Raw genomic sequence first — 70,787 nt, forward strand, 5'->3', positions numbered from 1 at the left:
GCCGCGCTCCATGCGCCACCACTGCACCCGGCTGCTTTCCTAGGCGCCGCAATCCTCTGCCACGGCTTCATCAACGCCTTCCCCATGCCACGCTTGCCACCCCTGCCGATTATCGTCCACATACTGCGTACCAACATCTCGACCTTCAGCTCTTGCCGCGCGTAGCCGGTCCTACTCTTTACCTGGCACGACCGTGAACGCAATGAGCACCAAGCTGAATCTGTGCCGCTGCAGGAGCACGCGGCGCCCGCCAGGATGACGCACGCAGCACCAACACCTACACCCATGCTCACCCAGCAGCCCCCTAAACCCACACCAGCTCCAGGTCGACCCAGGGCAGGCACTAGGAACAGTGCACCTATTGCTACTAAAGACGGTGGCAAATACGTGGGTTCAACAGCTAAAGCTTCTCAACTCAAAGCTCTGCAGAATAGTCTGGCTCTGTGCTCGGCAGCGGTTCAGAAACATGTCACCAAGAAGAACCTGATCAAGAAGACAAAGAAGCCCATTGCTCATCTGGATCTGTCAAAACTCGCTGATGCAGTGGGTCTCGGAGAAGCTACGGCCCGCTCTGGACCGTGTCCTTGCAATTGGCAGTACCACTACCCACCAGCTTGACTCGGTGCTCCGGAACTCTGATTTCTGAACACGAGATGACCACCGCGCGCACTGCTTTGCCCCCTTCTGATAGCAGTAGTGCCCAGCTCCTGGGCGATGCCGCGCTTACCACCTTAGCTTGTCGTTGTCTCCTTGTTTCTCAGTGTGATGTTTCTGCTACTTTTAACTTGTCTCCTTTTCCTTTCAGTTGTTGTTATGTCGGCTACCCTATGTATGGACTCCTGGTGTTCTCTCGCTTAATATGAAATCTAGTACTGTCTCTTTCACCCTTCTCTCCTGGAATGTTCGTGGTTTGGGGGATCACAACAAATGTAACCTTGTTCGTGATACTATCTTTTCTGCACGACCTAGCATAGTTTGCCTCCAGGAAACGAAACTTAGCAATGTTACTCGCACCAAAGCTTGCAGCTTCCTTCCTTCTTACCTGCATGAGTTTCAGACTTTACCCCCTGATGACACTCGAGGGGGATCCTCACCGCCTGGGATCCCTCAGTCTTCTCCCTAACCTCCTGCTTTACATGGCAGCACTCTCTAACTACCCTCTTCTCTTTGACCGTCTCCAACCACGAGTTCGCTGTAACAAACGTCTATGCGCCCTCTCGCCACCAAGACTCTATCCCCTTTCTGATTTCCCTAGAGGAAATGGCCGATTCTGTTCCTGAGGACCAATGGTGGTCACCCTTGGATGATGAGTGATTGACAACGTTGTGTTGGTTTGATGTTTCTCTTGGCTTGTGATGTGCAGGTGTAAGATGCGACGGGATGGTCGACGGCGTGCGGTGAAGGTCAAGCGAAAGGTTCATGCCGATGGACCAAGGGCGGTGAAGGATGAACGCGAGTAGGCTTGGACCGATGGACCCGAGGAGTCCGGGCGAAGTCACGGCGATCCACATGGTGCACGGAATGGCGAGAGGGCATGACAGGTTGGAGACGGCGTCGGTCGAGTCAAGCGGGAGGCTTGGCGGAGGCCGGACACGCGTCAATGGACCGTTTGGGTGGTTTGGGCCTCAAAACCACCGCGCAGGCAGGTTTCCCGGTTTGGGCCTCAAAACTGGGGGCGAGCCCGGTGCGGCGGGAGCTTCGAGAAGGAGGGCACGTGGCGTCATCGCGAAGCTTGCGTCGAGGCGAAGCAAAGTCGTGAAGGCGGCGTGTCCGTCCGATGCGCGGATAAAAACTTGGACCAAAATGCCCCTGCGTGGGTAGTTATCTTAGTTGTAGCTGTAGGGGTAGTATAGTCTTTCGTCCTGGACTATAAATAGGGATGGGGGGCTGGTTATTTCAGCACCTCTTTGCTTAGCAACTCATTATCTATTTGCTTAGAGGCTAGTCATGTGCTTAAAGTGAGAGGAGCGAGGGGGATTAGGGAGTGATTACTCTTTTCTCTTGATTTCTTCATCTTTAGTGGGTGGATGAAGGGAGGAGGCTAGTCCTCATCTTGTATAGAAGAGGTTCTCGTGATTTAGCTTTATTTGTTGTCTCAAATCGTGCTAAATCTTTAATTCCCGAGCGTTTTTCTTTTTCCCTATTTTCGGAACTATTTTTGGAGAATTTTCGTTCATCATGTTTGAGCCCGAATCTCGTGAGATTGGTTGAAGGGAAATGTTACTAGGACCTTGGAGAGCATTCGTGATATGATCCCCTTTCAAATCCCTCACGAATCCGGTTTGATTTTGAGTTTTTCCCAAATCGCGTTCTTGAGTTAGGGTTTCGGTTTTCTCCAAAATCCGTGATGGATACTTGAGCTTTTTGAGATCTTTTTCATGGATCTATTCGCACTTGTGGTTGCGCATCTATAGCTCAAGTTTTGTCTCGATTCATGGAATTTTGAGGGAGTATTTTTAGTTTGAAGCTTGAGTGGTGTTCTTGGAGTTCTTGTTTTCCCTCTGTCTGTTCGTGCGCAGGAACAGGGAAGCGAGGCAGCGAGCGAGCCAGAGCAGCGAGTAGCACGTGCACGCGGGCCAGCTACAGCAGGCCCAGCAAGGCGGCCCAGCAGGTAGATAGGTGCAGCAGTGCACTAGGCCCAGCTTCGCCAGGTAGCAGCCCAGGACGCGAAGCAGGCCAGCTAGCAGGCCATCTGGGCATTCGAGCAAAGCAGACCTGCAGGCCCATGCACGAAGGAAGGCAGGCCAACGCATGCACCAGGCCTACAGACATGCGCCAAGCATTGTGAGTCTTTTTACTTTATCTTGTCTTATTTAATTCATGCAACTGCCAGTAAAGTTGTTTAGCACTTTAATCACGTTTGTCTTTTGCTAACAATGTCTAGTGGTTAATTAATTAATTATGTCTCCTGCGTTAATCATTCTTAGTTTATCAATTGCTAATCCTTCCATGCCTACTTAAGTAAGTCATTAGTAGTGTTCTTGTTTTGTCTCATCCGTGCAAATTTGATAGAATCGATTCATGCTATATTTCCGCTGTAATTTGTGCGTCTCTTATCGTTCCTAGGGTGTGCCAGTCACGAGTTGACTTGCGTCATCTTGACGATTGAACGCACCGTGTGCTTTGGGGTTGCGTTTGGGACATAGGCCTTGTTTTCGTTGAGAATTTTTATAGGCTCCCATTCACCCCCCCCCCCTGGTCGCCCCTTCGGTCCTTCAGTTCCAGAATGCTGGACTGTAGCTGGGGATTTCAACCTTACCAGGGATAGTTCAGAGAACAACCACGGGAACTTTACTGATTCTTTGAGCTCGGCGTTTAACGACACTATCGAACGCTTGAACCTCATTGATCTCCCGCTCTCAGACCGTCTTTTACCTGGTCCAACCATCGCAGCTCCCTCACGCTTGCTCGTCTCGACCGTGTTCTCCTCAGCCTACACATGAGCCATGCTTTCCCTGACTCCTCGCTGAGCTCTCTCCCCAAACCGACTTCCGACCACACACCGATCCTCCTTCGTATGTCCACTTCGATCCCCAGAGCAAACCTTTTCCGTTTCGAAACCGCTTGGCTCAAGCATCCAGACTATCTGCCTACTATTTTTTCATCCTAGGCGCCTAGCGCTGAAAACAGTGCGGCAGCGGCGATGGTGCGATCGTTGAAAGTGGCACGGTGCGTGTCAAAGGCGTGGGCTCGGCGTAAGCGAGCTCCACCAACCCTACTCCCTAACTGCAAGTTCGTGATTTACTTACTCGATGTACTTGAGGAAGAGCGTCGGCTCTCTGCAGGTGAACTGTTGCTACGGCGTGATTGCCAGGATCGGCTCGCGCTCACCGTGCGTGAGCGTGCGGCATATTGGAAGCAGCGTAGGAAGTTCCAAGCAATCCGAGAAGGCAACGCCAACACCGGCTTCTTCCATGCGTAGGCCACAATGCGACTGCGCCGCAAAAACATTCGCTCGCTAACCGTGAATGGCGTGCAAGTGTCTTCACACAACGACAAGACGTCTGCTCTCACCGCACGCTTGCAAGGTATCTGAGAGCGTGGCAGGTGGACACCACCTTGGTGGATCTGGACGCGCTCTACCCGACTGTGCGAAGGTCAACGCGGCAACGCTGAAGCTTTGGCTGTTGTAAGGGCAATGAATAGGCACAGCTCCCCGGGGCTGGACGGATTCGGCCCGGCGTTCTACTCAGCGGCTTGGCAATAAGTCTCACCAACGGTGATGCAATTGGCATGGGCGTTCCAGATAGGAGAAGCTGAGCTTGAGCGCTTGAATAGGGCGTACATTGTTATGACCCCAAAAACGGCCACCTCTCTTGAAGCAAGCGACTACAGACCGATCTGTCTTTAGAACTGCTCTCTCAAGATTGTCTCCAAAATGTTGACCACGAGGCTTCAACGCCAAATCCCACGCCTCATTGACCCAGATCAGACAGGCTTCATTCGAGGGCGTTCCATCTCTGAAAACTTCGTCTATGCCATGGAGCTGGTTCAATGCTATCACCGACGCAAATTACCAACACCGGTGCTCAAACTGGACTTTGCTAAAGCCTTCGACTCGGTGAGATGGGAATGCTTTGCCACGATAATGGCAGCTAGGGGCTTCCCCCAAGAATGGATCACGTGGATAGCCAGCTTACTGGATACCTCCAAGCTTGCCGTTCTGGTAAACGGAGTCCCTAGACCCTGGTTTGGCTGTGAAAGAGGTCTGCGACAAGGGGATTCCCTGTCACCGTACCTCCTCGCTGCTGAGTCACGCAGCCACAAGGAATGTAACCGTGGCTCAGGTAGTAGCAGACGGGCTGAACGCCCATCTTACTGATCACCTCTCCCCCCAGGCAGCTTCAGAAATTGAGCAGGTAAATACCCTCCTGGAGCAAGTGTCACTTGGGCAAGCTGCCGATCAGCGGCTCTATCCCAATAGTAGAGATATCCACCTCCTAATTTCTGCAGATACCTACGCCAAGCTAAAGATCGCTGCAGGTTCACCCCCCCCCCCCCCCGCCGCGCAGGTTTGCTCACTTCATCTGGCGGAACCGTGCACCTCCTCGAGTGCAGTTCTTTGTCTGGCTACTAGTGCAGGCGCGCATCCAATGCCGCGCCAACCTAGTCCGCAAGAATATCCTGGAGAATCATGCGAGTTTTGTGGTGAAGTTGAAGACTGCGACCACATCATGGCCCTGTTTGGAGTCACTTATTTCCCGCTTATTGGTGAAAATAAGCGATAAACCCACCCAAACGCCTCGCTTATTTCCCGCTTGTCACGTAAGCCGCTTAGTGGAAAATCTGGAATTGAACTAGCAGGCCGCTTATCTCGTACGCGGCTCAGAGCACGCTTCTGGGGCAAGCGGACCGAAATTTTCCGCAGTACCCTCGGCCACCCGACGCCAAGCCTCTCGTAACCGCCGCCACTCCCGTCCGCTCCAGATCCCGTCGCCGGCGCCACCGCTCAGGTCGCTCGGGCCGCTTCCACACCACCGCCGGGCTCGGCCCCCGCCGCCGGCTGCCCCTGCGAGGGCTCGGCCCCCGCCTCCGGCTGCGGCGCCCGGGCTCGGATCCGGCGGCCGGACGCCCGTGCTGCCCGCGCTCGGCCCCCGCCGCCGGCCGCCGGCCGCCCCTGCCGCCCGCGCTCGGGCCCCGCCTCCGGTCACGCCGCCCGGGCTCGGATCCGGCGGCCGGACGCCCGTGCTGCCCGCGCTCGGCCCCCGCCGCCAGCCGCCGGCCGCCCCTGCCGCCCGCGCTCGGGCCCCGCCTCCGGTCGCGCCGCCCGGGCTGGAATCCCGCCGCCGGCCGCCCGTGCCGCCCTTGCTCGACCCCCGCCGCCGGCGGCTCATGCTGCGCTCGGCCCCCAACGCTGGTTAGCGGTAAGCAGCTGGTTACCATCTGTACATTCAACATTTTGGACAGTGCTGTTTATCCAGTATAAACATACTAACATGGATGGGGAAGATACTACAGATGCATCACAAATATCCTACTTTCACTACAAACAATGAACAAAGTTACCAATCCTCATTTAAGTGAATGTAACTTGCCTGAATTTGCATTTAGCAACAATGAACAAAGCCGACACTTGATTGATGAGGCAGAACAGCAGGGGAGCAGTTTCTTTCAGATAGATTACTGAATTTGCATTGGGTTAGGGGTCTATGACTATATAAATTATTTGTTTTGGAGCCATGATTTCTACTACCTAACAATTAGGCTTCATCTCCTCTATTATTCATTTCCTGAAACAAATGTCACACACACTCCAGAGTTTATTAGAAGATATATACAAGTGCCTGAAATCATAACACTATACAAGTTCATTTCTAAAAACTACATCATGATTGCAGCATGGAAATATGCTGTTTACTTTCAATCTTAGTAATGGTTCTCTTTGGAGAGATTGTGCCAGAGAATGCAGGCCGACCAGCAATCACATGCCCATTTGGCTAACAGACAATTGTACTGGCAGCTGGTGGGCATCTTTTAATTAGTCATCTGCACATCTAACATAGGCAATTATGATTTCTTTTCCAATTAATTGCAAGAGGACACAGGGCTCCATTGGTCGGTCCCATTGCCCTTTTAAGCTCTGCCATTGTTGTCCTGATGCTGACGATTATTTGGCTTGTTGCCTGACATAATAATTGCAACATCAACTTTTTGCAAACCGTGGAGTTATGAACTATAGTTTATTGGGAAAATATGTGTGCTCTTATATGGCCTGTTGCCTGACATAATAATTGCAACATCAAATTTATGGCCTGCTTGTGTCTGTAACCCGTGTGCTTTTATAGGTTTTTGTTAAATTGGGGAACAAATTGGCAATGTGAATTATGTTTTTTTTTCAGCACCCAAGCAACCCCTTTTCTCTTCTAAGCGAGACAGTGGGTTGTTGTATTTCTCTCTATTAATTCCGCTTGGTATTAGCCCAATACTCAGCCACAAGTTTAGCAAAGGCTCATTGCTTGTCTTCCAACAGTTTGGCTGGTGTTTCATATTCCAGAAGCTTCCCTGCAAAATTGGAAAATCATCGTGTGTCGTCCATATAGAATAAGCTTTGCAGTGTACTTATAATTATATCATATGGGACATTGATAGTTTACTATCTGCTGGTTGTATGAAGAATGAATAGAATCTTTCTGCAGATGCTACATGATTGAAATGTCTTCTATAACATACCGTAGGACAGTACCAGGACCCTGTCACTGTCTGTCACAGTTGGAACCCTGTGAGCTATGGTTATCACCGTGCAACTTGAGTGTCCTATTGCCATTTACTCATTTATATTTTTAAACTCTTGTAGCTTGCTAGAGAGGACTGCTTGGAGCTTAGACAGGAAGCTAGCGACCTTCTTGAGTATTCTTGAGTATTCTGTTGCTGCTACGACTGCAAGGCCGCCAACAAATAGCAAGGTAAAATTGGTGCCCCCTCTTAATGGATTACTAAAATGACAGATTGTGGGTTGTATGGTCAGTAAACAAGCTTGTAGATTTGTATTTAATTCTACAATACTGTAATCAAATTTTAGATGGAAAAGTCATCAAAGATTGTGGTAAAATGGGATTCGTTTGCCGCGAAAACTTTCAATGACATTTGTGTGGAAGAAGTACTTGCTTTCAATCGGCCGCAGCAATGTTTGAATGCGGTGGGATATGCAAACCTTATTAGAAAGTTTTATGAGCGTACCAGAGGCCATACGGTGAGAGTCAAATGAAGAATAGGTGGGATATATTGAAAAAAATGTATACCCAATGGAAGACTTTGAACTTGAGATCAACCGGATTGGGAAAAGATCCTGTTACTGGTTGTATTGTGGCTGACGATGAATGGTGGGAAGAACAAAATAAGGTGAGCCCACTAACAACAATATTACAGATATAGTTCACATACACGTTGTTTGTTTATTTTGGGTTGGAGTATAATAGCATGCTGATGATATTTTACAGGCTATGCCAGGTTGTATCCGGTTCAGAACAGCTCCGCTTGAATATGAGGATCAGATGCGAATCATGTTTGAATCGGTCATTGTTACAAATGAAACTTCATATGTTCCAAGTGGTGATGGAAACGTTGATGTTGATGAACATGATGTTGTTGATGTTGAGGACACCAATGATAGGGAGGCACATAAGGCCCCATCCAGTTCTGAGCGGAGGGCTTCAAAAGGCCAGCTCCTAGTTCCCCTAAAGGAAAGAAGAAGAAGACTTTTAGGGACCAGTGCATGAAGCGGTTGGTCGATGCATATAAGTTGAAAGCTCAAAGTAGTAAACATTCAGCTACTTCACAGGTTGTTGATCACGTTAGAGATGAGATTGGAAATATGTTGGAGCAAGTCATTAAGGATGGGGCTGAGGAGGGGAGTGATGAACACTTCTATGCCACACAACTTCTTCAAAAAAAGGAGAACCGTGATGTGTTCATTACATTGAAGACACCAAATGGGAGGTTGAATTGGCTGAGGAGGGCTTGGGAGATAAGGAAGAAGCACTAGGGTGTTGCATTAGTGTGCCATTTATCTTTCATTTGTCTTATGTTGTGTGAGACATAATTTCAATTTTCTAAGTATGCTGTGTGAGACTATGAACCTTCTATTAGTTGTGTTGTAACAATAAAAATTCATCTGATGACTTGGTTAGTGCTTTTTGACAGGCTTGCATTTGTTTTGATGAGTACCTCTAGTGCAACTAGTGAATGTGAAGGCAACAGTGATTCTGTTCATACCATGGATGTTGATGAATCTGACGACACTGATGATGATTACATAGTGGCAATGCTTGGTCTGGACTACATGGCATCATCTGGTATGAACAAGAAGAAGATTACTACTACGATAGCAAGGATGACTGGAATACAGTGGGTTGAGTTACAACTACAAGATCCAGTGGAGTGCTTTAACATGTTTAGAATGAGGAGGTCAGTTTTCTTAAGCCTTCATGACACTTTGGTTATGAAGTATGGATTGAGATCAAGTAGACAATTTTGTAGCAAGGAAGCACTAGGAATGTTTCTATGGGCTTGTGGTGCACCTCAATCTTTTAGGCAATGCAAGAATAATTTCCATCGCTCATTAGAAACTGTGAGTAGAAAATTTGAAGAGGTTCTTGAATCTATCATGAGATTAGCTGTTGACATTGTGAGGCCTAAGGATCCGCAATTTTCTACTATTCATCCTAAACTACAAGAAGCAAGGTTTTGGCCTCATTTCAAAGATTGCATAGGAGCAATTGATGGTACCCATATACCCGTAACTGTGCCATTAGCTGATCAACCGAAATACATTGGTCGGCATGGGTATCCTTCACAAAACGTCATGGCGGTTTGTGACTTTGATATGCGGTTCACATTTGCTGTCACTGGTTGGCCTGGTTCTGTCCATGATACTCGTGTATTATTGGACATACTTGTCACATAGAAGGATCAATTTCCACATCCTCCCGATGGTAAGGACGAGTTATGTTGCAATTTATTTTTTAGGGAATATTTGCTCATTGTGATATAACATATAAATATAACATGCAGGTAAGTACTATCTTGTTGACTCTGGATATCCTAATAGAAAAGGATTTCTTGCACCCTACAAGGGACAGAGGTATCATGTTTCCGAATGGCAGCATGGTCAGCATCCGGTAGGATTGAAAGAAGTGTTTAATCATGCACATTCATCCCTTAGAAATGTGATTGAGCGATCATTTGGAGTTCTAAAGATGAAGTGGCGCATTCTCTTAAATTTGCCTAGTTATCCGGTTAACAAGCAGTCGAAAATTATAGTTGCTTGTATGGCCCTTCACAATTTCATCAGAGATAGTGCCGTACATGACGTGCATTTTGAAGAGGATTTTCAGGAAGATGATGCTAATTCAACCCAACCTAGCACAGATGGTGGTGGTGGTGCTTTAGGAGATGACATTGATATGGGTGCATTGCGTGATGCTATTGCTGTCGCTATGGTTTCATGATTCGTTGTTGTACCCATGATGGATGTTTCCATACTAGACCGATCTATCGTATGAATTTCATATTATTGTAATGTAATTTCAATTTAACAAACTCCAAAGGCATTAGAATTATTGTCTTCTCCTCAGATTCATAATAAAAATGAGCTATTATCAGCCTTAGGGGCATTCAGGTCAATTTACCAACCAGGACAGACAATCGACATTAAATAATCAGGATTGCCAAACACCCTGCTTATTCAGACAGCAGCTTATCCAGGCAGCAGGCTTACCAGATAAGCTTGCTTCTCAGATAAGCGAGTTCCAGAAAAGCGTATACAAACAGGGCCTATATTCCACTGTCGATTTGCGTCGCACATCTGGGAGTTCATGGGCTTCCCAACTGAACACGCTACTGTTCAGTCCCTTTGGACTATAGACCGTCCGGCAACGGTCCCAAGCCGTCAGTTCTCGACCGTCATACTCCTTGTCTGCTGGATGATTTGGAAGCAACGAAATGATCTCGTGTTTCAGCGCCTAAAGCCGAGCCACCCCCGTTTTTGGTTGCAGTGCAGAGACGAAGCACGACTATGGAGCCTGCGCTTCAAGCAGGCAGATAGATTTGTAGCTGATGTATGGTGTTACTATTTTCCATGCTGAAAATGATGTACTAGACTTTTGGCCTGCTTAAGGCCCTAATGAATCAGGTGGGGATCTCCCCCTGTTGACTAAAAAAAACAAACGGCATTTCGGGCCTTAACCTGTGTGTGGTGATGACGTGTGGTGGCCTCCTAAGCCCATGCCAACAATGGGCTTGAAAGCTTCATCTAGAAAGGTTGGGCTCAAAAGCGGGTTTGGGCTTCATGAAATGGGCCATTCAGTTTACTCCCTTGCTTGGTGCTCTTGTGTGGCTGTTGTGTAGTGCCAGCAGAGCAGAGCGAGCAAGCTTCTAGCCCCATGGCGCATGGGTGCACGGCCCGGCCGGCTAGGCCACCGGCGTGCCGCCGGATCTGCTTGTCCATGGAAGCAGCACGGCGAGTAGCTAGCAGCAGGCGGCCGGCGCGGCGCCCCATCACTGCACGACTGGAAGGTCGACCGGCAGGAGAGAAGACGCGCCGACGAGAACTAGCTGCTCTGCAGATGCAGACGGTGAGCTTGCTTGGTATCCAAAGTCGAAGGCGAGCAGCGCAGCAACCGGCACCGCCGCCGAGGCGCCGGCCGGCCGGCCATCCGAGGCGAGCTGCATCGCTGCACGGCCCGACGGTTCAGCGGTTGGCCTGAGAAGACGCTCCGGCAAGGGAGATGCGAGCTAGGGGGCTTCCGGGCTTGCACGGTTGGTCTCGAATGGCTGGGATACCTACTGATTGGCCGATGGTGAGCAGCTGTCAATCTACTGCGCTTACCGCTGAATCTGATCAATGGGGCTGCTGCTGTCTCTCCTGTCGAGTTGTCGTCCTTGACGGGCCCAGAGGGATGTGACATCTAGCCTATACGAGGAGGGAAGGGCAGCCCGAATGAACTGGACGATCACGCAGGCTGTCGGTCGTCGTCTTCCGATCCTACTCAGCACGCGGCCGGCCCGCGAAGAAAGAGGAAACCGAGACTTTTTCCCCCCTGTCAATAATCTTTACTTTCTTTAAACTAAAGTTGGTGATGCAGGATCTTCTGCGCATAAATCAGCGTATGCATATGTCAAATAATAATACATAGTAGCATATAATCTTGGCAAAATTTGCTGTGGTGGGATGAAAAATCTACTCCTCCGCCATGGCCCGGGGCGTGGAGGGCAGCTGCAAGCCACCGCCAGCTAAATATCTTTTGTGCATAAAAACTGTGTATACATATGTGTGTCAAATAATACAGACATAATCTTCCAATTTGATGATATATGAATTTTGGTAATATATGATTCCCCCCCTCACACCTATATTGTAGGTGCCTGAAATTTTCAACTGCCATTTCCTCTTTTTTGTTCTTCTTAATTTCATATGTAACTAAATTATTATAACGTAAATATTTTGTATTGGAAATACGTTGCAAATAACAAGAGAGAAAGAGGAGGACTTTGGTGGTCTCCCAATCAACACGCAGCAGCAATCATTACTTCGATATTGTTTTCATATTGAGATCCAAGGTTGAAGCCTGATACGGCCCGGCAGGCCCAGGTGAGCAGGGTAAATGGGGGCCCATATTACGTTCGTTCGGCTCCAACAATCTCCTTCTTATAATATTATTAGTAGTGGTGGTGTTGGTGGACTGGTGGTACTACTACTACGATAAAGTCACCCATCGGAATTGTTGAAATATATGTACAAATGATAGAGTTAAAACATATGCCAAAACGAGTGAACCTGAAATAGTAAACTTTGAAGAAGAAAAAAATCCCAGTATTCCTCTATTATCTTGCAAAATCAGTCAAACAGGAGGAATCTTGCAAAATCATTACAATTCGTGCATAGAATCTTCAAAATAATCTACATGAGAATGAATCATACTCCAGTACCAGATTGTTGAAAAATTTTCAGACATGTAGCTTCCTCTTCGTGAAACGTACACCTGTTTGAAATTCACAGGATGCATATCTCTTTTCTGTTCCTCCTCGTGAAGCGTTCATCAAGAGTTAGGCAGTTAGCAACAGGCCAGCTACAGCGCACTCAAATTCACCTCAGGAGAGGCTGCTCGCCTCGCCGCGGGCTAAGCTTAGGCTTGGAATCGGATCCTCTAACGTCAGGATCTTTGACTGCACTCTACAGTCGCTCATCTGCATCGTCCGCATCGATCCAACGACGTTCAGCTCTCCTGGCGCTCCACTCCTCCACGCGCTGGGCCTCGGCCCAACAAGAGCGTAATCTGTTTCGCCACCGCGGCAGCACGGCTCCGACGCTCCGCCTCTATGAGCTCCACCGGCGCGGGCACGGCGGGAAACCGCACACGGGGTTCTGCTGCGTGTCTCCATGGCCGCCGCGCTCTGGTGGGAGGTGGTCTAGGAGGCAACGTCTGCTGCACCGGTGCCATCCAGCTCCAGCAAAGACGATGCGCTCAGGCGGCTAGAATCGTGCGCGCACGTGCCGGCGAGGCTGGTGGTGGCAGGCGCCTGCATACGGCCGGCTGTGGGGCGGCATCGGAAGGATGACGGAGCGCAACGGTGATGAGCAGGAGGACGCCAAATCCGCAACGAGGAAGACGATAGCAGAGGAGACAGGGGAGGGACTTTTTTTTTTTGAAAGCGACAGGGGAGGGACTTGGTCGCTCATGGCATGTTTGCACCGTGGGCTCAGATGGGCTCTCGACCGCCTCCTGTGTGGCCTGCGAGAAGGTGTTTGACGGGGGTCGCCGTTGGATTGCAGCTGTACGGCGTAGATGAGGGTGACTGCACTCTAACGCCAATGAGTCTGATGTTAGAGGATCTGGGTGTGTTTGGTTGCTTGTTTTATTTGATTCATATATGAAATGATTCAAAATAATAATGATTTTTTTTAGTTTGGTGAATTGTACCAACTCATTTAGGATGAAATCATCCCACTTAATTTATTATTCTACTGGTAGGAATGAACCATATGATACATGCAAATTGGTTGAACCCTACCATCCAGAATCATCCATACATGTATCATGTGGTGCACGTAACCAAACACACTCTTATTAAAAGAACTGAGAAGTCGATCGGAATGTGAACCAGATCGCCTGAAATACAGTGTAATGATGGATGTTCATGGTTGCCGCCATCTAAACAAGTAAAGCACTGGATACTGGTTTTCAGTATAACTCCGGAGAAGCTCTTAAGGTTTCAGTAACCCCATGTATACTGTCTCTGTCCGGGACTTCAGCTCCGTGTCCAATGAAGAGCAAAGTGAACTGGAAAGCAAATTTAAATGATTTAAATGGTTAAAAAAAGAGTATTTTAGGTTTGTTCCATGGAGGTCACTCCTATTATATACACTGTTTTATTTTGCAAGTTTAAGCATGTAACTTATCTGTTTGTCCAACAACATAAGTTTAAGAGTATAATGCACGGTCCTTAATCTCTTACTACGTGGTGTCATCTAGATCCCTAATAATAAACTCTTAATATGTATATAGGAGTATCTACTTGTTAAGTGTGTCAATCAAGGTCGTCTAAATGACCCTAAGGAGCCTATGATTTATTTAGGGAGGGGGGCCATCATGCATGACACCATGCCACATATAAAAATTTATGCTAATTAGGCAACTTGGACCTCAATCTTAAATGAAAATGAGTATACAAATCTAGATGACACAATGAGTCATGTTTAAGGATTCCTAGCGCTACCTTACTCTAAGATTTGAAGCGCTACCTTAAAATTTGTGCTAAGGATCATCATCAGTTGAAGCATGTCCCATATATGTGTTCAGTGTTCTCTATCCATGCATGTCGCGATATATGACCAGCATATATTCATATCTATCTAATCATCTCCAGCAAGAGTTCAACACTACGTATGCATTTTTCATTTCCAGCAAGAATTAAACACTAACAGATAAAACTATATGAACAACAAAATCGACGGCGGCCATAAAACCCAGCAGCATGCTACACAAACAGTGTCATCAGAGCGTCACATCTAGCTTAAATACTTAATAATCATCCCAAAAACCCACAGAAATGGGCGTGATCATGCAAGGAAAACGAACATTTTACAAAGGTCATATCTTAGCAAGCAGGAATGCAAATTGCAGCTCATACACATCAAGGGTCAAAAGCAGCAGTTCATAAAGATAACCAACACCATGCAAAAGCACCTGAAACAAGACGGATCGGCCAACAAGAAGCTAGAAGATTGGGGCAGATTATACGAGCCACCGATATCGATCTCTCACTCTCACGCGCCCCTGAAGAGCATGGCCCTGAGCCAACCTTCCAGGCGGCCCGCGACCCGCTCGGCCACGTGCAGGTCCGGAGCCGCGACAGCGAGCAGGAGAAGCAGGACTGCAGCCATGAGGACGATGAAGTAGAGCAGGACGTGGTCGCGGTTCGCGACGAGGTCAGGTACGATGGTGGAGAGGAGGCCGGCGACTCCCCACGCCGCCACGGCGGCGGCGGTGCTCAGGCGCGGGTCGCGGAGCCGGGGGAGGCGGAATCCGAACCCAAGCTGACGCGGCCCGCCGGCCTCGAGGGCGCGCTCGTAGGCGGCGACGGCAGCGTCGTTTTCCATGGCTGCGATCTCGGCGATCGGTTCCGGCAGCTTGGGGTTGGGGAGCCGAAGGGGGATTTCGACGGCGAGGAGAAGAAGGAAAGGGATGTCGGTGATATATCAGGGGATAGGGATACCGCCGGTTTGATCCTGGTCAATACTGGGTGCACTTCGTTTGCCGATCACTCCTGCTCCCTCCGTTCTCCGTTCGTTCCGACCATGTTGAAGAGTCAAACCATTTTATATTTGATTAAAATTACAGAAAGAATCATAAAAATTTGTAACATCAAATAAATATACTATAAAAATATATTGAATGAAGAAAAAATATATTTAATAAAGAAACTAATAGTATTTATTTAGTATCATAAATATTAATATTTTATTATATAAATTTGGTCAAATACTTATAAGTGGGAACGTAAGAGTACGTCACATTGACTAGGAGGTGACAGTCAGCGGGGAGGGGGTGACTGGTGAAGTGGTCAGGTGCAAAGGTCGCGTTCATTGGGTTGGGGACGGGAGAAAGGAGACAGAAATGTAGATATCACGGAGCTAATGATATTTGGGCCTAATATGTAAATAAATGGGCTTAGGTTGCTTTTCACAATGGGCTGAAGGTTTCACAAGATGGGTCTGCAAAACCACGTCGTCGTTTGTTTATCTCATCAGTTCTCGAAAACAAATCTAAAAAAAAATCAGTTCTCGAAAACAAAAAGAGTAAGATCGGATTGAGTTCTCCAAAAAATGATCGAGAACACCGCGTTTGCAAAAGAAAAGACAATACAAACAGCGCCTTTTATGACAATCTCATTTTGTGCTTGTCTAGGGGAAAACGTCTCAACAAAAAGAAAGAAAAAAAAAGGAAACAGTTTAATCTTTGGCACAAGGAAAAATTGCACAGGATGCTTTGGGAGTGGAAAGTGCAAACCGCAAACCAAGGTAGCTCAGGAATGCTTGCCCAAAAACATATTCTCCCCCAAAAAAACAAAAACACCTTTTCACCAAAAAAAAAAAAAGCAAACCAAACCACCAGCAACGCAAGATTCAGAACAGGGCGCTTCAAAAACAAAAAGGATGGATGGCATCTCTTACCTCTTCCTCTAATCTTTTACCCTTGGTCACTCGGTAGGGCGCCCTTTCCCCGTGGCCTTGCATGACACAAGGGCACACCAAGCATGTCGATCAGCCTGGCTGCTCAGCAGATCGAGCTGCAGCATGCAACGCTCCACCACGGCTGCGGCGCCAGGTCGAGGCTCCACCACGGCAGCCATGGGTGGTTGACCTCTAGAGGGGAGAGAGAACCGCACGGAGCTGCAGGTAGCTAGGCCGAACGCCAGGCGACTCATCACACAAGTCTGGCTGAATTAGCTGTGACTGTGAGAGCGCCTAGGCCCATCTGAGCTCCTCCTCTCGATGCCTGGTTCGGAACGACGCGTCACGGCCAATAGGAGAAGAAGCGCCAGCCCAGCTGCACAAGCCACGACGAGGCTGCCACTGTCACATGGCAACTGGTTGGTCGTCGTCTCCCGGTCCCGGCATAAAATAGTGATTTTCTGAATTTTGAATCTCAAGGGAAACAAACCAAGAGACTACGACGACTTTTGGGCGCAATGATACGGGCTGGTAAGGCCCAGAAAGCCCGTTTGATCCATCACTGACGTAAACCGGCCTTGTTTCTGTGAACGGGCTCAGCTCAACTGGTATTCGTACCACCACGTCTGGGGAAGGCCCATTTGGTAGTAGTCGGCAATGGGATAAAGTTCCCCGGTCAGGCCAGTGTGCGGCCCATGGCCTCCTCAGAAAACGGAGACTCTAGCGACGCCCACCCATCCCCGCCGCCATTCTGGCTCCCGATCGCGGTTGCTCGGGAGCCAGGAGCTCCGCCCTGTTCCTCCCTCCATTCTCCAGCGCGCCTCAGGTCGCCGCCAGCAGATCGAATCGACGATGGGCGTCCCAGATCCCTGCGCCGCATCGACCTGACGCGCCACAAGTTGTTCAACACAACAACACCCGCACTGCCGCCACCGCAAGCTGAGGCCACGACCCAATCATCAACTTGTAGAAGTTAAGCCCTGCTCCCAGTTATCTCTTAGGTATCTGTGCCTAATTATGTCTCTGCTATTAAGGTCTTGGGCAGCACAAGTAACTGTGTAAGTACCCAGGCAGTTAGCTGTTTAGTTAAAGCTCTAATGAGCCATTAATGTAATCAATGTGTGCTACTTATCTCTATATATGAAAGGGCTGTGTCGCCTGGGTGTGTTATCCCTGGCTGAGAAAACACTCTGTACCTCCAACAATTGGTACCAGAGCTTAGGTTAGACACTCACCTTCTCATCTTCCCCAACTCGAACTCCTCCTCTGTTTCTCTCTACCATGGCGTCGACCTCTGCTGAGCGCCGGGCCAGGAAGGCCAAGGAAGCCGAGCTGGGCGAGAAGGCTGCGCGCCTGAAGGCAGCAGAGGAGGCTGTGGCGCAGGCTGTCCAGGCGGCTCAGCAGGCTGCAGCAGCCGCAGAGGCGGCGGCCAGGACGGCGCAGCAGCTGCGCGCAGAGATAGTTGCAGAGAAGGGAGAAGAGGTGCTGGAGGAGGAAGAAGAAGAAGAGGAGGAAGTCAAGAGCCAGAGGACTCCACCGCGGGACAGGCGCCGTTCGCAGTCACCACTGCGTGACCGAAGGCGTCGTGGCGGCGCTCGCTATGAGTCGCCGCAAGGCAGGGTGGTCTACCGCGACTCCGGCAGCGGCACAACGTGGCCAATGCTGGACAAGACCAACTACTATGAGTGGAGCCAGACGATGAAGTTGAGGATGCAAGCACGCGACCTCTGGGATGCTGTTGAAGGAGGTCCAGTGCAGTATCGCGATGACAGGCGAGCCTTGGAGGTGATTGTCGCGTCTGTACCTAAGGAGATGGGGCTCCCGCTCCTTGACAAGGCGACAGCAAAGGAGGCATGGGATGCCATCGCTGCAACTCGAATCGGTGTGGACAGGGTCCGCCGAGCGACGTTGCAGCGGCTGCGTCGGGAGTGGGAGAACATTGATGTCAAGCCCGGCGAGCAGGTGGAAGATTTTGCCCTGCGGCTGTCAACTCTGCACCAGCAGCTTGTGCTCCATGGAGACAGAGACATTGATGAGGCGCGTGTCGTGGAAAAGTTTCTGCGCACAGTGCCAGCCAAATACGCGCAGATTGTTGTCGCCATTGAGCAGTTCCTCGACTTCGAGGCGCTCACGCTTGAAGAGGTGACAGGAAGGCTCAAGGCGGTGGATGACCGTGAAGCGCAAGCTGTGACAGAGCCTGTTTCCATCAATGGCAAGCTGCTGTACACTGAGGAGCAATGGCGCGCGCGCTGGAAGAAAGAGAAGAAGGGCGGCGGGGATGATTCTGCTGGCTCTAGCTCAAAGAATCAGCGCGGCGGCGGCCAAGGCGGCGGTGGTGGCCGCGGTCGCGGCGGCTGGCGAGGAAGGGGCCGTGGCGGCGGCCGCGGTGGTGGACGCTGTGGCGATACCTGCCTCAATTGTGGCCAGGAGGGCCACTGGGCAAGGGACTGCCCTCATCCGCGCCGAGACAGAGATGGTGACCGTGATGGTGGCGGTGACCGCAGCGGCGGACGGGGCAGAGGCCGTCGTGGCGGCGGCCGCGGTGGCAATCAAGGCCAGCACGCTGGTGGCCGAGGGGGCGCAGGTGGCGGTGACGGCGGCCACAATGGCCGTGTACAGTATGCAGAATGCGAGGATGATGGGGCTCTGTTTCTGGCGCATGGGCTCGTTGACCTTGATGAGTGCGCGCCGGCATACACCTATGCTGCTCAAGAGGTGAATCTGGAAGAACCAAAAGCCCGCGCTTTCCTTGGTGCCAATAGCGATGAAGAAAAGGCAGATGTGTGGTACCTTGATTCAGGAGCTACACACCATATGACTGGACGGCGTGAGCTCTTTTCTGATTTGAACACGGACGTGCGAGGCACGGTCCGATTTGGAGATGCGTCCAAGGTTGACATCAAAGGCATCGGATCGATTGCTTTCGAAGGAAGAACTGGTGAGCATAGGGTGCTGCAGGGTGTGTACTATATACCAGCCCTGAAGAATTCAATTATCAGTCTTGGTCAGCTTGACGAGACTGGTTCCAAGGTGGAGATATATCACGGTGTGCTGCGTATCTGGGAACACACTGGTCGTTTGATTGCCAAGGTGAAGAGAGGGGCTAACAGATTGTACACACTCCAACTTCAGGCAGCCCAGCCACTCTGTCTTGCAGCACGCAGAGGAGATGTAGCGTGGCAGTGGCATGAGAGGATGGGGCACTTGAATTTTGATGCACTCCGCAGACTTGGGAAGGAAGAGATGGCGCGTGGTGTCCCGGTGATTGATCATGTTGAGCAGGTGTGTGACACCTGTGTCACCACCAAGATGAGAAGGCGTCCGTTCCCGGCTGCGACACAGTACCGTGCCAAGCAGCCCCTTGAGCTGGTGCACGGTGATCTTTGCGGGCCAGTGACACCTGCAACTCCTGGAGGAAACCGATATTTCCTGCTGCTCGTCGATGACGCTAGCCGTTTCATGTGGGCAGCGCTCATACCAAGCAAGGACGCAGCAGCAGAGGCTATCAAGCGCATCAAGCTGAGCGCAGAGGCAGAAAGTGGCCAGAAGATCAGAGTGCTCCGCACAGATAATGGCGGTGAGTTTACAGTTGCTGATTTTGCTACCTACTGCGCAGAGCAAGGCATCAAGAGACATTTCAGCGCCCCCCACTCACCCCAGCAGAATGGGGTCGTTGAGCGGCGTAATCAGTCAGTGGTGGCTATGGCAAGGGCACTGCTCAAGCAGCGAGGATTGCCGGCCAGATTTTGGGGGGAGGCTGTAATGACAGCAGTTCACATCCTGAACAGATCACCGACACGTGCGCTGAAAGGAATTACTCCCTATGAGGCCTGGCATGGACGCTCACCGACATTGGGGCATATGAAGGTGTTTGGATGTGTTGCCTATACCAGAAAGCTTAGTCAGCTGCGCAAACTCGAAGATCGCGGCGAGGCCGGCGTATTCATTGGTTATGCAGAGGGAGCTAAGGCATACAGGGTGTTTGAGCCTGTGAGCGGGCGTGTCAGGATCAGCCGCGATGTTGTTTTTGATGAAGAGCGCGGTTGGGATTGGTCTTCGCCGGAGTCCAGGACATCGGCGCCAAACAGCAGTGAGTTCCAGGTTGAGTACGTCTGGTCGGAGGTGGTGAGTGAGCCTGCAACACCACCATCGCCTCCGCCCCCAAACTCACCAAGAACACCCGTGCCAGGCAGTCCAGTCGGAGTTGAAGAAGTAGAGGATGACGATGTAGTGGCAAATTCTGTTCCAGCAGCAACCGCAACGCTACCACCATCCAGTCCCCAGATTGAGCATGCCACGCCTCTGGAAGATGATGATGATCGACTGGATGCATATCACGACGATGAACCTCTTCGTTACAGAACGGTAAGCAATATTATTGGCCAGCAGCCCGCACCACCACCTGCAACTCGCCTGTTCGCAGAACTGCATCTAACGCACTCTGGCGAACCAACTTCGCATACTGAAGCCAAGAGAGATCCAGCGTGGTGCGAAGCAATGAAAGAAGAACTGCGATCAGTAGAGAGAAACAAGACCTGGGAGCTTGTGAAGCTTCCTGCTGGTCACCGTCCAATCACCCTGAAGTGGGTGTTCAAATTGAAGAAGGACGAACATGGAAATGTTATCAAACACAAAGCCAGACTTGTTGCTCGTGGCTTTGTCCAGCAAGAAGGCGTGGATTACGATGATGCTTTCGCCCCTGTCGCACGCATGGAATCTGTTCGAGTCTTGTTGGCTCTGGCAGCACAGGAGGGTTGGTCTGTTCATCAGATGGACGTCAAGTCCGCATTTCTGAATGGAGACCTCAACGAGGAGGTATATGTGTATCAGCCGCCTGGCTTTGCTGTTGCTGGACAAGAAGACAAGGTGTATCGCTTGCGCAAAGCTCTGTATGGCCTACGGCAAGCGCCAAGAGCATGGAATGCAAAGCTTGATTCAACATTGAAGAAGAAAGGTTTCAGACAGAGCAACCATGAAGCTGCAATCTACAGGCGTGGTTCTGGAAATTCTCTGTTGCTTGTCGGTGTGTATGTGGATGATTTGATCATCACAGGGGCCAAGGAGCAGGATGTTGAAGGCTTCAAGGCTGAAATGAAAGCAACATTTGAGATGAGTGATCTTGGCCTTCTAAGCTTCTATCTGGGTATTGAAGTACAGCAGAGCGCCAATGGCATCACTCTTCGACAGACCCACTATGCTAAGAGAATTCTGGAGCTGGGAGGAATGGTGGACTGCAATCCTGCAGCCACTCCTATGGAGGAAAGGCTAAGATTGAGCAAGAAAAGTACAGCCAAGGAAGTTGATCCAACACAGTACAGGCAGCTGGTTGGAAGCCTGCGATATTTGGTTCATACTCGACCTGACTTGGCATTTGCAGTCGGGTTTGTGAGTAGATTTCTGGAGAGGCCCACCATAGAGCATCAGCAGGCAGTGAAGCGTATCCTTCGGTATGTGGCAGGCAGTCTGGAGTATGGCCTGCACTTCACCAAGGCATCCAGTGAAGCCAGATTCATTGGCTACTGTGACTCAGACTTGGCTGGAGATATTGACTCAAGCAAGAGCACTACAGGTTGTCTATTCTTCCTAGGCAACAATCTGGTCAGTTGGCAGTCCATTAAACAAAGAGTGGTTGCCTTATCTAGCTGTGAAGCAGAGTATGTTGCCATGACTACTGCTGCAACACAGGCTCTGTGGCTGTCCAGGTTACTTGCTGAATTGTTGGGAAAGAAAGTGGAAGTAGTAGAGCTGCGAGTGGATAACAAATCAGCAATAGCACTTGCAAAGAACCCTGTCTTTCATGACAGAAGCAAGCATATCAGGATCAAACAACACTTCATCAGAGATTGTGTTGAAGAAGGCAGCATCAAGACTGAGTTCGTCGCCACAAATGATCAACTGGCAGACATTCTGACTAAGGCCTTAGGCAAGGCCAAGTTTGAAGACATGAGAAGCAAGATTGGGATCATGAAGATCAAGGATGGGGGAAGCAGGTCTTAGGGGGAGAACTGTAGAAGTTAAGCCCTGCTCCCAGTTATCTCTTAGGTATCTGTGCCTAATTATGTCTCTGCTATTAAGGTCTTGGGCAGCACAAGTAACTGTGTAAGTACCCAGGCAGTTAGCTGTTTAGTTAAAGCTCTAATGAGCCATTAATGTAATCAATGTGTGCTACTTATCTCTATATATGAAAGGGTTGTGTCGCCTGGGTGTGTTATCCCTGGCTGAGAAAACACTCTGTACCTCCAACACAACTTACTGCCTGGAGACGGCGACGAACGCTTGGACCCAGGTCGGGGAGTGGACGCTGCCCTTCGTCGGCAAGGTCGAGTACGTGCCGGAGCTGAAGCTGTGGTTTGGCATCTGCGCCGGGGACATGCGGCTGGGCGCCGCTGACCTCTCCGCCATGGACATGGACTCCCAGCCGCCGCAGCTAGTGGACGCTTGGAAGGAGTTTGAGGCGCCTCGGGAGTGGACGGAGCTGCAGGTTCCTCAGCTTGTCAACCTGGGCTCCGGCAGGTTCTGCGTCGCGAGGTTCTTCCACGCTGTAAATATCATGGCCTTTTTTGGTTTGGATGATTCAGATGTGGAGGAGTATTTTACCGTCTTGACTGAAACGGATGTGGTGCCCTGTGTTCATGGCGGCACCTGTAGCGATGATGTCGATGGCAGCAGCGGGAAAGTAGAACTCAAAATGATCAGGCACAATTCAAGACTCCACATGTCTTATTGCAGCGATGGTACCATTAAGTTAGTTTTCTGAATGAGTTTGGTTGGTTGCTTCCAGACTCCCTGTGTTATCTTATCCATCATTATATCGATGATTTTAGGACTTTATTTTGTTCGTAAGAGAAAACTTGGCCATCAACATATTTTTATATAAAATAAAGATAAAGGTTTTGCAAGTATGCATTGATAAACTTGGTCATTCCACCTCTCCGCATTACCTTTTGCAGGCATGTTTTCTTACGATTTTTGTTTTAGATTACTTTTCTTGGTTAACGTGATTAGACTTGTTTTAATCCACTTAAAACCATGCTAGGGCATCATGTTATTGATCTAAAAGGTTTTGTCAATTAACCCGTGATAGTTTTTTTTCTTAATCTCAAAGTCATGTATTAGCATATTCTCAGTAGTTTCTCACCGAGTCACCGCCATCTAACACAATCTGCTTGTTTGTTTAACATCTCGAGTTGTAGAACTCTGGACAATATACCGAAACAAAACAAGAGATAAATACGATATAGCAGATTGATAACCCCGAGAAACACCAATGAACTTGATGCATATGCTACGGCACACACTGAAATTTCCTTGGTCTGCATGGGGAATACATCAGACACACTGGCTGACACCTTGCTGAATGCGGACGCCCAGGCCAATAATGGGAAGGGAAAGCCACGAGCCCACGACGATTCTCTGGCCTGCCTACAAACTCCAGGTTAGTATGCAGCTTAAATTTTTACCGGTCTGGCTGGTCGGTCGTGGGCTGGCTCCTGAAGAGCGGCGGGCCAAGGGCCATGGCCTTTCACAGAAAACAGAGCCCAATCTCGCGACTCCCACCCACCCATCCATCCCCGCCGCCATTCTGCACCGATCCGGAGCTGGGGAGCACCGCGCCTCCGCCCTGCACTTGATCAGTTCTCCAGCGCGCCCCAGGTCAGCCGCCTCCGCCTGCACATCTGCTTCGTCTTCACCCTCTGCGATCGAAAGCCATCCTTTTTCTCCTCATTAGCTTCTGTAATACGTATCTGTTAGGCTTCTGTGATGCCAACCCGTCATTGAAGGCATCCCTCTTCTTTGTAACGATTTTTGTTCTATTCTGATGACTTTGAAGTTGACGATCGAATCGACGATGGGCCTCTCACGTCGGTTTCTGAGCCTGATCGTCCTGCAACCGCAACCTTGGAGCCAAATCGCTGTGCTGCCTCGACCCTGACGCGCCACTAGCTGTTCGACACAACAACAACACCACCCAACGGAACGCAAAAACTGACGGCGCCGGCGCCGGCCATCAAGATGGGGAAGATCTCGCTTCCCAAACTCCCCGTTTCCTCAAAATTCCAACTTTGACACTATGCAAAAAGAAGATTCTCCATCACATCAAACTTGCGGTACATGCATGGAGTACTAAATGTAGACGAAATCAAAAATTAATTGCACAGTTTTGTTGTACTTTGCGAGACGAATCTTTTGAGCCTAATTAGTCAATATTTGGATAATAATTCACAAATACAAATAAAACGCTACAGTTGCGCTACAGTAATTTTGGTTGTCCAAAGTTGAGCAGCTAATATAGCCCAAGCTTCAGCATGGGAGCGTCAGATTTCGATCTCAATGACAACGACCACCGGATGCGCTGCTTCCCTGCCGTGGAGCGCCGGGCGTTCTGCTTGGACCAGGCAGGGCGCGGCTTCCTCCTGGAGGCGGACACGTCACGCATGGTGATGATGCCTCCTCTCCACAAGCCCAAACTTGAACCCATCTCCCTCTATATCCCCTGCGCCGACAAGCTGGACGACCTCGACGGCGGCGGCGGCGGCAGCCTCTTCATCATGGACAGGGTTACCAAACCGGAGGTGCGAGAAGCTGGCGGTCCGTTCGAGGCCCTGGTCTACCGCAAGCCATACTCCTCCTCCTCCTTCCTATCCAAGTCCTGGGACTGCGACCTCCTCCCGCCGCCGCCGCCGTACACCCGCGGCGCCGGGCACGGCCGCTGCCTAGAGATCACCTCCTACGCTTTGGTCAATTGTGGTGGCTTTGGCGATGAATCAGGTCACCAGAATGTTACCATCCTGACTGGAGTCAAGGCGGGAAAGCGCATCTTGGATGGCTCGAGCGCAGATCGAGATGTCACAAGTCTAGCTGCGGAGAGGATGCCATCACGGCAGTTTTCTGAATAACTTTTATGGTGGCTTTGACTCCCAGTCCATAAGTATCGTCTGAAGTCTGAACAAGTTCGCCTTGTCCAGAGTTTTGATTTCGGCATGAAAAGCATACCTGTGTCTGTCGGTACGGTATTGTGATATTGCCTCCTGCAAAATCTTATCCGAGTAATGCTACCATTCGTTTATATGTTAGTCTTAATTTGTGTGCTCCTGCTCCTGCAATCGTAAAATTGATATTTGATTTACTCGCTCCTTGTCCTTGCTTGGCACAAAAAAACGTTATCCACAGCAAAAATGCTAAATAATTAAAAGCAATTGGGCTAGGCGATTTCAATCCGAACTACTACGGCAGCTTAAGAAAGTCCGTAACAACAAGAACAAATCAAACTAGTAAACAAATTGAAAGATAGCTAAACTCCCAGAAAGCTACATAGGATTCCCGGTATGGGTCATATGGCTCCGTAGTGGGCTTTGGTTTCGTTATCGGTTCCCCTCCGGCCCAGGAAGACGAGTGCTTGCTGCAATACCAGTGATCAACTGGAGCTGTGAATCGGCGAAACGTACAGATTTGCACACCTGCGCGTACATCAGTAAAGCCCATGTAAAAAGCCACGAGCGTCCCAAACTTGGTGCAGCTCACCGTCGAATGTTGGTCACCAACCCAGCAAGTTCCCGGGATCGCCAAGGATACAAAGACAGAATCAACCGCAAAATCTCTCTACCGATCATTAGCACAACGAAACGCGCCAAAACTTAGCACGGTGGGTGCTCGATAAAAAGGATAAACAAACCAGACTAGGCGCCACGGGATAGCGGTGCTGGATTTCTTTTTATGGCAGAGGCGCAGCAGGGCGCTGCCTCCCCGGCGTGGGGCAGGAATTCTCGGTGGCCGGAGCGAGCGGCAGAGCCCCCCGATCCTCCCAGCCGTCGGATGCCCCTGCCTGCCGCCCTGCCGTGCCCCTGCCCTCAGCGGCTCAGCACTCCCCCCATCGCATCACATTATGGCATCGCCTGCGCGCGCGGCTGCGCCAGCGCCATCCTGCCCGGCGCGCGCACCGATCAACGAGACACTCATCACGCGCCCGCCGGGTTGCAGAGGCAGAGCACGGCCGCGTACGACAGGTGCTCGCGCCGCAGTACGCCGGCGACCACCGTGTACGACGGATTCTGTTCGTTCGCCCCCCGTGTTGCGTTAGCGTCCTTTCCTCCTTTCTTCCGTCCGTCCTCCTCGCGGCGCCACCACCATTACTGCTGCCGCTGTCCACCTCGCCACTACTACCACCACTAACCTTTTCGGCTTTTCAGGCGCCAGTTCCACTGACAAAGGCCGTTCTTTCCAGCTGTTCAAGTTTAACCCCGGCCCCGGCCGGTTCATCTCGCTCTCATCCGAGTGGTGGGGCCGCCGCGGTCAAACCCTGCCTCAATGACCGCGGTCAAAACCTCACTGCTCGAGGCGCGCCATCTCCTGCTGCCAACGCCCCGATGCGCCATGCTGCTGCCCGTATAGAAAACTGAGGCTACGTGAGTGTCCATCGCTGCCAACGCCCAACACACTGCGCTCCTACTCGATTCACCGCCACTGAATAGTCTGGACAGTAGGAGCCCAGTAGCATAGCATCGATCGAGCAAAAACAAACAGAAACACTTTCGCAGATGCCCGTGCGCAGCGCAGCGCGCGGAAACAGCGTCCGGGAAAAAAAGGCTGGCACCAGTCAAAAGACGCAGCAAGCGATGAACACTGTGACGAAACAGAGCAGCGACTCAGTGACCAAGGAAGCACGAACGACCATACTGTTCGAAAAAAAGGAAGGAGATCCAGCGAAAGGGCAAAGTGGAGCGCGGTTGCCGAACGCCAGGAGGCATGGCAAAAAAATTGGCCATGGCATCGAGCTCGGCGACCACATGGGCGCGGCGCAGCGTACGGACCGGCGGCCAGCGAGGAGCCACCGCCATGGCGCCACGGCGGAACCTGACGGTTTCTTTATTTTTACTGCATTTTCCCCTGAATTTTCTACGGGGACGCGGTAGATGGGTAGAAAGATGCACATGGCGCACAGTGCCCGATCAGGCGGCACACATGGAGGCTCCCCTGTTCGAACCGGCACCCCCATCAATTACCAGCAGGAGGGAGGAGCACCGATTCAGATGATGAGGGCATGAGGCGGTAGAAAGTGAAACTTCAAACCGAACAAAAAGTTACAGCCGCTTTGCATGGTTGGATATGCGCTTTTAACAGTGGCACATGACACCATGATTAGCGTCCCCAGCCTTTTCCACTCCAGGAACGGGTAATCGCAGTCACAGGGCATCATCTGCAGCCCAAGACAAACCAATGCGAGGCATGCACAAAAGTTTTTCCATTTCTTCACTGGGAAATTCAACTGAGAGCATGAGATCAAATGTGCTTAGGATTACAATGGATTGTTCAAGGATCAAAGCTGGAAAGGGTAGCAAAAAAAACACAGGACAGACAGAATTTACAGGAGCAAAACCCAAAACGGGCGGGTGTTAATCGAATTGCTCGGAAAACTCTAGCCTCACAAAAGCAAAATCAGCTCACCGAACTATCCTCCCAATTGTTTCGTACTCTTCTCCAGATCTCAAACTAACCTCTCTTAACTTCGCCACCCCAAACTTCTAAAACTCTTTTTTGATCTGTTTTCTTTTTCGGACTGAAGAAATTACTGCCTAACGCTACTGCTAATGATACTAAGCTTAGTCAAAGGCGATGTCAGTTACCATTGCCGAGATCTCGGCAGTTCGCTCCGCCGGGTGCCGGGGTGGCCGCCGTCCTCCGGCCGAGCGCGGACCGCGGCCGCGAGGACGCGGCGTCCTTGGCCGTGGCATCCTTCTTGTCCTTGAAGAAGCCGAACACCGGCCGCGAGCACACGGGGACGTTGAGCACCACCGGCGTGGCGCGGACGCCGGCGGAGTAGGACCGGTCCATGACGCGTGACCGCGACCGCATGGAGGAGTGGACGCTGCCGGCCGGGGAGCTGGAGCTGCGCTCCAGGCCCTGGAACACGATCTTGCCGGAAGCGTTCATGCGCGGGGAGTCCACGGAGACCATGCTAGGCGGCGGCGGTGCCTGCGGTGTCGAGGGGCGGCGGCGGGCGGGGCTGTGGCCGGCGCGCGAGGGAACGGAGGCGGTGGGTGTGTGCGCCTGGGGCTGGGGCGCCGCCTGGGGGTGCGAGCGGACGAGACGGATGCGGGGGCGCGGGGTGGGGTCGACGGAGTCGAGGGAGTGGCGCGGGAAGTCGTCGTGGTCGTGAGCGGAGGACGACGAGGAGGAGGAGAGCGAGAAGCGGGAGGAGGCGAGCGAGATGGACGCCTCCGAGTCGGAGCTGTCGCGGAGGAGCGGCGCCGCGGAGAGGTCCGACGCCGCGGCGCCCGACGCGCGGCCGCCGTTCCGCTGGAGGAGGAGCAGCTTCAGGGACCTGGCCGCGGAGGAGTTGGACGCCCTCGACGGCGTTGCCGCGGTCGGCGCGGGGGACGCCGACGGCGACGCCGCCGGGGACGGCTTCTGCGGCGTCTGGACCTTCCTGAGCCGCAGCAGCTCCCGCCACCGGCTGGAGCACGTCGGCGCCTTGGGCGAGAACACGTACGGGTCGAGCGCCGCCTCAGCCGCCGCCGGGTGCACCGCCTTGACCCGCTCCGGCGTGGAAGGCAGGATCTCCGCGACCAGCGACGTGTCCCGCCGCTCCGGCTCCGCCTTCCCCGCGGTAGCTTGCGGCCGGAGCGGGAGCAGCTTCCCGTCGGCGAACAGCTCGTCGGCCGGAAGCATGGTGGCCGCCCCGCCGAGGCTGAACTCGAAGTCGATGAAGTCCTTGGAGATCGCGGGCTCGGCCTTGGGCTCCTCCGCCACCTCCACGACGGCGGCGGCGTCGCGGGGGCTGCCGAACGACAGGCGCGGGCCGAGCCAGCCGAACGACATGGCTCCCGCGGCGGCGGGTCCCGCGTGCACGTTGCTAGCGACGGCGGAGGCCATTGCCGGCGGCGGCGAGGCGCATCCAAGGGCGGGGGGGCAGACAGCGTACAACTCGAGTACTGTACTTGACCGGGCGGGGTGGCGATAAACGTGAGGAGGCGACAGGGACAGGGGTGCGTGCCACCACCCGGTAAAGCCCCGCGCGCTTATATAGCCGGGCACGGTAAATTTCCTGACGCGCGGGCCCGGGAGACCAATTCAGCCACTGGCATGCGGGCACGTGGAAAATCCAGCGGTGACCCTCAGGGATGAAACGCGGGGGGTTAATCCGTGGTTAATATTTTTGACAGGAGGTAGGTGGTGGTAATGGTACTCACCTCTATTCTCTCTCTGTTTCAGAGGTTTTGGCGCGGCTCGTGTCTGGCATGTATCTCCCTCTCCTGTTTCTCTCTCTAAACACTACTTGGCTGGCAGTGTCAGGGGAGGCAAGTGCTGTGCTTAACAATTGCCGATTCACGCTGAGACTGCTGCTGCGCAGTGGCAACGTTGCGGAAACTTTACTCGTGCCGCGACAAACAAGATCAGCAGCGAGCGAGCGCCTCATGTCGTGACGGAACACGCGGATGTAGCGGTAGCTGATCCCGGGCTAAGCTACAAAAACTCGCACAGCCATCCTACGTGACCTTGCACGAATTCGGGCGAATCTTCCACAAACCGCTTTGAACTCGCACGCTGCGCATGATAGAAACGTTTTGCTGCAACATGAAAGCATGACCAGAGATTTTTGTTGCTGTTCGTCCATGGCGATGGCGGCGGCGGCGGCGGCGTCGTCGTCGTCCGCAGACAGGTGTCCGGCTGGTTATCTCGGAGGTGGGGGACGGGACGGACGGTTGGTTGGCCCCCAACGGGCGCGGCTTGGCTCGCTTTCATGGCCGGCACGACGCGTGCCGTCCCAAAACAGTGCCGACACGGCGGGGGCGAGCCGTGATCCGTGAGTGAATGCCTCGTTTGGCGGCGACCGGCGGACGGCAGCAGGCAGCGGGAGCCCCCGGGAAGTACAGCCAGCGCCGACGTGACCGGCGGCGCGTCATGCTCCTCCGTGCGCCGGCGACATGCATGTGTGTGTGACTGATCCTGATAGCCGGCCCGTGATGGTGAAAGCCGCTTTGCTAGGCATCATTTGCCTAGCTCGCTAGCAGCGTGTCTTCAACCCCGGTGAACAGGCAACGCTTTCTTTTTCGCGGGAGACCTGGAGGAAAGTTAACAGCGAGCTAAATTATCCTAGGCTTTGGGAATTGGCTGCAATTTCTCATTTGTTAATTACTGTCACTGTATATTATCGAGGTGGTTTTCTGCAGCGGTAACGGCTAATCTACCTTATCTCGGGCTAAAGAATTTACTTGGTACCCTCACCACCACACCTGCCGTGGGCGCCGTGCAACGCCCCACGTTGACCACGCCGAGACTCGAGGTGGGGCCAGGCAGGAGGGCCCACCACTGGTCCCACCCCTCACGTGACTCCCACTCTCGGCTCTCCCGCTCCCCAGCCGAAAAGAGAAATTTCTGGGCTTCGGCGTTTCGGGGAGGCCTGATCCCGTCCGTCCGACGCATCCGACGGCCGGGGAAGGCCCGGCGCCGCGTGGCACGTGACGGCCAGCTGTCTGGGTCCGCCCGCCGGGCCGGGGCGCCACGTTGCGGCCGGAGTTAACACCGACAGGCCCGGGCCGCGAGGCGCTGCCGCCCCTCGTGGGAGTGAGGGACGCTTTTACGGTTCTGCCCTTTTGCCCCTCTCTCCCGCGGGGTAGGATAAGGTGAAGGCGGGCGGGAGTGAAATTTATGGCGGGCCGGAGTCGCAGCACCCTTCTCTCGCAAAAAGTTGGTCACGAAAAGCTCGCTTTGCGTTTGCCATTCACGTGCTACGTGGAGAACCGCGGGGATAAATAATCTTTTGTTTTCCTTTTTTTACTTTATTACCAGAAGCAGCCTTCTTGTTATACTCACCTGCACATTGACCTTGGTGAGTAGTGTAATTGTGTTAAGGAGCAATTTACTACAGCCGGTTTCAAATGAACAACGTATACAACCAAATGACCAATACCTTGTTAGAGCATGAAGGTAATAATTGTAGCATTGTTGCGAACGCTTACCACAATTGACCGTCTTCTTAGATCATGTTCAACACTTTAGATGGCTACCGTCTGCAAGTACTTTGAAAATCATACACAGACAATAAAAAAAAATTAGGGGGTGTTTGATACCCACGGCTAAACTTTAAGCACATATCATATTGTATGTTTGATACTAATTAGGAGTATTAAATATAGTCTAATTGCAAAACTAATTGCACAGATGGAGTCTAATTCGCGAGACGAATCTATAAAGCCTAATTAGTCCATGATTTGACAATATGGTGCTACAATAAACATTTGCTAATGATGGATTAATTAGCCTTAATAGATTCGTCTCACGAATTAGACTCCATCTGTGCAACTAATTTTGTAATTAGCTCATATTTAGTCCTCCTAATTAGCATCCAAACATCCGATGTGACCCTGCTAAAGTTTAGTACCCTTTATATAGTCACTTGTCTATTAGACTGTATGTGTGCTATTTAATTCATGCAATGGCACACATCCCATAGCGATGAAATATGCATTTGATCTTTGTATGCTATTGTGTCATAACTAGCTATAGCAGAAAGATCCAGCTGCAACGAAGAGCATCAGCTCACACCATGCAAATTAAACAATTGACGTACCCCAAAGCCAAAGGTAACATGGCCAAGTAAATACGGAAGCTATAAATTCAAATGCAAGCCAATTTGTTCTTCAATCAGTTCAAGAAATAGAGCTCACCGATGAATGGATTGATCGAACTCCTGCCATCCTGCTGGATTGAACCTTGAGGATGCCACCATCAGGAACACCGCTAGCGGTAGATTTGAGTCCCTGAGCTAGCTGCTACGCCACAGCACTCTTCCTCTGCAGCACGACTGCCTCCAATTTGCTGAATAAATCAGGGATTTGGGAAGATGGGGAAAGAAGAGAAAGAACATGAGAACAGCTTCTTCTTCCATCCTCTATTTTTTTCCAACACATCTTCTTCCTCTAGCCGGTGCACCCGCACCCCCAAATCCCAATCCAGCACCCCCGGCCTCCCAGCTGCGGCGGCGCGCGGGCACCCGAAGTGGTGGAGCCCGAGCAAGGCAGCGGCGGAGCTTCAACTGCTGCGGGAGCTCAACGACGTGATTGTCGAAGGGAAGCCGGCCTCGAACGCAGTGGCGGAAGCAATCCCTGGATGAGCGGTCCTGGACGTGGCCGTGGAAAGTGTAGCATGGTGGTGGTCCTGAAAGCTTCGAATTTCAACTGCGACGGTGGAAGCCATCCCCGGTGAATCCGTTGTTCCTTGCTCCGCCAGCTGACGCCTCCGTACCACAGCGGCGCCCGACCTCACCTCCTGTCGACATTCGCGTGGCCAGCCTCGCCTCCCGTCGGCGTCCCGCGCGGAGGGAGGGGAGCCGGAGGGGAATCGGTTGGATTGGCGCGGAGGGAAGGGAAATTGCCGCCATGTTCCCGCGCGGAGGGGAAGCGCCGCAGGGATCCTTCGTCTTCGACAGCGGGGGCGCACAATGGTGCCGAAGCCGGCGCTTTGGCTTGGGAGCACGAGCCGGGATCGTCGCCTCGCGAGACGATGAGGACGCCGTCTCCAGGGCTTCGCGGGTTTTTTTTTTTTTTTTTTGCAAAACACACATCACACTTACGGCGCAAACCAACACATTGTACGTGCCCTTATAATTGTAGGAATTGCATCAAATGAAGCAGTGCGGAACTAAAGATGGCAAAATAACGTGCTGTACTTTATTTAGCAGGATTATCTTAAATCAAACTACATTGCGCTTTGGTGGTGTGTCCGGAGAAGATGACTTGTGTTATCCAAGTTGCAAACCCATACAAGTACGCATGCAATTTAACACCTGCCATAAAGTCTCCACGGCCGGTGGTACCGCACCTAATTGTTCTTGTTCAATGTCCAGCACCCAACGAACCACTCGTCCACTCCAAACTCCATTTCCGGAAGTTCGTACGCGCAAGACCTGCCAAAAACCGCGGAGAGGAGGGAAACCGTCCCGCCAAGAGCCAAGTTTCGCCTCCGGGCCCCGCCCCACCCCCGCACGATCGGACGGCGGCACCGGCGCGCTGCCGCCCCCATCCGGCCGTCCGTGGTCCGGGGCATAGAGCGCCCGTGTCGCAGCGGGGGCAATCATTTGCCCGCGCCAGGGGCACGGAAATGACCGCAGCGCCCCCGCGCGTGTCGTTTTCCGGCTGGCTACTGTAGCGGTCAAGGCCGTCCGGTCCCGCGGGGCCCGACCGGGGGCGCTCTGGGTAAAAGGCAAACGCCGCCCGCCCGCCCGAAGGACCTCCGTGTGGGCTGATCTGATTTGTTTGTTTCAGTCTAATAGTCATTTCGAGCCATTAAAAAGTTTGATGCGTTGCACACTAATTAGGTGTATTAAATATAATCTAATGATAAAACTAATTGCATAAATGAGGGCTAATTCGCGAGACGAATCTATTAAGCCTAATTAGTCCATTATTAGCCCATGTGATGCTACAATAAACATGTGATAATTATGGATTAACTAGGCTTAATAGATTCATCTCGCGAATTAGCCCTCGTTTATGCACTTAGTTTTATAATTAGTTCACGTTTAGTCCTTCTAATTGGTATCCAAACATCCGATATGACCGAACTAAAAATTAGTCTATGGATCCAAACACCACCTGAAATGATAGCAGGGTGAAGTACAAATAGCTTGTTTAGAATAACATGTACCATTCGTTACAATATTTTTTTCTTGCATGCTGGCACCGCTGACAGTGGTTGAGCATCTTCCCTAGATATTGAAACTGACTCAGTTTATTTCTTTTTTCCATCCAGCCATTTCTCGCGTGTTTTCTTTTTTTTTTGTCTTCCGTTCGCTATTTGCTTCATTTTATTTCGGTGCGTTTTCTTTCTTTTTTTCTTTTCATTCTTTTTTCATATTTTCTTCTGTTCTTTTCCTTTCTCATACGGGGGACTTTCTTTTTTACTTGTTTCTTTTCTTTGCGTGGCAACCTAAGGCTAAATTATATTATAATCTGCTTTGCGAGTTCACACAACTCTATTATGACCATTTTTTCATCTTTTTCTACATTTCTTTCCTTTTCCTTTTCAATCCATTTCACTTCTTTTTTATTTTTCTACTATCTTTTCCCCTTCTTTCTCTAATTTTTACTTATATGTATTATTCATTCACTCATACATTCCCACGTAGGATTATGAACTTTTTCTATTTTTTCCATTTTCTAAACTAGGAAACACATGGATATTTTTCTATTTTATTTCTCTTCTTCCTCCTTTAATCTTCCATTTCGCTTAGCCTTTCCTTACTATAAATACTTCTTTTCAATTTTCATTCTATTTGTTATTCCATTATTTATTTATTTTATTATTTATCTGCTTATTTCATCTTTTGTGTAGTTTTCGATCTGCCCTTTCTTCCTCTATTAAAACTAATATTTTACTTTATCGTATATTATAATAACATGCCACTTATACTATTTTTAATCTTCATAAGTGATTCCTTTTGTGTTTCTACTCTAGCATACACCAACTTATTTGGGATCGAAAAGGTTTTTATGTGCAAATATTTTGTTCGTGATGCTCAATCTTTTTGTTCGCATTATACTTTTTTTTCATCATGTTTAATTTTTTAGTTCGCAAAAAATAGTCATTTATCCGCAGAGTCATAACTAATTATCCTGCCACCAATAATAATGATTTTATTTTGTGAGTTCATAAAGTTTGTTCTAGATATATATATTTGAGAAAAAATTCAACTTGGTAAAAAGTTAATAAAAACATTTATCCAAATATACTAAGTGGGTCTTCTTTTGAAGATCTTGTTGTAAGAAACTTACTGGTGGAATCGGAATTTAATTTAGATGTAGGATTCTATAGATTATTTTAATTCAAACTTTCTTTGCACGTGGGGGTCATGTCATTAATGGTCATGTCATCAATTCTATCCTCTATGGCATTCCAAGCATGCAACGATTATATTTGTTTTTTAGTTTGTATAATTTATTTTAAGGGTATACATTTTTTTCTTCGAATTTATATATTTTGTCCGATGCGTAGATTGTTTTGTTCCGAGTTTGTAGAATTTGTTTTACGTGTATATGTCTCACAGAAAATGTACAACCTTGATTAAAAAATATGAATAAAAAAATCCATCCAAATTTAGTCAAGTGGGATCTTACTGTGAAGCTTTTATTGTCAGAAATTCAATGGTGCAATCGGAATTTAACTTTGATGCTCGGTTTAACATTTATAGTTTTTTAAGTTTCAAACGGGTTTGCTTGTGGGATAATAGCAGTTTTGTCTTTTCTTGTATGCACTAAGCGATAATCAAGAATGCTGAAACAGTGTAGGGAAGTAACAAACCCTGTTGAATTAGTCTAATTAATTGGGCCGACACACGGTTCATGATTTCTACTCACAGAGCGCGTTCAGCTGCAGCTAGCCGCGCCGGTCGCCGCCGGGAGCTATCAGCTATCGGTCCGGCCGGCGACGCGAGGCGAGCGAGGTCGGATCCGGGCCGTACGTACGAAAAGGACGGGATGCTGGCATGTTTGGGACGTGATGAGACATGCCTCCCGGTGCTCCGTTAGGTGTGTATACGGTCCTGCTTGTCGTCTAGCGTCTCGGATAGTGACGGGATAACGCGAGCAGCTAACGCATGTGTTATACGAACATGGGCCAGGTAACCTTTACGGTTCATCACTGGTGTCTTCCGGCGATTGTGTGTGTTAGAGGCAGTAAACTGCAGCTTGGTGAACGGTAACTACTGAACAGTGATTTCTGGTGCCTGATTCGGCGACAGGATTTTGTAATGACCTTTTCGGCAGGTGGCGCGTAGTACTAGCCGTTGTGACGACGACGCAGCTAGCAGGTGAGCAGGAGCCAAAAGATGGTGGCTTCCCGTTTTGCAAGCAACGACGACTCGACGATGGGGGTAGGAGTGGAGTGGCAGCATTTTGTTGCAGGGGCTGCAGCCTGCAGGCAGCGCCATGATGAGCATGACTCGCCCGTCGGTTACTTTGATGCATGGACTTGCATATGCATGGCGACGCTGCGGGGCGCGGGGGCCCACGGGATCCCTGACCCTGCACGGGCGACAGCGGCGGCGAGGGCCCCGGCCGCGATCAGGCCATCAGGGTCAGGGCGGATGCTTGCTCTACGCTAGGGTTCAGTCAAGCATGGCCGCCCGCTCGCCACCACCCCGTTCGTTCTCCTCTGATCGTTTCGTTCATTCATTCACCCATCACCTGCCGCTGGCAGGTCGCAGGTGCCGGTGTCGCTGCGGCCCCCGAACCGCAGGCGGGGCGTCGTCGTCGTCGCCGCTCGTCGGCGCGCGACGCGACACGCCATACCGCGGCAGCTGCCCCGCCTGCGCGCGTGACCATGCACCCGGGTGAATGATACGGGCGGATAGGAGGGTGTTTGATTCCACTCGCTCAAGTTTCTATCACATTAAATGTTTAGATACTAATTAGAAGGATTGGATATGAGCTAATTACAAAAATAAATTGCACAGATGGAGGTTACTACGCGAGACGAATCTATTAAGCCTAATTAGTCCATAATTTGACAATATAATACTACAGTAAATATGTGCTAATCATGAATTAATTAGGCTTAATAGATTCATATCGCGAATTAGCTTTCATCTGTGCAATTATTTTTACCATTAATCTATATTTAATACTCCTAATTACTGTATAAACATTTGATGTGACATGTACCGAACTTTAATTCGTGTAACCGGACACCATCTATAGCCTAGCGCATCTGGCCTGCGCGCCCATTCTGCTTGGCAGGCCGACCCGTGGGCCACGCGCTTTTCGGAGTCCCCGACCCGACCCCAAGCGTCCTGTGTACTCCGGTTCCCGCGACGGAGTGGGCGAGTGGCCGTGGCAGTGCCGGTGCTCTTGGATCGCCGGCTCGGTCGCTCGGGAACTCGTGACCCGTGAGCCGCGCGTGGAGTTGGTGCGGTGTCGCCGTGGCTTCGCTGCCCGCGCCGCGCCGCGTACGTCGCCGTGGCCGCACTAGAGCTGGCACGCCACCGTCGCCGCTCCCGTTTTGTCGGCATCGCTAGCGGCTAGCGTACTCCCCGTTTCCCCGCGGCCTCACACTGTCACACAAGTGTAGTCACGTCAAGGGCCGATCGGTAATCAGCTGCCACGACGCCGCCATGTACTCCGGGTTGTGCTGCGGTCGACAAGATCGATCCGGGTCGTTATGCCTAGCTAGCCTAGGCTGCAACTACAAAAGCAGTAGCCTTTCCCGCAGGCCTACGCGCCACATCCTACCAGGCTACTACCTAGCCTAGGCCTGGCACCGGCCGGTCCGGGTCCGGCCCCAGGTAAACTGGACGGGACGGGGCGGTGCATCTGGGAATCTGGCTGGTGGCTGGTCAGGCCGACGCCGAGGCGGCGAATATTTTTGTGCTCACATCCACGCATGTGAGAGTGAGCGAGCGAGGGAGCTCGGTCCGCCCGACCCCGACCGGTAAACGAGATGCGCCTGGCTCCCTCTGCACCTCTGGGTGGTGGACCCGCCGCCGCTGGCTGGGCGCCTGCGCCTGCGCCGCTGCCCCGCTCTCAAAAGGTGCGGCCAGGCCTTTTTGACGCCGCCGCACACGGCGCACCCAGCCAGAGCCGCCAAGGCCGCCGATTCGGTCCGTGGGACGTGGGCGGACCACGGCCCTTCGTTTTCATTTTTTGCTTCCCGAGTTTTTCTCTGAGGTATCCGGCTCATGGATATGCACATGCGGAAACTAGCGTGCTCCTCCGTGAATGCCCGCGCACAGGTCTCCTACCTGCCTGCTGGTCCGGTATCACTCAACTATGCTGCAGACGACGAGACAAGATTAATGACATTTGTGCGCCATGTACGGCCGTGGATAGTCGACTCCTCTTTTTTCCTTGAGCTAGGTATGGTCAAAGGAAGGGATACTACCTCCTGTTCATCATATTTGACATCGCGGACAGCAATTTTGGCCTACATCCCGTTCAGTTTGCTGGCAACTAAAATGAATCGGAGGTAATACTTCTTAAACATTTAGTGGGTGTTTGGAGGGGTGCTAAACTTTAGCACTAAAAGTGTGCTAAAAGTGGGGTGCTAAAGTTTAGCACCCTTGTTTTCTTTAACACACCCAAGGGGTGCTAAAAGGTGCTAATGGGTGCTAAAAGTGGTCCCCAAGCCCACTTTTTTCCTAGTTGCCCCCTCTCTCTCCTCTCCACTTTTCATAAATGAGGGCAATATAGTCATTTCTCACCTAAGGTGTTAAACTTTAGCACTGTATCCAAACAACCCAAGGACCTTAGATCATGAGTGGTTACTTCAAAATGTTAATTTCAAAAGGTCTTAAATATTTTAAAAAAACGCCTACGGTTACTGAATGCGGGTCACTTTGAAGTTTGAAATCTAACGTCAAATAATAAAGGGTCTCAAGCCTCAAAGGCATTCACAGAGATGTACGTGGACATCTTATACCTGGACTGTGTTTTGCGGAACGAATGGGCCGATGCCGTTGTAGACTTGTAATTGTGCAGCTAAGCGCCTCGCGGATCTTACTCACGGTAACATGGATCAGCTCTAATTTAACAAACGGCTGATCAGCCGGTGATGATGGATCGACCGATTGTTTTTTGTTTCAAATTGGATTCAACAGTGGTCTGTAGTCTAAACCACTCTAGACTAGGTATCCACAAATCTTAATTAACACCCCACCTATTGTCGATGCATGTGGCGCTGGTAGCAAACTTACCTGTAGTTTAAACGGTGAGTGCCATCTCATGGATGCAGGATGCTCTCACCTGCATCGCCGTGCACGCTCCTGCCACGTGTCGGCGCTGTTGCAGTTTTTATAACCATGTGCCATCGCTCCTGACGGCGGATATACTACTGCATGTAGTGGTAAGCGCTAATCAGGCTGGTGATGAAGCAGCCAACAAAGCAAAGATAGCATAGTGGTCAAGAGCCTGTGGCCTGTTCGTCCATGTGCCATGTGATATCCAGCCTCCCGTTCGGCATGTTCCCAGGCTTAATATAGTGGGGAAACTTTGTTAAGTGTCTTGCTTATCAGTAACACACGGTATTTCAAATGGGATGGGCTCACGGTCCTGTCCGGCGTCGCACCAACCGCTCAAAGGGCGCGGCAGGCCCCCCACCCGCACAGTGCGCGCAGCAGCAGCAGCAGCGGCCAGCCCCTGCAGCAGAGGGAGCAGCAGTAGTGAAGTCGCCTACCGTGTGACCGGGTCCCGGTCGTCATGCACGCACTGTGCTCGGCTGGCCTGGTCGGCTCCACGAACACAACAGTGCATGGTGAGCGCCCAGCGACGTACGGCTAGCGTTTTATGCATCGTCGTCTGCGTGCACGACGGCGCGACCGGTCGTGTCCGCTGTTACGAATAAGGAGGCGCGCGCCGTCTTTTTCTGGGCTGCAGTACACTATACGCGCTGCTGTGTTCCCGTTTCTTTCCCCAAGGATCGGGCGCGTGTACCGGTGTACGTACGCGCTGCGTGCTCTGGTAGCCAGCTGCTGTCTCGTACCGACTCACAGTGCTGCGGCAGGCGCCAGGGGGCCGTGCCCATGCAAAAGTAGTGCTGTTACTACTGTGTTCGCGTACCCGGGACGTTTCAATGACTGGATTACGCGTATACTGCTAGTCTTCTACTCTATGCGTAGTTGCGCACCTGGGAGGGGGCCTCGGGGTGTCGGGTGCCCGGGATGGCCGCCCCGCTCCCCCTTTTTATTTTTTGAGGGCAGGGCCTCTGCAGAGTAGACGGGAAATTCATTAAAACGGCCGCTACAACGGAGCTAGACACGATACACGTTGCCGTGCAATAAGCAATACGGTGGCTAGGCTGTGTGTAGGCCTAGCCTGGAGCGGCTGAGCCTACACTAGTGGCCGGCCGGCAGGTCTCCACGACTGTACTAGATGTGCCACGTTCATGGGGCAATGCAAGATCCTCTGCAACCGCGGAGTACTACGCGAGGCAACAAATCGTAGCGACGGGACGCGTCGACTATTGTTGCTGTAGTAGTGGACTACTGTTGTAGTAGGCAGCGTAGCAGTGTGCGTGCGCAATGTTGTTGCTATTTGCAATAATTTCGGCCCATGCCGAGTGCCGGCGACTTGCCCGCCGCCAGGAGGCCCCCAGTAGTTGGTCGGTTAGCTTCTGGGCCGCGTCCCCACGGCCTTCGCCGAAACTCTCTCCGCGCGCAGCCCATCCGCGAGAATGTTGATGAGGAGGAGAAAGAAAGCAGCTGGGGCCGTGGGCCTCGCGACTCGTCGTGATCGATCCACGGCTACCCTGCCACGGATCTGGCCACCTCTCAGCACTCTGCCGCCGCCCGCCGCCGCCGTGTTCGGCGTCCGGGATTCCCACGGACTGTTTGGCACGGCGCCCACCCCGGCGCGCGAGGGCGGAGTGCGCTGCGATGGACCTTTTGATCCGTCGCTCGGGACAGCATGTCAGATCACCGGACGCTCTCGTCGTGCACGTCCAATTTTCTTTTCTTTTCTTTTTAAAAATCCGGCGGCCTCCTCCGATCCTTTCCTTTTTCTCCACACACCTCTGATGCCTTTTGTGGACGGTGCCTCATTGGCTTGACAAGGGATCAGCCGATCAGGACAGGATCCGATCGGATGATGCAACGGCCATCCACCAACAGCGAAAAGCGCAGACACATCGACCGGCCCAGCGTATCGCGCGCGCTTTAGAATTTCACCAAATCCTCCTACCGCAGACGCAGAAAAATACGCTAGAGATCGTTCGACGTGATGGATTCTCTCCGTGTCAATTCCTCTTTTTGCAAAAGTCAGCCGACCGGACGCATCTTCATTAGCGACTGAGGTATTATGAATTTCCAAAAAAGAAACAAAAAGTGTGTTTTCATCCCTCAAGTATTGCAAAAGTGTGGTATTCATTCCCATGTTTCATTTGGTGCAAATCAACCGTTTAATTAACTAAACTGGTCCATTTGTCATCCCCACCCTGTAGTTTACTGACGGTTTATGCAACGTAATCATTTGATTAATCAATAATCACAATCACTGCTCAGCGATGTAGTATGTTGAGTCAAAAATATAAAGCTCACAAAAAATTTCAGTAAATCCTCTAAATTGATACTCCATAAAACTTTTTAAAAAAATAATGGAACCAATTCATACTCAACTATTATAGAGATTGATTCAATATAAGATGTGGCTAAGCAATGATTAGCAAGATGATTGCATGGTCCAAACTGCTATTATATGATGTTTAGTCATTGTTAAACTAATGTGGGATGATAAATGCTCCAATTTAGATAGTTAAGAGGTTGATTTGAACCAAATGAAACATGGGGATGATTGTCACCCTTTTACAATCATCCCCTCCTGTTCATCAAAAAACAATACTTGAGGGATGAAAAATACAATTTTTCCAAAAAAAAAAGTATTATGACCATGGACCATATCATGGATGATTGTCTAAGTGATACACACACGATCGGAGTAAACACAAAAGATAATAGCTTTATTAGTAGGGTGGCTGCTCTTTTTGGGCCATACGCCATATGAATATATGGTCATGTCCCGAATATATTTCTTTTGATAAATACACGCCTCCTATACTCCAATAATTTAGGTGCCTAAAATTTCCGATGACTTCTGCAATGTTGCATAGGTTGTTTCTCGACGTTTCAACGTATGATACCCGATGTTGCAATGTGTCACCTGAAAAGTTGTTAAATTCACACATGTACTGGAAATAATGACACTCTAATAAAAAATAGGAAAAATTTCAAATTACTACCCTCAAGAATAGCTAAAGTCCGGATAACCGTCTAAACTATTTTTTGAATTTACACCCTAAACTATGACATTTAGTTCAATTTATCCTTAAAATAATTTGTCTTTTTATGAAAGGAACTCTAGCGTAGTGGTTAGAGCACCTGGTAGCATCCATCAGGTCTGGATTCAACTCCATGTGGGAGCTAAATAGAGCTTAGAATAAAAAAAATAAAAAAATAGGTAGGGGCTTCCCTACTGACTTTGATAAAAAAACATAATTTATCTTTTTATTTCTCCATACACAAGTTGAACTTCAATATTAAATTTAATAGAGCGGTAGTGAACATCACAATGTATGTCAAAAAATATATTATAAATTTTCATCATTATTTTTATGTAATTTTGCATCAAGGATTAATTTATTATTATTATCATTATATCATACCCTATCAAAATAATTATTACAAAACATGATGTATTTTTTTTTCTAAAATGTGTTATGGTTTCTAATATCATCTTATAAAATTCTAACTCCACTTGTGCGGGAGAAAAAAAAATTATTTTAGAGGTAAATCGAACGAAATGGCATATTTTAGGTGGTAAATTGGATCAAGAAATATATTTGAGGGAAGTAATTTGGATCTTTACCCCCAAAAAATTTATCTATAACCTTCTTTATTTACACGTGCATTTTTCAAAGGCACATATTGGTAAAGATACCGGAGATCATTGCAAAAACAGCCCGAGCGAGAATACATTATGATGTCATGCTATGTAACGGAGGTAGTGGCTCTTGGAGCTCTTCACCAAGAATTGGTGCCAATTCTATCATACTAGGTTGGTATTGTTGTCCGCGTCTTGCTATATTACTACCCTCATTAAATTTTTAGACTCTTAAATGATGTTATAATTGAGTATGTATTAATTATTACGAGGCAAAAAAAACTCTTTTCCTTTATTTTAATGAAAAAATATCTCAATATATCTTCACATATATAGAGTTCACCATTGTTGCCTGGACAAACACTTGCGGCCATCTAAATAGTTCGGCTACCGACAGTCTAGGCCGGTAGGCCCTAGAGCTTGAGGAAATCAAAACCAAACAGTGCATTTCGTTCTTGTCTGTCGTCGAATGTCTATAGCTTCACAGGAAGCAACATGCTTGACGATAGTTACACACAGGACTAGCAGCTTGATTAGACAATTGGAATTGGAATCATTATTGTGCACTACTGCACTCCTTTGAGCGAGCGGCGGCTACGTGCAAGGAACTTGGAAAAACGTATGGAATGAACACGGCAACAAAGACACACCAGCTGATGTCCTTATCTTTTGGGAAAAGAAAGAGCATGCTTTTCTTGACCGACATAAAATATATTGGAGTAGGGTCTGTTGAATGTGGTCGGATCGGCATCACTCAAAGGGATGACTTCTGCTCTATACATTGCATATGCCCTTATTAAGTCAAGTGTGATCTTCTTGCCATTACGTAGGGCAACATCAATGTATCTTTAAAACAAAGACAACATCAATGTATTTGAACCAAGTCGTCTATACGAGTGCACGCCGTGCAAGTGTTCTTTACCTATTACAATTGACACAATATATTTAATATCTATATAAACTATAGACGTGGAACTCATTAGAAAATAAGGACATACCTGCATCTAATAATAGCAATGACTTAGAATCTGTTTGGTTCTCGACTAGAACTTGCCAAAAGTCGTTACACCTGACACCGCCTAACTTTAGCTGGTGTTTGGTTCCCGACGCACTTGCGGCGTGCTGTGCATGCTTGGGCATCATCTTAGTTCATTTGCTCGCCGAATCTCGCCAAAATGCTAGTGCCGATTTTGTCCACAGGTATGCACTACTAGAAATATGAGCATTCGTTCTTAACTTTTCATCTAGTACCAAGGTACTAAATAGCATTCGTAGTGCTCGCAATAGCGGTCTAAGATAGCATGTTTGGACTTAGCGGCCGCTATTATCCGCTATTGACTGCTATTGCGGCCGCTATTGCTAATGTTAAGCCGCTATTCATTACATTTATGGTTCAAGTGACATATGAATATGAATCAAATGGTAATAATCATGTTTAAAATGATTATTTAGGTAATGATGAAGAATTATGGGATGATAAATGAATTTTTTATTCATTAGTATGAGAATTTAATGTTAATATATATCCATACATCTTAATTATATCTATTTATTTGTGATTCTTACCATGAAATGTAATGGCTAACTTAAATACTTTAACTTTTTAAAGTAAACTAGATGTTAATATTCATATATGCTCTAAATTTGTGACTATTTTTTGAATTCCGCTATTTGGACTTAGTGTCCGCCATAGCACCCGCTATCCACGATCTGCTGCAATGGCACTAATCCGCTACCATACTGCTAAACGCTATTTAGTACCTTGTCCGATACTAACACGCAAAATTAGTACTGGGTAGAAATTTTTGGTCCTCGGAGACCTTTTAGTACCGGGCAATAGCACCAGTACCGTGTGGAGTACCATCTAGTACCGATCAATAATACCGATCGGTACTAAATGAGGGCAAGCGGTACCGGTCAGTCGCTCGGTACTAAAGGGGTTAGGTTAATGACCGGTACTAAATGTCACTTCCCAATAGTGATAGTGCGGCCGTAAAGTCGTGTGGCTACCTTGGTAATGAAGCAAACGGACCCTTAAGCAAAGAGAGAGAGAGGGGGGGAGGGAGTGATAAGGAAAGATGGATAATATGATATTGTGTTCCTTATGGCCATCTCATATGGCAAATGGCTATGTTTGCGATTAATGCTCTAAGAACTGCTTTCTGCAATGGCTGTGAACTTCCTTATAGACCAACTTGTGATTGTGTTTTACGCATTGTGGGTACTGGGTCCTCTACTTCTCTTAGTGATACATCGCTGAGGATTGGCCAGAATGATTTATATATATATCCCAATATGTAGTTTTCTTCGTATAACCTCGATCTAAAGCCTAATGTTAGAACCCCCCCTACCCCATGGCCATCAGCAACAGATTCCATTTCAACGACGTTTTCTCGTAACATAGGACACAAGAAAATAAAGGAGCTAGATGAGCCATGTGATACCGTCCCAGTCCAGTCCCTGCAGCAAATTTGGAGAACATTCCCTTGTCCTCCCCACGGGAGAAAGGTCCCAAGCGCTACGGGCCATGATAGCCATTGCACGCGTTGCCAGCAACCATCCAACCCAATCCAATATCCATCCATCGGCCCTGCTCCTGCTACAGCGGCGCACCTGCACCTTCAACCAAAGCCATCAGCAGGATCCCTAGCTAGGGATGCACCTTTCCCTGTCGTACAGCCATGGCCATTCGTTAGCCATTGCAGGTAGCTCATCTCGACCACTCCACACTAGTCAAAAGATGTGAGCTAACCTGCATTAAACAATATAAACCGGGGTGGTTTAGCTTGACAGCATGAGTACTTAACAATGCCATGCGTAACGGTTTGGAGCAGACAAGGCCTAGTGTTGCAGGTCAGGGATGTGGATGCTTTAGTGAGCAAAGGGTTTTGTTGCATGTGTGTATCTAGATCTGTTGATCTCTGTCTCTGATGGTGAAGTAAACTAATCTCACTAATATAATGGCTTTTAAATTACAGCGTCTCTGGACACCGAACATGGTACAGTTAAAAATGTGTTAATACAAGTTGTTAGTATCAAACTTCAACTTTGTACAGTACACCCATGACTAGCTCCATGAGCATGCGGGGTTCAGTAGACCTACCATGAGCACGTACACATAATATGTCCAGATAAAGATTCACTCGCCCATGACCACACCAAGTCACTGTCAGTGGGTCCTACTAAGCCCCGGCCCCACCAGTAAGGATCTTCTTGGCATTGGTACCAACAGAAAGCCTGCCGTAAAGCATAACATAGCAACAAACAATACACATGCATACCCTACATTGGAGAGGAATGCATTATCCTATCCTATGCCTGGTATGCTGAGGTTTTTGGTGTAGCGAGAGAGGAGAGAATCTGGAGCCCGGCCCGGCCAAGTGCTCCAGACAAAATCCACTTCACCGGTCAGAGCCATCAACTTTAGTACTTTACAGACCGTCTACACCAACCCTCCCTTTCGTTAATCGTTACATCCATCCCGCGTGTGGAAGTGGCCGGCGTTGGCCCTGCACTCCTGCAGCCTGAGCCACCGCAAAGGTTGGAGAAGAAGATGGCGATGCCCCCTTGCCATTTCCTCCATGTAGTCTCCGTCGTCGTCTCCAACTCTCCATGGCCATGGCTCAGATCACAGTGCGTGACAGCATACCCCTATAGCACACTCGCCATCGATCGAGGTAGAGCCCCTGCAGGGTGGAGATGGATCGGAGCTTTTCACCATCACGAGAGAGAGGAAGAGGAGAGGTCAGAGGTACGTGCGCGTGCGCCGTAGCTTGCAGCTAGGGAAGCTCAGGTTGAGACATGCTTTAGCACGCCATTGGCTGCTTTGGGTGGTGCTGCTGCCTGCCGTGGCTTTAGGCTTAGCTAGCTAGCCATTAGGCCAGCACTTTAGATGCAATATAAAACTAACTTGCATCAAAAGGTTCATCCTTTAACCCCCTTGGGAAGTATTCTAGCTGCTGTCTTGTGCTCCATGTCCTTTGCTCTTTCAGTCTCTTCCTCCTTTGCAGGCCAGTGCGCGACAGTACTTTCTGGTGAGCAGGAGAGGAGCAAGTGGCCATGGAGTTGTTGTGCGTACATGTTCTGGAGTGGTGTAGAGATAGACATCTCGCCCCTCTATCCCTCTATAAATCCACCTTCTGCTCTTTCTTCTACCTCCATCCATCACACCTCTGCACTGTTCTTCCTCTTCCCTCTCCCTAACCCTAGCTTTCTAGCTCCCTCTAGCAGTCCTCTTGTGTATTTGTTCCTGCTTATGTGCATGCCCATCAAGCTCTAGTTTTGTTTCTAGCATTATATTGCTCCAGATGGAATACCATTTTTTTTGTTCTCTTTGCTCGATCTTTATTGCACAGTCATGTGAATGAGTGACAGAGATGGTACATATGTTTGATCAAATTGAGATTGTGTGTGCCTGGCTCCCTGTATGCCACACATGTAGCCCAACCCGTGGTGTGGTTGCCTGCTGTGGGTGGCGTGCAAGGGGCCAAGCATGCATTTTGTGTTCGATTCTTCTGTCAGTTTTTATCTCTACCATATTCTTCATGTGTTCACGTTTCACACGCCCTAGTGTCCTTTCATTTTGTTTGTTCTTGCAGGTGCCTATCGAAGAAGGGCTGATATGCACTTCTTCTTCAGTTTTCCGATCCTGTCAAGTTACTCAACTAGCCGCTTGCTCCGAAAAATCAGTGAGGTTATCCACTTGTGATTTTTGTTTTTGGTATTCAGCACATGACTGATTCTTGTGCACGTCTTGGGTAGATATTTCTGCTCCCTAAATTCTTGAAAACAACCATAGTGAAGAGTCTTGAATTCCTGGTTTTGTTTGAGTAGATTGAAGGGAATTAATGCATTGTTCTTTTGATCTGGTCATGCTTGGATTTGGGTTGTGTCCTATTGTTTCTTTCTATATGCGCGGTTTTCCTACCTGACAATCTTTTGTACTTTACTTCCTGTGTGTTCTGAGGCACATGTGCGCCGAGTGCACAACGTTTTCTAGGAAAATTTCCACTTTTCCTTTTTTAAATGTAAATTTTCATGCATTTGGGATTTATGCTGCAAATGGCAAACGCATAACTGCATAAGCATGAGTCTCTTCTTGCTAGACTACGTGAACCAAGAAATAATCCGGTTAATGGTTTCTGCATTTTCGCTCATTTCTTTCCTCACATGTTTTCCAGGACAACCCATTCTTTACATTGTATTTCAATAATTAGTCTTTGAATCCAGTGGGCGTATCATATGCTTAGCAAGTCTAATCTATAGCACTACCTCCGGTAAGATATACATTTTGACATTTCAAATAACAAGGAGTTTATAGATCAAATTAGCTGTCCAAAATTATGTCATCTAATTTTCTAACCAAAATGATGTCCAAAATACGTAAGGATCCGGCAAGAGCTGCTTCTTGCTTGATCATTTGTTTTTCTTTTTGCAAAATAAGGTTAATTTGAATGTGACATATATAAAGCATATATTCCGTGCCCCATACACGTACGCACATATAAGGCTTGAAGTGATTAAGCAGCAAGTTAATTAATTGACAGCAGGAAGCAACGGGTCATGAAGTATTTATATACTATCGTTTACGCTTAATCGCTTATTTCCGTTTAATTACTAGTAGTAGGTAGAGACCGGCGGATGTATGCTGGCCTGGTGCTGCGCATTGTTCATATGTAGAGCAGTTCGATCTACTGAACTGATTAGATGCAATATGGGCGTTGGCATTATTCATTTTGTACCATGAATAGATGTTCTTTTGTGTTTCCATGAATTGTTGCTTCATAGTTATTATTAGGATTAGGCCTTTTACAATATAGCTTATCAACAAGCACCATCGATTTGCTGTCGCCAAATGCCCATGGTGATCAAGGGCACGCAGGGATTAGCATGGGATCAGCAATGACTGCTTGTCGTTTTTGTTCTAGAAACCAATTTGGTTTGTCATTGTGATATTTTTTTTCTTTTGATGAAATTATCATTGCAAATGTTGCAAGGTTGTAAGAGTAGCTGAGCAACCTTAATCTCGCATTGCATGCTCCTCATCTGAGTATCTGACAGCACCAGCGCGCGCCCATGCTCTCAGTTTTGTATGTGCTGAGGGCTTGCATTGGGACCCACTTGACAGAGAGACCGTATCCAAGCTTAACACCCGTTGGGAGGCCGACCAGGACGACTCGATCAGATCATATCGAAGTTGTGTATCAAGCTGCGTGCTGCATAACTAACCAACCAGAGTAACAGCTCCATGTTCGATCAGCACCAGTACTGCATCACAAGCAACAGATAGCTAGGGCACCAGTCCACCACCATGATCTGTTGATGATGGTCACCAACTCACCATGGTATCGCCAGGGCCCACCTGCACCATCTCACTCTCATCATCATCTACGTGTTTGCTCCTGCCTCCATGGCCAGCCAGCCAGCAGCCATTGTTGCGCTGCCTGGACCACCACTCGAGCAGGAGCAGTTCTTCAGTGGCAGAGCTACTAAAGCTGCAGTTCTATGAGCAAGAACGCATGCAGGGATCACTGATCAGCGACCGCATCGTCCACAAGGACTTCGCCATGATTTGTTGGTGTCTGTGTTGGAGTCCTCAGTGATTGGAGCGAGCACCTGGGTCCCCCCTCTTGCATAATTGTAGTGATGGAGACGGCGTGGCAGCTGCCCGGCCTCTGCTTGGATGAGCACCTGCGGCGATGTTGGACCCCTAGAGACAACACATCAGTGTCCCAGTTATCCAAAGTGATACCACACTGAACCCTTGCTGGAAGTAACTGTCACAGTGTCCCGGAAGCAGGAGCAAGATAACTGACCCACTGGCCACAAGATGTGGCTGTTGGATCACATTATTGTTAATCATTACAATTTACAAGCTAGCAGCCCAGCAAGAATATGCCTTGGAATTTGCAGTAATTCTGGATTACAGGCTATGTATGGTTTATACTGACAAAGACTTCAGACATTTCACCAGGTTATATACTTGCAAATTTGTGTATCACCCAAAAACAGGCACCGCCAGGTTGTACGTGCACAATGAAAATGTGTCATCAATCCAATATTGTACATTCAGAAGTTTTTTCCCCTCATATGTACTGATTTGGCTCAACAATGATGTTCAGAACTTCAGACTACAAATGAAGCAATTACATCTATACATGAAAAATGAAACCGGCTGGTAAACTTCTGGACAAGGCGTCCACCTATGCTACTCTGTCTACATGTGTTTCATATTGCGACCAACTCACTTCACTAACAATCTGTTTCTTCACAGACGAATGGATTACTCACGATCCGATACCCCGGTGGATATCATGGAGACCTGTCCAGTGGATATCATGGAGGCTTGCGTTGTCTCATTGGACAGCAGAGGAGAAGAGTGTGCCATCAGGGAGGATAGGAATGTGGACGACGTCGCGATGTCGTTTGGTTTCCTCATGCTCCTGACCTTGAGATCCATGAAGTCGCTAATTATAGCAGGCTTGCTGATCTTCTCTGACTCAACATCCTTTTCACCCGTAAGCATGGTGATGACCTTTGACATGTCAGGTCGGTGTCTTGTGACATCCTGTGTACACAAGAGCCCAATTTTCAGGAACCTGCAAGCCTGTGTGACGTCCAAATCATCGCCCAAAGAGCTGTCTATGATTTTCTCCAGATTTCCCTGCTCATAATAAATCCATGTCTGCAAGAGGAGAACCCCATTGGTGATCTCTGGGAACTGTAGCAGTAAAGAACAAAAGCCTCAATTTAGAACATTTGCTCCCCTAGCTATCATGCGATGAGTTTTCAGGAAAAAGTAGCAAAGAAATTTCTTGGTGGTCCATAGCAACAGGTTCTAAGCATGTGATTTGGTCATACTGTACTAAATCTGACAACAGGAAATTTGACATGCAATTTTTCCTATGATTCTCGAGTTCTCTTACAGGAAACAATGACTTGCACACACCAAAATATTGCATCAACATCATACACATTTTCAGAGAATATAAAATAGTGTTTAATTAATTATGGCAAAAGCAACTTCTACTATGCAAGCCACAATGGAAAGATATGTCAAATGTAACCTAGCATTTCCTCTAACCTTTTCAAGGAGTATCTGGTCCTCATATGCTAATCTTGTATCGCTGTTGGATCTCCCGCTAACTATTTCTAGAAGAAGAACACCAAAACTGTAAACATCTGATTTGCGTGTCACTTGTCCTCGAATAGCATATTCGGGAGCCAAATAGCCTCTGTCAATCAAAACTGAAGTGAGGAAAGCTGAAAAGGTATCCATAGGCTATTAATATAATTTACAAATAATATCATTAAAAAAAATTATAAATGTTGCTGTTTCACGGAACTTTCTGGATATAAATTAAGATTTAACAAGGACTACCCAACTATGTTGATAGGAATTGTACAAGAACGAGCTTCTGTAGGCAGTCAAGAAAAAAAGGGGGGAGAAACTGAAAAAATAAAGTAGAACGTTTTACTTACAGTGTTCCTGCAACCCTTGTGCTAACATGTGTTGCATTTGGTGGAAGAAGCTTTGCTAGACCAAAATCAGAGATTTTTGGGGTAAGATCCCTATCAAGAAGTATATTGCTTGCTTTGATGTCTCGATGAACAATGTGGGGATTTACACCGTGATGGAGGTATGCTAGCCCACGTGCAATGCCAAGGCAAATATTTACTCGAGTTTTCCAATTGAACTGGATATTGCTGTGGTTGGAACCTGAACAATGAAAAGTTTTAAGAAAGTGTTAGGACATATATGATATATCTAAAAATTGTCATAGTTGACTTATTAAATTATTGTTGTGACTATGTAATATCCATGTATTATTTAGCTCAAATATATAAGAATATTTACCATGACGTACCTAGGAGCGTTTGTGAAAGGCTATTATTTTCAAGATGATTGTAAACTAGGATTCTTTGATCTCCTTCCGCACAATACCCATAAAGCTTCACAAGATTATCATGTGAGATGTCGGAAATTGCCACAAGTTCATTCTGAAACTCCCTTACTCCTTGTCTTGACTCTGACGAAAGGACCTTGACGGCAATAATTGTTCCATTCTTGAGCTGTCCCTGCACCATTTAGTTGTTGTTGAATGTCAAACACGTCTACATTAGTAACAACATCAGTGGCTTCTTTGTTGAAGGTTATGCATATTACCTTGTAAACTGAACCAAAACCACCCTCACCAATCTTGTTCGATTTGTTAAAGTTTCCTGTGGCCCTTACTAACTCTCTATAGGTGTATTTTTTTATACTTGGACCACCAGGGACGTCTACATGAGCAGGGTTAAATCACAATAAGGAACCAAACAGGGTAGGGGAAAGTATATCAGAATATGTAAACAGGGATATTTCAGACTGTACCCCACGAATGAGAGCTCTACCTTCATTATGATTGGAACTTGGTTGGCGCGTTGTCCTTCTCTTCTTGCAGAAGATAGAGAAACAACTCATTTGAGATTCTCAAAATATTATATCTGCCGTAGTGCTATCAGCTCGATAACTTCAGCTTGCACTTATGATATCAACAGAAGCATTTTACTGCTGCTCATTGACTTATATCATGTCCTGAAGAGAGAGAATGTCAACTACTGTTACCTCTAAAGAAAGTATACTGGATGCATATCGTTTTGAAGTTTAAAACATACAATCTATGGCTAACAGTTTTGGTGAAGGTTATCCAACCCACATTTCTGGATGCAGTACATAAGTTACAGTAGCAGTGAATTCTATAATAAACTGATAAAAAGAAAGCGAACACACATTCTGCTTGCAATTCCTAACGGTCATTGTTTGCTTAGAATTCAACCAGGCAAGCAATGCTAATGCACTTCAAGCTTACAAGTAGCATATGTGAGAAGTTAGCGCAAGCATGGAGTTTTGATAACTGCACAATTACTTCGTACAAGTGGGCAGGTGAGAGTGAGACTAAACTATCTTAGACTCAGAAATCAGGAACAAAATAAAAATTAGACTAAGTCCACTATAATTAGTATACATTTATTCAGAGCAAAGCCATCATTGGGCAGGCATGGATCGCGTATCCATGATTGTATATCTATCCAACGCACCCAACTAATTTATTTCGGAGGAACTCTGATATACGTCTGTCATCACAAACTGATGTTTGTCATCTAACTAACCCTGGCACCACTAAATTTTAGTCCATGACTAGACGACCCAACCGATCCCGCAACAAATAATTTTAGTGCACAGTCACGCGTAACCAATCACAACCAATCTCCCAGAAGTCCATCATCCATCATCAGCAGAGCTCGCATCTTTCCACATTTATCACGACTCTTGAGCTATCGAGACTTTGTAAAGCAGCGTCGGGAAATCGCCCGTAGGACATGATCAAGAACAGAAGTCGTTTCCATTCGGAGCTTCATTTCACAAGCAATTCACAAACCTTGATCAATCAAGAAAGGAAGCACCAAAGCAGCCTACTTCGTTAAGAAAGGCTAAGCAGACTACAACACCAATCCACTAATTCCTTTTCCTGGTGAACAGGGAGGGAAGGCAGGAACCAGGAACACCAACAAGGGACCAATAGCACGAACAAAAATCCAACCTTGAACTTTCCTATACATATATTCAGAGAAACCAACCAACCAGACTCACCTGAACCGCCGCCGCCGTGACCCGGGAGGATGAACCGAATCCACTCCAATCCAGCCGCCGCGACAAGCCTCCCAGCGAGTCAAACAACGCGAGGCAAGAGCACACCCGCGCCCTTATCAATTACCCCCGCCCGCAGCAGGGAACGCACCAAGAACCGCCTCCTCCCGAAGGCTCGCCGAAGCCTCTGCCTGCTGCTTTCCCCCCCGAGTGCCGTGCCGCCACGGGGCGCCGGGAGCCCGGGACGCAGCAGCGGCGAGCTTTCGCGAGGGAGGGAGGAGACGGGGCGGCGGGTTGGGTTGGGGGCGCGCGGACTGTGGACTCGTGGTGGGGGGTGGCTCCAAGTGGCGTGCCGAGTATTTGACTTCTCCAGGAGGGGGAGGGGGGAGGAAGAGCAGAGGAGACCGGGCGCCTCGGCTTTGAAAGGGAGCCGAGAAAGAAAGAATGGCGGGTCAAACCGTTGACCACGTGGGCGTGTAAGCTGAGCTGGGCCGGGCCCGGCCGCGGCGCAGCCGTGTGGGCCGTCGTGGTTTGGGTGGGCCCGTCGGGTTCGACGCGGCAGCAGGCGAGCCCGGCGGGGCTACAGAGACCGGTCGGGGTCGGGTGGGTGGTCCGGTGACCGGAGGTGGTTGGGGTCGCGGTTGAACCGGGTCAATTGAATTGACCGGGCCAGCGTTCGAGGCTGCTGGCTGGATTGGCTTGTAGGTGCGTCATGTTGTGACGTGTCCGTGTGGCCGTGTCCGTGCGTGCATGTGAACCTCTGTTATTGGAAAAGGAGCCCGTTCTTTTCTAAATGAAGGTAAAAAGTTCTGACGGTCGGTTGAAAACTTGAAATGGTCCGTGTTGAATTCATAAACTGATGAATGGTGATGCGCTTTCTTTCACGGGAGTCAGGCCAGGTTCCGTTTACTTTCGTTCATTCTGTGTTTGCTTGCTGCAGAGGCTTTTTCATGGACAAATCGTCTGTGAATTGACCTGTTCAGAGTTTAGAACTTCAGACGTTCCGAGTAATGTACAAGTATATCGTGCCAAGGTCCTTGTGACAAAAAAAAGGGTACTATTGCAAAAGGTCCTTCAAATACATTTCAATTTTGGTCCTCAAATTGTTTCGTTTTTTTATATGTAAAAATAGACCTTTTCGATTTTTGCCAATAAATGACGAGTAAAAAACTTGTAAAGCTTAAATAAATACAAAATGCGAGGAGAACCTCTTTTCTTTTTGAAGAAAATGCAAGGAAAACTTAAGAATTTCAAAGAACACGAAATGATCTCTAGCCCGAGACGGGCCAGGAGTGGTAACTGGGCTGCTTCCTTGGACGTGGGCCTCGTCGTGATGGCACAGCAACGGGCGCGGGCCGTCCCCGTTAGGGGCAGCGGTCCACCTCACACTTTGTTTGATGGGACAACCTGAAAGGCCAATCAGGCCATCACGCCAAGTTTCACCCGCGGGCCAGGCCCAGCTTAGCCATGCTCTCTCTCGCTTCTCGCAGCGCCGCCGTTCGGTGGGAGGCTCGCTTCCGTGCGCCGCGGCGCCGCCACCTTCGTCGTTCGCCCCGGCCAGCGAATCAGATCTCACGTGTTGCCGCGGCGGCGCTGTGGCGGCGGCCGGCGTGTGCTCAACTGCTTGGCGCGGTGGGCCGGCGGCCGCACGAGCCCAACGTGTTTCAGGGCCTTTTCCTTCCCCCTTGTCATCTCAATTTTCAGAGTTCCATTCCATGGTCATCAGTTTTCAGAGTTCCATTCGGGATGGTCATGCACGACAGAAGAATCCAAATAGGAGAACCAAGAAATCGACAGCAAGTGACCAACAACAAGATATGGCACTCATGGTGTGCAACAAGTCAGTCTTGTGCATCTCAGACGGACAAAACCGTTCAACAAGCCACATGATCTGTTTCTTTAGACCATTATACAGCAGCAGGAAAATTCTTCGACAAGTGATGGTATTATTGCTACACTAAGCATGACCTGGGAGCTAAGTTGAGAAAGTTGAGAGGCTGGCTGATAGTCTACATGAGTTGGACATCCAAAAAAGTCACAGAAATGTGAGGCGATATGCTCCACCGACTGCAACCCTGTCTACAGGTTTCGATCTTTCCATGGCGGAAAGCCGGTCAAGGTTGGGAAATGGCGATATCCGGGATCCGGATCCGGGGCCCAGCTGAAGATCTGAAAGCGATAGAGGAATCACCAAAGAAGCTGATGGGGTGGTTCAGCCAGGGGTAGAAGAAGATGCCCATATCTTTGAAAAGAAATGGGTGAGCTGTGCCTGTGTGTGTCACACTGCCACAACACTCCACATGCTTCCACTCAAAACTTGTCAAAATCCACAACCAAACTAGACCAGATCAGACCAGACCAATCCGCGACACGTCGGCACGCCAGAAGGCGCGGCAGCCCGGGGGATCAGGACAGGGACGATGAATTTGTGATGGTGGATTTGTGATGGCGAGAGTGAGAGAAGGCATCACATTCAGCTCCGGATGCACCACTGACCTCAAAAAAGGGTGGTCATCTTTTTTCTCACCATTTGTTCTTCAATGGGCAGGCACCCGGGTTTCTGTCAGATAGGGACCCAGAACCCACATGAGAGAGGGCCGGTCAGTGTCTCTGAAAGTCATTGTCTGCACGAAGTGGTGCCAAGTTATGCAAGCACAAAGGTTCAGGTGAATTCCCTCTTGGATCTATCTGTCTATGAGCTTTCAAGGATCATACCGAACTGCTTTTTACTGGAAATAGCTCTAGTAATTATCATGACAGCAAAGGTAATATTGCACTGGGTGAAGAAATTGCATCTCTCATTGCTAAGTTCGAAGTGCCTCTATAGGTTTTACATGTGTATAAGCAAAACAAAACAAAAAAAAAGGAGAGGATTAGCACACTAGTCACTGGTCTGAGTTCTATGAGATGTCCCTAACTTCCATTTGAGACATTTTTACAATTACAACACGGACCGTGCTGCATTTGTGCCAGCAAGTGCAGAACGAGTAGATGCACTAAATTAGTGGTATTAGTGTTCCAGGGAACTAAGTGCCAGCATGTATACAAAAACATAGTAGTTACTGCTAAGAGTCTATATCATATGACATAATCATCAGATGGCATAGTAGAACATCGGGCTACATTGATCTATGTGCTTGGTTCCAAGCCACAAAACTAGGAAGAGCTGTGGGAACATACAGTAAGAGGCATCCTAGCGCGGTAGCACCACGGGCTATGGGCTCCCTATCTTCAGAACTCAACCGAACCCACTGGCGTCATTCCAGTGCTCAGGTTTTTTGATTCCTGCCTGCTAACATAGCTGTCACAACCATTGCTGAGCCTTCTGGCAGGAGCCGAGCTCAAGAGCTCAATGCCCTGCTTGCCCATCTGCTGAACCTCCTCCAGTGAAAGTATCTTTATGCAGGACACACTGTTCACGAATTCCCTGCACAGCACAAGCGAAGTAAATGTAAGAAAAAAAGATAAACAACAAGACAGAAAGTAATGAGGAACTTATTAGGTTTGATATCACTTACTGCCACGGGTCATCACCAACTAAAAGGACATCGTCCTCTCCATCAACAAATACAAGCTGCCAGCCTGATCTCAAAGGGTCTTCCAACTGGCCCTCAAGGCCAAATAGACGCCCCACCTCACTACGAAGCTCATCATAGCTGCTGAATCTAGTGATATCGAGCAGCCTTCCAACGGTTCCAGATTTGTAAACCTATAGGGCACAAATTTGTCAATAAAGTGCTTCAGTGGAAAGAATTCAAAGGGAAATTACTTTGTTAATCAAATGGTCCATGATGTAGACACATCACTCACCTTCACAAAGGTTGCAAACTGTTGATTTGCTTGCTCGGAATTCTCTGCACTTGGAACATAGCTCGACTCATCTAAGCAGCCTGTACTAGGTAGTGGTTGACCCAAGGGGAAATCATTCTGAGAAGGGCTCAGGAAATTGGAGGTTGAATATGGAATCGTGCTTGAATCATTATCATTCTGATGGCCTGGAATGCCACCTTGCATCAAAAGTGACTGTGAGTCTATGTTAACACCAAATAACAGGTGATTTTGAGGATCAGAGCTCTCATCTTGATCCACTAAGCACCCTCGTCCAGGTAATGGTGCTAATGCAGAGTTTTGTGGCAAATTACATGGCGTCATATCCAATTGTTCTATCTGGGCCGAAACAACATGAGGTCGGGAAGGATTAACAGACTCCACTGCAACTCGCTTAGATGACCATGGGTCAGATATCGATAAAGGGGTGTTTCTTGCCACACATGGGAGGCTCGAAGGTGCATCTGATGGTAACTGTCCCAACATGCCTTGCATGGAAGAGCCACCCGATGGTGAGAGAGCGCTGATGTTTGTGTCTGCAAAGTTTTGTTGATGTGAGAATGCTGGAACTGCTGGTAATGTGGAAGATGGAGATTGAGTGACTGAAGAAAGCTGAGAGAAAGCTGATAGCGCATTTGGCAAACAATGCAGTTGTTGATTCTGTGGCGTTTGCACACATTCCTGCTGCTGCTGTGATTCTTGCCGCTGTTGCTGTGGATGCAGCTGAGGCTTCTGCTCACTAAATGAGTGGCAGCGTTGAAGCTGCTGCTGGAGGTACTCAGCTTGAGTATGACCTTGAACTGTGTTGTCATTGATATTTTGGTTGTACATTTGCTGAAACTGAGGCTGCACCTGCTGCATAATCTGATTAGATAGGAGAGCAGATCTACCAACGATATTCTGCGGCTGCTGGAACTGCATTAATGAAGGTGAGATTTGCTTTGTGGTGCCCTGTAATGCTGCTGCGGCTGCTATGGTCTGGTACATGTCAGATTGCAGACCAAGTAGGGAATTATCCATCCTCGGCTGCATCCAAGGACTCGGACTCGTACCAAGCCCGCCAAAATTCAATGACTGGAAACTTGGGTTTGTGCCGTCTCGAAGCCACATAAGAGAAGAGGTCAAGCCATCATCCCTTCCACCTATAAAAAACAATCAGAAATAAGATCATTAGTGACATTAGAGCAAAATTATTATCGACACAAGCCACTGCTCAATGTTATATATTGGAGTTGCTACTTGTGCAACTGTCACTTGTACCATATAAAGAAGGCAAGCCTGTAGGCCATGGACGCTTTAATCCAAGAGCAAAAGGAGATGGATACATCGGAAAAGTTGTCAATGGTTCAATCTCCCAAAGAGACACCCTTGGCTGCTTCTCTCCAGCAGTTGATTCATCCCATCCAACCTACATGGTTCAAGGGAAATATTGATTACATGCTTACAACTAGATGTATAATATAAAACACGCCATGCAAAAGGATGCAAGTAAAGAGAGGTATGAAGCACAAGTAGAAGGGCTCATAGAAAAACAGATGAGTGTTTACTCAAGACCTACCTTTACAGAACGCCAGTGCGAGTTCGGCCAGCGAACAGGATCGAGATCACTTATTCCTGTAATTGTCCCCATGTATCTGCAAGAACACTTGAGCAATTTAGATAGACATACATAGAAAATGCATAAGCAGACATAATCTGATCCAGAAGGAATCCAATGACATATCTACACTAGAGGAAAGTGAAATCAAGATAGGGGGGTAGAAACCAAAATAATGCCCATGTCAGAAATAATTCGAGATAAACACAGGTTTAACATACCGTCTGACACTAGATTCCTCTGTCTCAAATAACATCCGGAAACGCATACCCACAGATATACGGGTATGGTACACAGCTTTCACGTATTTAGCCAATGGTATGACAAACTCACAAGGGCTTGCTCTGCAGAATGCATGGGAAAGAGTTAAGCATTTACGAGGTGAAAAAAAATCAGAAATATGTGAGAAACTGTTCTTACCTTGGATTATAGAAAATAGTAAACCGGCTATTTGTTGATGCAGCATGAGCTGCTGCAGCCAGCAGACCAATGTGCATGCTATCACTAGAAAGTACTGATGATGGCATGACCGTTTGTGGCCTGTTTGCCCGACGAATGCCCAGAAGCAGCTGGTTATTGTCATTCCTGGTCAAGCAAATACATGCATCGACACAAATCAGCAGATAAACTCAGTTCAGGAATATACTAGGCTTAAGAAAGTGAACATTGAGTGCTTGTCCTGAAAAGCTGAAATAATGTCATACCAGATAAAAAGGACAGAATCTCCAGCGACCAGTCTCTTTGCACTAACAAAGACACTCCAACCTGTTGTCAGAAGATGCCGCTTTGGTTGACCTACAACAAGAATTTAATTCTAAATTACTCTCACAATTGAACATAGACTTCCATTGAAACAAGTAGACTGTAACATGGCTTGTATGATACAAGGGCCGTATGCAACTAGGAAAAAAATCACAACATTGTGAACCAACAACCAACAAATTAATTGGAAAATAACAAACCCCGAAATATATGACGAAATTTCCACTCATTGCCATGAAGATCTTTTGCAATCAACTCCTGTGCTGGTGGCTGCTGATTGAAATCCTACATAATTATCAAAGGAACATTTAGAAACACTAATGGTTTTGTTCACTTCAGCTGAAGAAGCAAAAATTAATGCGACCAAAAACACATACCAGTGGAGGAAACACCTTCTCTGCTGCTCGGCGGGGAACTGAGAATCCACCATGTGTACTTGTGTCACTCGCAGTTAATGTCTTGCAAAAGTAGTTTGTTGGTTGCTTGCTGGCACCGCCTAACTCAGCAGGTAGAAATGGGTCCTTGAGCTCTTGCTGCAAAGATATTAAATAAATAAATAAATAAATAAAATTGCCTCTTGGATCACATAAAGCACAAGTATGGAAATGGATGGGAATAGATAAGTAGTCAAGTATTACTGGGCTGAGTGGCTGCAGTGTCATCTGTGCATACACCTCATCTGTCTCTGCATCAGCCTGAAGAAGAAATGCAGCAGAGCTAATAAAACACAAAGGTGGCAACAATAATTGCTTGTTTTGGTACAGATGTTCTATATATAACTCCAAACTTACATGCATGGTCACATTATGGAGCTGGCATATAAGCTGCGGAGGAAGGCTAGGATAGTTGGGAATCTGAGATTCCATTTCCTTATTGGTTGATGCTGCTACCTGCAGTAAATATTTACAAGTTCAATGAAATTTTTAAAAAGAAAAAAAGGAAGAACTTTAATTCTTGCAGAACCATTTGGAATTCAGGACCACACAAGAATCCGTCCTTAACAGTTTTAGCACCCAGATAAGGTCTGCAATATTTATGTCTAATCTCGTATCAATCTGAAGCCCAAGGAAGAAGAGTAACCTGCTCACCGTGGCCTTGAGGAAAATACACCACCCGACTACCAACCGCAGGCAACGAAACAAGAGGCCCGGCACACGCATGCCACAACTCAGAATTTAGGCACTTGTTCTCTTCTGCTTCTGAAAAGCCAAAAGCATTTAAGCAGAAGACGTAACAGAATAACGTCTATAAATTATCCTATAAGTTCAGAAATAATTGTAGATCTAGGAAGCATCTAATAAGCATATCTAAATTCATAAAATTATTGTACGAAGGTATTGTGAGCGAAATGGCAAATGTTTAATATAAAACGGACACAAGATTTAACATAAAAAAGCTTCTATAAAAATATCCCTTTTTTGCTGAACAAAGTCTGCATCAAGGAAAAGAAAATCATAATAATTTTCTTACACTGAATTAAATGGGGGCTCAAGAAGAAGCAAAACAATTGCATCAAGAGAAGACTGAACAGATAGCTTGCCACATTGGACTGATTTGGATCAAATGATTACTGAGAAATTTAAAGCAAGGTGGCAGAAGTAATTTAACTTGTCCTGCAAATGTAAACTGTCCATGGAAGAGGACAGCATTAAAGAACTAAGCAGCAAGAACACAGCACAAAATTTTGTACAGTACAACCCATGAAATGAATGCCAAGGATGGATGATGTACCTTCCGGCGACGCCGGCTGGTCCTGAAGACCGCCGGCGGCCGACGGCGAGAGCTTCATTCTTCCCCCACCACTCGCCGACCGATCCGAAACGCGTTCCAGGAGCGCGCGAAATGGAGAGGGGAAGGGAGAGAACCGAAGCAAGGGCCCTTCTCTCTACGCCAAATCACGCGCCTTCGCGGTTCGGATTGAGAAGCCTGGCAGCGCCACCTCCTCCTCCGCCGAACCGGCCAAACCTCCTCGCTCCGTCCGCGCCGCCGGCCGGCGCAAAGGCGCAATCTTTTCGATCCGAGAGCTCAAATTTACATCACGACGCGAGCCTCTTTGTCCAAGAACACCAGTTTCAACTCCGGGGAAGCTTCAGAGCTTGCGGGGGAAGGGACGGCAATGCTCAAAGCCGCCGCCTTTGCGTCTCCGGCAGCACCAGGAGGCACGCCGGCACAGCGAAACCTCCTCCCGCGCGACCGAACTCAGATCTCGCCGCCACGAGCTCGGGAATGACAGCTCAGAGCTCCGGGGGACCCGCCGCCGCTTAACCGCAGATCCGACCGCCGCCGCCGGAGGGGACAACGAAGAGAGGAGCACCCTGCCGCTGCTGCTGCCTCTTGCTTACGGCCGCAGCTTCCTCCTCATGCGCTTGCAACCGTCCTCCCAGGGTGCCGCTCGCTTCGCTTCTTGGCTCTTTCTCGCTTCGCTTCTGGCCCTGCTGCTTCTTCTCCTTCTTCCTCGTGCTGCTGCTCGTATGCGCTCGACTCCTCGGGGTTTTAAGTTTTAACCCCACGAGTGGTGCTCCTCCTTTTCGCTACTCTCTCTCTCTCTCTCTCTCTCTCTCTCTCTCTCTCTCCTTCCTTCCTGTGCTTTAAACAAACTTTCTCTGAGCTGCTGCTACATGCTTCTGGTAAGTTTTTGCACCTCCTTTTTTACGGCCCGTGGGCATGTACAATTGTACATACATGGCATGGTTTGACATGGGTTACTCCCTCCTATACTCCTACGGTGGGCTCCCCCCCTCTGCTCGTGCCCGACGAGGGAGACGACGACCATCCCCGACCAATGGCGTGGAATCGAAACGTGTTGGGTTGGGATGGAATGGAAAGGCGCCGGCGTTTGAGAGGATGGTCATCCCAGTGGGGGCTGCGTCTCGTCTCACGGATCCTCCCAAGATCCTGCCTTTTTGACCCCCTGCTTCTGCTTGTTTATTCAATTCATCACCCCGAATTACAACTTGATGGGATACTACAAATTGACAGTCTAGTGTGGACGGAAGAAAGAGCAATCCGGCATGTGTTGTATGTGATGGTAATTAGTGTTGTTTAATGCTGCAATTAAGCTCGTGGAAACCCGTTTGACTTTGACCTACTGAGCTGATCCAGCTCCTTCCTCTAGCTGAAGCTCTGCTCTCTGTCTCAGAAGGGGAAAAAAAGAACAGGACACTCCACATCCATCCCCGTCGCATTCTCCGTACAGTACTGTACGTGCAGATGCCAGCTCCGTACGAATACGTATGGATGCTCTCCTAAAAGGCGTACGTATACGGAGATGGCACCGTACAGGTACAGCGCCGAGCGTGCATGCCCGGCTGTTCCTCTGCCCTGGACAGAAATTTTAAAAACCGGCCATTTCAAAGAACCCTACTAGTAGTTCAGATGATTTGTTTACGCAGATGATGAATCGCTTCCTTTTGGAACTATTCAAACTGCGTACTGTTCATGAGGAAGGACCACGAATCTATCCATCCCGTGTCACTATACCTGCACGTTCGCACAAAAGCAGAGCAAGGGCAAGGGCAGAGCTGAGCTGACCGTCCCATGATAAGGCCGGCGAATCCAAGCTCATCACCTCGTTCGTTGCCGACAGTATTCAGGGTTGGGCCGTATTCAAAGTTCCAATCCAGGAATTTCATTCGACGAATCCATTCGCAAATCAAATACTATCCAAAATTCGCAGAAATTTCGGCATCAAAGTGCACGGGAATTCATGGAAATCTCGAAGCGGCTAGCTGGTCTCTGAATAATTCAGTTCAGTGCAGAAAATAATGGAGCAGAAGCATGAGCAAGAGCCAAAGGTCAGTGGGAAAGCCGGGGAAACTGCTGCCCTTTGAACGCCATTGCAGCCAGTTTTGCAGCTCGTCTCGCGTGCTCACATGCCGATGGCAACGCCAAGAAGCATCTCGCCGTCCGGGTCGTGTTGGCGCAGGAGCTTGTTGTTAGCTTTGGATAATTCGATTCGGCTCGGACAGCGACCTGACCGACGCCAGCCTACCCTGCGAGCAACAGGGAGAACAACACCCACAGCCATGGAAAGGCATTTTAGGTCCATTCCTCAATGAGCCAGCAATGCCATCATGCGTTGCATTCGCATGTACGACATGATCATCAGCAAGTGGATGCTCGTCCGTACATCCTCTGTTTTTTTTAAAAAAAAAATTAAAATACTGCATGTGCACACGGATTTGTTTCTCTCAAAATGCATGCCATCATGTAATAATAACTTGTAAGCGTTTTTCTCTCTCTTCTTGCTTTCTTGCCATTTCTAAATAAACACTGTCACTCTTCTAAGTAAACGAAACGTATATTTCCAAGTACATCACTCGTGTGTGATTGATGTAGCTAATGGCTAATGTTTGAGGCCCACTACCTACAACACTAAAATTAATGCAACCTTCGCTTATTAGTTTTTTTTATAAATGGATGAATATAGAAAAATCCTGACCATTTCTGATCGTTTTCACATGTTTCCTTATTAGGCCCTGGCAAGCACGAGTACGGCACCAGTCAACCCACAGGATGCAATGCCAGCCGCCGGACACGGTCACATGGCAGCTGCTTCGCGGTTTACACGCACCACTTGATCGAGATGCATTATCGATGAGCTGGGATCAAAAGGCTGCTAGCTGCTGCACAAGCAGTCAAGCACACAACGCAATTGCAAACCTGCGCTGCAAAAGAAGAAGAAGAAAAAATGTCATCCTCGTCGTCGTACCACGGTCGCAAGGACATTTTTGTCTCCACTATTTCCAATGCAGAGTCTTCATGGATTAGTTGGTGACCAGAATGTTCAGAAAAAACTGACTGGTAGAGGAGTGTAATTAGGGCGCAGATTAAGGAGAGGGGACTTGGTCTGGTCCTGGTGCTCCTTAATGCCTGCCTGGCCATCTTATTTAATCCTGAGATAGTGACAGAGCTACACACACATGACACATACAGGAGTGTGGTAACACTAATTAGGTTGCATTTTTGTTTTAATTGGTTTTTGGTACCACGCACTGGCACTGCATGCGGCTGCAGAGAACACAGTTGGTCACTGCACTGGACACCAAGGTGCGTGCAGGAGCAGGGGCAGGCAGGACCAAGCCAAGCCGTGGCTAGCACTTTGGGCAGGCAGAGGGTTAGGAATTGAAGCACGTGTTGATGATTGTGACAATGAGGGTACATATACATGGATGGATAAAAATAGAACTATATGAATATGCATGAACAACTAGGATTATGATGGTTCTAGCTGTACAGTACTTCATTCACTTTAGCAATGCACTTTGAGAGTAAGCTAATAAATATACAAGGGAAATAAAGGCATTGTACACAGCTAATAAAAAGCTTAATTGCTAGAAAATCCTGTATGATTTTTTATTTTTTATCTTCAAATTAGTTGGCTCAGGGATGAAAAAGATTTTTGCAACCCAACTACCACACGATCGATCACTTGCCAAACCAGAGAACTGTTGAGGAATCAACATATGCAGTGTATGCATGTGTACCAACCAGAAGAAATTGTGACACGGACAAGCTGCAAGCGTGCAGGCACATTTTCTACTTAGGGAAGGGGAGGTGAATTCAAGCGGCCGGCTTTATTTGCATCTTGGGACCTCATCACAGTAAAAATTTCCTCATGAATTGTGCCTATCTGCTCACATATATCCATGCATGCAGTCTAGTAGTACAGTGTGGAGCTAGCCAGGACCATGCATATAAATTGCTCATGTGTTGTGGTACCTAATGAGAAAATGGTCCCTCCCTCCCAAGTCTTATCTCTCTCACGACCACTTTGGAGAAATAAAGGGCTAGATTCTTTTGTGTGAAACTTGCATGTATCCCATAGCCAAGAGTCAGAAGCTGAGTGTGTGGTGTGGTGGTTATCTTCTCTTTTGTTTCCTTGCATTGCATTGGCAATGGTGATGAGACAGTGCCCATTCGTTTCCAGAGGACGGTGTAGAGTGGGGGAAGCTCTACGACGCAACGTGCTCGCTCGATCGTGTAGGCATGAGCCACACCTCAAAAGGGTAGGTGCCATGCGTCGGTGTCGCAAAGTGATTTCATCTTATCTCTTGGTGTGGTAAACCTTCATAATTACTGCAGTTTTCTGAAGTTACATTTGCAATATTGTGTATGTGCTCTAGCCACGTACCCTACCCTTATAGCATGAGCCAGAGTAGCCATTTCCATGCAAATAATGTACGTATACATGTGTGTCTTCCATGCAAAATAAACCGTACGCATAGTGATATCGATCTTCTTGGCATGCATCTTGATGCAAACAGTAGCTTATAGTCTTTGTCCGTTCGGACATTCGATTTTTTTTTTCACGCAGCACATATTCAATGTAATTTGTTACACTGATCGAAGTTGTCAATAGATCTACCTTTTCTTTTCTGATGCATCCTTGGTTTCTTAAGTCGTGGACTTGTACCGCAATTGGTAAAGTTTTCTTGATCACTCTCAAGTAGCTGTACATCAGCAGCCATGGGTTAGATCGTCGTACAGACGTACACCAATGTAACGACAAAACTATCGATGTAATTAATCAGGTTCTTTTACTCTGTGTGTAACACTGTAACTAGTAATAAGTCTGTTTGACCAAGCTATCTCTTCCTCAGTAGCTCTAGGTTAAGAGATACACTTTACAAGCTTTGCTTCAGAAGAAGATTGCTCCACAGAAGATGTCGAAGAGCTTTGCTTCAGAAGAAGATTGCTCCGGAGAAGATGACGAAAGCCGCCTCAAATCAGACTACTATTCGGTTGCGTAATCCAGTTTGTGCTCTAGATCTTGGACCGGCTTTGGAGCCTAGGGTTTCTGGTTGCTGGATCCTTTGCATGAGATCGATCGATGCCACCTAACTGTACCAGGCATTGGAAATTTCGGCAAGGACGGTCGACGACGGCGGCGATGCAAATCCATGCAGTGGCTACCTCTCTCGATCGTCCGATCCAATCGTAGTACCAACCTCTGCGTTAACTCACATTACTGCGCATGTACTGTGTGTGGTCTCCTCTGCGTTCCCTTTGTTGTGTCAATGAACAGTGTGGGGTAGTGCCCGTACTGGGGCTGTACAATTGTCACCGGCTGAATCCAGGGAAATGAATTGCAGCAGCTAAAATAGCCCAGAAGGGCCACTGTTCACATATACCACCAAACAGTCCACGTACTGGTCATATTGTCCTCATTTTTTATTTATTTATTTTTGCAATGAATCCTCATTTAATTATCATATATATATGCAAGTCTCTCTCTCTCAAAAAAAATATGGTAGTAAAAAAGTTGGCGCCAAACTGTAGAACGACTTATATTTGGAACACGTACAGTGGATATGTTTATAGTGATTTATATTTTAGATTGGAGGGAGTAATTAACAATAATATTTTTTCTACGACCTTTGAAGATAATAATAATAAAATGATTGAGTATTTCGGTAATGCTACAAAACAGACGTCCGGAATCTTAAAAAAATCGAACGCTCCGACATGTTGCAATAGTTAATCATCACATGTTGCAATAGTGTTCATGTTATAGTGGGAATTTTCTATCCCAGAGTTGAACGACGTAGCTATTTTTATACATTATTTTTCATGTTGCAAACAGTGACTGCTGATGTTGCACTAGATAATTTTTAATATTTTGATGGAGCGTTCGATGAAACCATCGGACATCCTAGCGCTAGCAAGGCTGTTAATATTTATATTATTATGCCCTTGTCTTGTGTATAGCATTTTGCACTGTGCCGTGCATCATGCCATCATCATATATCAGAAACAGTAGCCAGTCCTGCAGGAAAAATTAAAGCGCTGACCATATCCGTGGTGCTTTTGCATGGGCAGAGAATCTGCAAAATGTTGCTGCTGGTCTGCAGCAGGATCAGAAAACTGTTGTTCCCTGGATACATGAGTGATGGATTGATTTTATTTTGGAGAGAGGCCTGGCAGCATGTGTAGACATCACTTCATTAGGACATCACTTCAAGTGTAGAACATTGAACATTTATATAATTCAACACATGTTCAATTACATGCATAATTTCATATGCCTGTTGAACTCTCATGATCGAAGCCATGAAACCAAGGATCGATGGCTCTTGGACACATTGCACACGCAGCACGTTGCCAACGACGACAATTGAAGAGAGATCGACCGTACGCACCGTCCTGCATGCACCCACACCGCGTCCTAGCCCACGCAATAAATCGGCGGGCCCACCTAGCATGACCAGTGGGCCCCCACGTCGCTGTGGTTGGGGGCAACCTAGCTGCTGATCTGCTTGGAGGGGTGAGCTGATGAGGCTGAGCGAGAAGGCAGCAGGGATGCATGCATGTGGAGGCAAAAGCGTGAACATGACAAGACAAGGTTCATTGAGGAGGAGCTAGCATGCGGCAGCTATAGCGTATGTGGTGTCAAAAGCGGTCAAGAAAGGCATCCAATGACTCTTCCAAATTAAGATCGGCCTTACTTGTATATTCCTCCTCAAGTTAGGGCAAAGGGTCCCATGATGATTGTAGCTTTCCCACTGTCAATCAACAGCCTAAAATAAAGAGAGGAGATTGTTTAATTTGTTGGGTAGCATGCAGTAGGATAGAACATAATAAAGCAATGGCTAGAAATAGCTACTCCCTCGTCCCAAATTGTATATCGTTTTGGGTCCAAAATGATATACAATTTGGGACGAGGGAGTAGCTATTTCTAGTGTTAATTAGTATTTTGTTGGTGCATGCATCAGGTAGGTCATTATAGCTAAAAAGGCCATGATAATTAGAAACTTTCATGCATTCTATTTTCTCACCGGATTAATTCAAAAGGACATTGAGTTGATCCTTTGCATATCTTTATATAAACATATAACAAATGGATCGATCTTATTTACTAGGAGTATGGCATGTACATCATGTAGGCCCTTACTGCACAGTGAACACTGTTACGGATAACATGGACTGCAGGCAGCTAGAGCATGCATGCTGGATGTGTAGAACCAGGCCATGCATGTTTCGCTTATTGTGTGTATCCCCGCTTCTAGATCAGCACTCATCTCTGCTCAACAGTAGTAAGTGTAACAAGTTGCAACACTCATCTCTGCTCAACAGTGCACGCTGAAGCTTCACTCCCTGAGAGTCCATTCAGATCTGGTCAGGAAAATAGCTGTAGAGTCTTTCCTACGCTGGATCCATGATGATTAATTGCAACTTTGCAAGCTATATATTCACAAGAGTACTAGAAGGTCCATCTGTATTAACTGACTGCACACAAATACTTGCATTGGACAAGTAACAACATTCTAGGATACGGCAACATCCATGTGTGCCAATTATATCCTTAAGCACAGTTCTGAACTAGGTTAGGTTAATTAATAGAGAGGGTACGGTCCATCTACCCGCATCCTTGGACCTAACCAACCCAGTACTTCACATAATGTCAATTAACCCTAGGGATGCCTAGGTAGGTAGCTAGCTAGTCCTATGCAAGGGTGTGGGTCAGTGATTAGCAGTACAACTTACACTATGCCAGAAATGATTTGTGCTGGCACATCGAAATTAGCGTGCTGCTGGGCGGAATTGGCACCTGCCAGCACAAAGGAGACCGGGGCCGCCGGGCTAGTGCTGGCTCTGTGCTGGTGGACGATCTAAGCGCCCGACATTATAGATGGGATGTATCTATGCTGGCGGACCACCTTCCTCCTAGATAAAGCCACGAACAGCTTCTTTCCCAGCCAACCTTCCGTTTGGAGCTTGCCCGAGAGGAGCTCGGGAAAAGCTCCAAAAAAAACAAATCTAATGGGGAACATTTTGCTCTTGTTTTCTTTGGAGGAGGTGACTATAAAAGGTGAGTTTGTGCCGTTCCAACCTTATTTTTCAACTTGTATCCATCATTTCTAGCTTCATTAGGTTATCATCTAGATCTAGATCTACACCTAGAAGATAGATGAGGGAAGAGAAAGAAAATAATTAGAGATGAATTATTTTTTAAATAAATTCTATGGTCATATTATAACCATTACAACATTACAATGTTATGTTTGTCATTTTAATGTAATATAGAATTGAGTTTGATTATAATTTTCCTACTTATTAATTATTACATCCATAGTTTTAATTAATGAGGTTGATTGAATTTAATATATAATTGAGTTTGATTTTTTCCCCTTCTACTTATTAATTATTACATCCATTGTTTAATTGAGTTTCATTTAGGGTATATAGAATTATTTTTTATTATATTTCTTCCTACTTATTAGTTACTACATCCATCAGTTAATTGAGTTTATAGAATTAAGTTTAATTGAGTTATTAATTATTGCGACCCATAGCTCATTAAATTAGTTAATATAACATAGAATTGTTATCATAGGTATTTAAACATGGATCATAGAGCAATGTCGGGAGGCATCAGTGCTGGCGGGCCTCTATGCTGATGGGTGACATTAAGCACCCGCGAGCATAGAGTTTTCACCAAATTTTAAACAATTTAAATAATTGCTAAATGAGTTCAAAATTATTTCAAACTTCTACACCTAAACATAAATGTTATATAGTTAATGTAAAAAATATATTTTCATACATAACATAAATATTTTGACTAGTTAGTTCACATGTCACTATAGGTTGAAACACCTCATGAGTTATAGGATGACTTGGATATCCATTTAGGAAGGACATACTGTTACACTATCTCAAAATTGTCTATTATTTTTGGTCCATGTTGGTGCACTGGTAAAGTGGTTACATGCCAATTATCATTATCATGATTGTTCGATAAATTTATAATTTATTAAAATTAAATTAAATTAAACCTAGATGGAATGGCATAATCCACCTTCCCCTTGGATTTGGTGTTTTCTTGTAAAGATACATTTTAGTTTTTATCTTAAATCATGGAATTCTCTTAAATATGGACATGTTTAAAAGGTTTAACACAAAAATCTATCTATCTTTTGATTTAACTAAATTTTAATAAAATATAATTTGGTCCAACGATCATGATATTTGGCATGTAATCACTTTACCAGTACACCAACATGGAAAAAAAATAATAAGATAATTTTGAGATAGTATAACAGTACGTCCTTCCCAAATGGATATCCAAGTCATAATCACCCTATAACTCATGAGAAGTTTCAACCTATAGTAACATGTGAACTAACTACTCAAAACTTTTATGTTAATTATGAAAATATAATTTTTACAAGTACTATAAAATATTTATATTCAGGTGTAGAAGTTTCAAACAATTTTGAACTTAGCAAGTATTTAAAATGTTTGAAATTTGCTGAAAAACCTTTGCTACCGGGTGCTTAATGCCACCCGCCAACACAGAAGAACTACGCTGGCGGGCGCTAATGCCGCTCGCTAGCGCAAAGGCTCTGTGCTGGCGGGCGGCATTAGCGCCCTCTAGCACAGCTCTTTCCTATATAACGAGCGACCAGGGCACCAAATTTTCTAAGTCCCGGTACA

The 70,787-nt window shown here is 47.9% G+C and overlaps 3 protein-coding genes and 3 long non-coding RNA genes across 8 annotated transcripts; 2 read left to right on the top strand and 4 right to left on the bottom strand.

Moving 5' to 3' along the window:
* The first annotated feature begins 1,920 nt into the window (after positions 1-1,920).
* LOC105914494 lies at positions 1,921-9,974 on the top strand. Its single transcript, XR_001164121.2, has 5 exons — positions 1,921-2,784; positions 7,295-7,403; positions 7,520-7,839; positions 7,938-9,431; positions 9,511-9,974. It is a non-coding gene; the product is annotated as an uncharacterized LOC105914494 (long non-coding RNA).
* Positions 9,975-13,497: 3,523 nt separating this feature from the next.
* LOC101770984 lies at positions 13,498-16,512 on the bottom strand. The gene is made up of 2 exons (XR_214445.3): positions 16,172-16,512; positions 13,498-13,778 (listed from the first exon to the last, which is right to left on the bottom strand). It is a non-coding gene; the product is annotated as an uncharacterized LOC101770984 (long non-coding RNA).
* A 10,883-nt stretch (positions 16,513-27,395) lies between these two features.
* On the bottom strand, positions 27,396-29,179 carry LOC101771252 (zinc finger CCCH domain-containing protein 18). The gene has a single exon (XM_004951747.3). The coding sequence runs from the start codon at positions 29,039-29,041 to the stop codon at positions 27,785-27,787; it is 1,257 nt and encodes a 418-aa protein (XP_004951804.1). The 5' UTR covers positions 29,042-29,179; the 3' UTR covers positions 27,396-27,784.
* Positions 29,180-46,003: 16,824 nt separating this feature from the next.
* LOC111257647 lies at positions 46,004-49,939 on the top strand. The gene is made up of 3 exons (XR_002678198.1): positions 46,004-46,282; positions 46,542-49,708; positions 49,805-49,939. It is a non-coding gene; the product is annotated as an uncharacterized LOC111257647 (long non-coding RNA).
* LOC101766954 (cold-responsive protein kinase 1) lies at positions 49,529-53,541 on the bottom strand. Of its 2 annotated transcripts, none has more exons than XM_012843221.2 (7): positions 53,165-53,541; positions 51,925-52,108; positions 51,698-51,813; positions 51,399-51,609; positions 51,013-51,250; positions 50,615-50,765; positions 49,529-50,215 (listed from the first exon to the last, which is right to left on the bottom strand). In XM_012843221.2, exons 2-7 carry the CDS (start codon positions 51,992-51,994, stop codon positions 49,814-49,816), a joined length of 1,188 nt encoding a protein of 395 aa, XP_012698675.1. In that variant the 5' UTR covers positions 51,995-52,108; positions 53,165-53,541; the 3' UTR covers positions 49,529-49,813. The 2 variants fall into 2 exon arrangements, with proteins under 2 accessions (XP_012698675.1, XP_004951874.1); XM_004951817.3 differs by having other exon boundaries at positions 49,529-50,251.
* Positions 53,542-55,942: 2,401 nt separating this feature from the next.
* On the bottom strand, positions 55,943-61,933 carry LOC101766262 (auxin response factor 6). Of its 2 annotated transcripts, none has more exons than XM_004951815.3 (14): positions 61,080-61,933; positions 60,437-60,547; positions 60,140-60,238; positions 59,987-60,043; positions 59,726-59,881; positions 59,549-59,633; positions 59,291-59,381; positions 59,007-59,171; positions 58,808-58,930; positions 58,548-58,623; positions 58,250-58,397; positions 56,972-58,131; positions 56,680-56,870; positions 55,943-56,588 (listed from the first exon to the last, which is right to left on the bottom strand). In XM_004951815.3, exons 2-14 carry the CDS (start codon positions 60,506-60,508, stop codon positions 56,393-56,395), a joined length of 2,619 nt encoding a protein of 872 aa, XP_004951872.1. In that variant the 5' UTR covers positions 60,509-60,547; positions 61,080-61,933; the 3' UTR covers positions 55,943-56,392. The 2 variants fall into 2 exon arrangements, with proteins under 2 accessions (XP_004951872.1, XP_004951871.1); XM_004951814.4 differs by having other exon boundaries at positions 60,429-60,547.
* Between the last annotated feature and the right edge of the window lie 8,854 nt (positions 61,934-70,787).

This window comes from Setaria italica, chromosome I, assembly GCF_000263155.2.
Source record: "Setaria italica strain Yugu1 chromosome I, Setaria_italica_v2.0, whole genome shotgun sequence".
Lineage (NCBI taxonomy): Eukaryota > Viridiplantae > Streptophyta > Magnoliopsida > Poales > Poaceae > Setaria > Setaria italica.

Coding starts and splice junctions, on each gene's coding strand:
- LOC101771252 (XM_004951747.3), bottom strand. CDS start 29,041: ATGGCCTCCGCCGTCGCTAGCAACGTGCACGCGGGACCCGCCGCCGCG.
- LOC101766954 (XM_004951817.3), bottom strand. CDS start 51,994: ATGAGTTGTTTCTCTATCTTCTGCAAGAAGAGAAGGACAACGCGCCAA. Junction 51,814..51,924: donor AAGTTCCAATCATAATGAAG/GTAGAGCTCTCA, acceptor CTGCTCATGTAG/ACGTCCCTGGTGGTCCAAGT. Junction 51,610..51,697: donor GTTTTGGTTCAGTTTACAAG/GTAATATGCATA, acceptor TAAATGGTGCAG/GGACAGCTCAAGAATGGAAC.
- LOC101766262 (XM_004951814.4), bottom strand. CDS start 61,137: ATGAAGCTCTCGCCGTCGGCCGCCGGCGGTCTTCAGGACCAGCCGGCG. Junction 60,548..61,079: donor CCAGCCGGCGTCGCCGGAAG/GTACATCATCCA, acceptor TTGGCTTTTCAG/AAGCAGAAGAGAACAAGTGC. Junction 59,882..59,986: donor CACTGCAGCCACTCAGCCCA/GTAATACTTGAC, acceptor ATATCTTTGCAG/CAAGAGCTCAAGGACCCATT.